Source organism: Notamacropus eugenii, chromosome 4, assembly GCF_028372415.1.
Source record: "Notamacropus eugenii isolate mMacEug1 chromosome 4, mMacEug1.pri_v2, whole genome shotgun sequence".
Lineage (NCBI taxonomy): Eukaryota > Metazoa > Chordata > Mammalia > Diprotodontia > Macropodidae > Notamacropus > Notamacropus eugenii.
Genome location: NC_092875.1, coordinates 448443374 through 448515462, shown reverse-complemented (window position 1 = coordinate 448515462; position 72089 = coordinate 448443374).

Below are 72089 nucleotides of genomic sequence, written 5' to 3'. Positions count from 1 at the left end.
CAGCACCTACCACATAGGACTGTTGTGAAGACAAAATGAGATAACATTTATAAAGTACTTTGCAATCCTTAAAATTCTATGTAAATGCTTGATTATGGTGATGGTGTGTGACCCTGGGCCAGTCATTTAATTTCTCAGTGCATTAAGCCAGAAGTGTTAAACATGAGACCAGTGGGCTACATAGAGCCAAAAATACTCCCATAGTCCTGAACCAGATGAAAATGTAATTAGAAAATAGCTAATAAAGTAAAAAATTTAAAAACAGTCAAGAGTAATATGGTTTTCTAACTCAATATGTGAGCTACAGGGATCATTATGTACAGTTTAGTGGCCCCATATCTATTTGAGTTTGACACCATTACTCTAAGCAACTGTCTAAGAATATGAGTTCCAAAAAATTGCAATTCCCTTGACCTGAATTGAGAGAGGGAGCTTCCTTAACTGGGAGTTTCCCTTACCAGAGAAATCATAGGAATATTCTTCCTATCTTTATGAACTACATGCAAAATAAGTAATATTTTTCTTGGGCAAAACACTTAACCCGTTTGAGTCTCAATTTGTTCATCAATGAAATGGGGTTATTAATACACTGGTTGTTGTGAGAAATGAGCTTTTTAATTAAAAAAACTATGAAAACATAAGTTACATTTATTTTGATAATTATAATAATGATCATCATAATAATTTTCTTGAGGATCCTGGCCAGAAATTTCATGAGTGTGGAAATTCCTAATGTGGAATCTATCTTCTTGTTTCTGATTGGCAAGTTGTCTATAACTTTTAATCTTAGAGAATTGACTGGAGGACCCAAGTAGTTGAATTACTTGTTCAGAATCATGTAACTGTAGCAAAGTTGCAGTATATAAAATAAACCCATATCAATCATCTGCATTTCTGTATATTAGTAACAAAGCCCAACAGCAAGAGATAGAAAGAGAATTTCTATTTAAAGTTACTGTAGACATTGTAAAATATTTGGGAGTCTACCTGCCAGAACAAATCCAGGGACTATATGAACACAATTACAAAACACTTTTCATGTAAATAAAGTCAGGTCTAAATAATTGGAAAAACATCAGTTGCTCATGGGTAGGCCAAGCTAATATAATAAAAATGGCAATTCTACCTAAATTATTTTACTTATTCAGTGCCAAATCAATCAAACTACCAAGAAATATCTTATAGAGCTAGAAATATAACAAAATTCATCTGGAAGAACAAAAGGTCCAGAATATCAAGGGAATTAATGAAAAGAAATGCTAGGGAAGGTGGCTTAGCCATACCAGATCTCAAATTGTATTATAAAGCAGCAGTCATCAGAACTACTTGGTACTGGCTGAGAAATAGTGGGGTAGATCAGTGGAACGGGTTAGGTACACAAGGTACAGTAGTCAATGACTATAGTAATGTACTGTCTGATAAACCCTCAAACCCCAGCTTCTGGGATAAGAACTATTCTGGGACAAAAACTGCTGAGAAAACTGGAAAAAAGTATGGCAGAAACTGGACATAGACCAACATCTTACACTCTCTACCAAAATAATGTCCAAATGGGTATACAATGTGGATATAAAGGTTGATACTACAAGCAAATTAGAAGAGCAAGGAGTAGTTTGCCTGTCACGTTTATGGAGAATGGAGGAATTTATGACTAAACAAGAGATAGAGAACATTATGAAACGCAAAATGGATAATTTTGATTGCATGAAATTGAAAAGTTTTTGCACAAACAAAGCCAACGCAATCAAGATTAGGAGGGAAGAAAATTGGGAAAGAATTTTTCAACTAGCGTCTGTGATAAAGGCCTCATTTCTAAAATATATAGAGAACTAAGTCAAATTTACATGAATATAAGTTGTTCCCCAGTTGATAAATGGTCAAAAGATATGAATAGGCAGTTTTCAGAGGAAGAAATTAAAGTTATCTATAGGCATATGCAAAAATGTTCTAAATCACTATTGATTAGAGTGATGCAAATCAAAACAACATTGAGGTACCACATCATACCTATCAGACTGGTTAACATGACAAAACAGGAAAATTATAAATGTTAGAGAAGTGTGGGAAAGTTGGAACACTAATGTATTGTTGGTAGAGTTGTGAACTGGTCCAACTATTCTGCAGAGCAATTTGGAACTATGCCCAAAGGACTATAAAACTGCATACACGCTTTGACCCAGCAATGCCACTTCTAGAGCTGTATCCCAAAGAGATGATAAAAATGGGAACGGGTCCCTCATGTACAAAAATATTTTTAGTAGCTCTTTTTGTGGTGGCCAAGAAGTGGAAATCGTGGGGATGCCCATTAATTGTGGAATGGTTGAACAAGTTACAGTACATGAATGCAATGGAATACTACTGTACTATAAGAAATGATGAGCTGGCAAACTTCAGAAAAATCTGCAAAGACATATGAAATGATGCTGAGTGAAGTGAGCAAAACCTAGAGAAAATCGTACACAGTAACAGCAACAGTGTGTGATAACTGACTTTGATAGCCTTTGCTCTTCTCAGCAATGCAAAGGCTTAAAACAAATTCAAAAGACTCATGATGGAAAATGCTATCCAGATCCAGGGAGTCTGGAAGCAGATTGAAGCAGACTATGGCCTCTCTTTTTTGTTTTTTTTTTTCTTTCTCCAAATTCTTTCCATTCATTCTAACTCTTCTACACAACATGACTAATGTGAAAAAAAATCATATAACTGGTGTGTCAGGAATAGGGCTCAAACCCATGTTTTCCTGATTCTGAGACCATTTCTTTGTCCACTACACAATGAAGCTCTCTAATGATTATAAATGATAACAATAATAATAACAGAGCAAAAACATAATACAAATCACTTTGTACATGTATGAAATCAAGTTATACGTCTCCTCTACAAAATACATTAGATAGTTCATCTGTAGTACTTTTCCTCGGTGATATCAAAACATCATTTAGATTCAGTAAGTATATTCATTGTACGTGCCAAGAAAAACTAGAAACTGAAGTCTTGAGCTTGAATCCAGTGATAAAATTGTGGCTAAGGATCAAGTTAACACACATAGATACCTCACTTGTCTCTAGGCAAACTATGTCAAATATAAAATTTTTAAGAAGAAAGATGAGCCTGTGTATGTTTTAAGACACTGATTGCTATTCTGAAGGCAAAGCTTAATGGGAAGAACACGTTTAGAGCAATTAACACCAGTCAATCTTAAAGTATACTTTTGGATTAGTAAAAGAGATGGTAATAGATTTAGAAGATGTTCAAACAAAAGCCCACATAATATTAATGAAACACAGGCTCTTTACCATAAGATATCTTGAGAAAGATTAGCACTTCACATCAGAAAGAGGAAGGGCATTGATAGATGTGTTCAGAGCTAAAGATAAACACATTAAAAATGCAAAGAACTACATTTGGAACAAACAGTTTTCACTCCACCTGCCAATAGGTATTCATCACTGCATTTGCTGAATGTAATTGAAATTGTTTTTTTCTCGACAGAATTGTGAAATTTCTTCTACCCAATGGTGGAATCAAAAGGTGTTTCATGAATGACATCTGCACGAATTCATCCAACAGTATATAATGAAGGAAACACTGACCAAGTGGCTGAGTTATGCAGATGTGTTGTAGACATTGAGTTGTTTATTAACAGGGATTCAAAATTAGGTCATCACTACTGGAGTCACAGAAAAGTTAGACTTAAGGAGTTCAGACTTATAAGGAGTTCACATTTATTTATACTTGTTATGCTTTCAAGTGATGAAAACTATTCAGCATGCCATGTAGGCTGCAAAAAATGTAGTGTCTATACCCTAGGAAGACCCAATAAGGCATCTGTATAATCAGAGTTATCGTAAACTCACAGATGACAAATCCTCACACTACAAAAAAAACAAACCCCAAAATATTCTTGAGAATTCAACAAATACATTGTACTAGACCCAGAGAATCATTAAAGATGGAACTATTGCCCCAAATATCTGGATGTAATATTGATGCATGAAAATAAAAACTATGCATTTTGAATAGCTATCATCATAACAAGTGCTCATAATTTTCAAATTACATGAGATGAAACATTTTTAAACAGAATCAAACGAAATTAAAACCATATAGGTGGAATATGTCATTCATGTTGTCCTGGCTACTGGAATTGTCCATAAAATTCTTTCAGGGACTCTATCTCATATGAGTTTATATCTCAGTAATTTATTTGATTATAAAATGGGTCATTTACATATATAATAGGAAAATGACTTATCCAAGGACTATGTCTATTTGAACGCCTATACAAAATGAAAATGATTTTCTAGAACAATAACAAATGATTATTAGACTACTACATTTTTTTCTAGTAGAGCTGATCTCCATATTTAAAGTATAGCTTCAACTAATATTTTAAGAGGTTTCAAATTACCTTTAAAAATAAAACAAGAAAATGGCACCTTAAATAAATTGTGCTTAAAAATAGCACAGCAGAATTAGTGAAAAATTGAACAAAAGAGAGCAAAGCTAGAAAATCTCCCTTTCTTTTGACAGCATTTCACTAATTCAAGATATACCGAAAGGATGGTAGAAGAAAAGGAGGGAAGGAATGAAAAGAGAAGGAGCAAAATTACCAAAAGCCACAATTACTTTAGTCTATGGAATCATAAACTGAGCAAGGTAAGAACAGTGGAAAGATGTCCATGGAAGCTAATTCTTTTTCATTTGTTTTGCTTCCGCTTCATTTCATTTTGACTTCATTTTTAGGGTTTATAGAGTGAATCTGTCAATTTAATCCCCAAAGTCTAGATCCAGAATTCAAAATAAATGAGCAATATGAAGACATCCTGGCTTTGCAGCCCTAATGCATGTGATGCTCTTTGACTTATTTTCTCCTTTTTGTGTCTGTGACAATCCCAGGTCAGGACTTGACATAAAGTAGCTAGGAGATAATTGACAATTTGAAAACCCCAAGGACCAAAATAATAGCTTTGGCCTTCATGGGTGGTTTAGTTAAGTATCCTCAAAAAATTCAGCTATAGAAGTTGCTATTGTTTTTACTTCCTTGTCTGTCATCAACTTTCACTCATTTCTTTAAGTCTGTGAAAACTTGGATGGCAACAGTAGTTTTTAAAATTCATTTTTAGTTTTCAACATTCACTTCCACAAGATTTTGAGTTCTAAATTTTCTCCCCCTCTCTTCCCATCCTCCTCCCCAAGATGGCATGCAATCTGATACAGGTTCTTCATATACATTCATACTAAACATATTTTCACGTTAGTCATGTTGTAAAGAAGAATTAGACCCAATGGGAGAAACCACGAGAAAGAAGAAACAAATAAACAAAAAAAGAGAAAATAGTATGCTTCAGTCTGTTCTGAGACTCCATAGTTCTTTTTCTGGACAGGGACAACATTTTCCATCATGAATCTTTTGGAGTTATCTTAGATCTTTGCATTACTCAGTACACCTAAATCTATCAGAATTAGTCATCGCACAATGGACAACATCATTTTATCTCCTGTATTTTAATTAGTTGTCCACAGCTTTTTAGGATTCCATTTTGGGGTGTAGCTATCTGGTTGGGAACAGCTTAGCTATAAAGAAGCACCAGGGAATCCCTCTGCTTTTGAAGTATTCACTTCAATGTTATTCAACTCTATTAAACTAACATTTATTGTATGCCTACTTCATACAAGGTAACATATTTAGGGCTAGAGATATAAAGACAAAAAATGAGACAGTTGCTGTCCTCTGGGAACTTACATTCTAATGGATGTTTGTGTGTGCATGTGTGTGTGTGCATGCACACATGTGCACATAGTTGGAGGTTGAATACATCAGAAAATATTTTTAAGGGAAAGCAGTGATTGATGCTTTATAAACCACCTTAAGAACCCAGTACATTCACTTTTTAAATCAGTGAAAGAGGCCTTTTAGTGGAAATTATAAGAAAAAATAACTCACAAAATATGCTTACTTATGAATCAGAGGGTAACATTTTAAATATATTCAATTATGTATGTTATTTCAAGTATATCTATCTATCTATTTATCTACACACACAAATATGTTTACCTATCTATCTATCTTTCCATCCATCACAGGGCTTTGCCCAGATGCCCAAAATACCTAACTTGGAAGGAGACATTCTGAGTTCCCCTATTCTGTAGCCTCTTTTCTTGGCTTTCTGACCAGAGTATGAGACTGGGACAACCTCCCTAGCTTACTAGCTACAACCGGAGGAGAACTTATGATTACAGCAAGTCATGCTCACCTACAATATGAAACACATGAACTGAGTTGGGTAGGAGGAGGACTATCTTTCCCTACCCCTTTTAGACCTTGTGGCTCTCAAGAATCAAGCTTGGGGTTTTGTCTGTTCTTGTCAGTTTCAGGAGCAAGTGGTGGAGCAGTAGGTAGAAAGCTCTGAGAAGCTAGAGAGTCCGGGATTTAAGCCTAAGAAGAGTGTAGAGGGGCAGGTATCATAGCCTTGAATGCTGGGGGGGATGTTTGTATATTTGTTATTATTATATCTATGAAGGAAATATACCTTTCCAAAAGCTAATCTGACTGTTAAGTGGTTAAATGAAATGACCAAAGGGAACTCCATAAGTGTGGACTGAAGCCAATGATAGAGAGACTGGACACCCCAAAACCTTCTTTAAGGATACTGGAGAACCCTGGGCAAGGGTGAAATGCAATACACCTGGTCTTCAAGTCAGGGTAGTCATGTTACCTACATATGGAACAAGTATATACATTTCTCTGGTACTAACAAACAAATGTGCTGGGATTTGAAAATAATTTACTCCTCTCAACACAAAAATTAGATTCAGTTATGTGAAATCCTGCTTAGGGGGAAACAAAATATTTGAAAACACTGGCTTAACCTGTTGGGCTCTGGTTTGCAGCTAGGTATGGATCTAATTCATAAAAAACTCAAATAGCCCTGAGGCTGATTCACAAAATAGCGGTAAATGATGGGATCTTAAGAAGTTAACCTTCTTTTTTGTGTGTGCCATGGATCCCTTTTACACCTGGACCCCATTTCAGAATAATTATTTTACTTGAGGAAAATAAAATACATGAGATTATAAAGGAAGCCATTGAAATACAGATATAAAAATAACTTAAAAATAAATTTATGGACCCCAGATCTTAAGAAACCTAGATGTAAACACTTCTTTGGGAAACAAGCCCAACTAGCATCTGCAATTCAGTAGTGATACCAAGTATGAAGGATCAGCAGAGAAAGCAGCCCAGTAGATGATATCATTAGCTCAGTGGAAAAGCACTAAGAGGCAACGTCAGAGACTGGGAGGAATTCTAACAAGAAGCAAGCCTGGGAGGAGAGGTTTTTTTGGGAATAAGCATTCCTTCTCCCACTGGTAGTATGGAAATATGGGAGAGAATGAGCCCTTGAATCTCCAGAGAGGAGATTCCATGATTATTTTCCTTTATAGGCATAAGTATTTTATTCAATATAATTAAAAACATTAATGTGGGATAATTGGAACACTAATTCATTGTTAGTGGAGCTGTGAGCCGATTCAACCATTCTGGAGAGCAATTTGGAACTATGCCCAAAGGACTACAAAAATGTGCATACCCTTTGACCCAGGAATACCTCTTCTAGGACTGTTCAGCCTTGAGGCTGAAGGGCTACCCGAGTCTTACCTTACCTGTCGTCCAGGTCTTCGGTTGGCCAAACCGGATAAATGTATTGAGAGAAGAGACTTTCCAGAGTCGAACAAGGGTTAGGCTTTATTCAGGGTCTTGGTTACATGTGCAGGGTGAATTCTTCCTCAGGAGAGAGGAATCCTCCTCCTCCCAAGGAGGCAAAGATCGTACAGCAAGAGAGTGGGAGTGGGAGAGGGGAGGGACCCTCTGCCCTCTAAGGCCCTTCAGCATGAAGAGCGCCTTCAGGCTTTCCTGACCCTACTTAAGCTCTCCCACTGCATAGTTTGCACATGAATACCGGGCATGCTCTCAGCCCTTAGCTTAGTCAACAACAGGTGTGCTCAGACCCCGGGCCAATCTCAAGGGTGGGATGCTCTCCCCAGCACGTATCCCATGGAGAAGAGGTGGAGATGCACGAGATAGCCCATGTCTCATGCCTCAATTCCCAGCTATTCCCTGGGGGGCCTCATGAGAACTCTAAGGTTTAGAAGTCCTCACCTTTACCTGCCCGAGACTGTCCACATGAAACTGAGCTTACACCCCCAACATAGGACTGCATCCCCAAGACATCATAAAAATGGGAAAAGGTCCCACATGTACAAAAATATTTATATCAGCTCTCTTTGTGGTGGCCAAAAACTGGAAATCAAAGGGATGCCCATCAATTGGGGAATGGCTGAATAAATTGTGGTATATGAATGTAATGGAATACTATTGTGCTATAAGAAATGATGAACAGGAAGACTTCAGAGAGGCCTGGAAAAACTTATATGATCTGATGCTGAGTGAGAGGAGTAGAACAAAGAGAACTTTGTGCACGGCAATGACAACAGTGTGAGAGGATTTTTTCTGGCAGACTCAGAACTTCATTGCAATGCAAGGACTTAAAAACTTCTCAATGGTGTCTTGAGATGAAATGCCTCCCACATCCAGAGAAAGAACTAAGGAATTCAATCTCAGAATGTAGCAGATCATTTTCTTTTGTATTACATTTTGGTTTGTTTTATGATTTCTCCCATTCATTTTAATTCTTCTATGCAACTTGACTAAGGTGATAATGTATTTAATAGGAATGTATGTGTAGAACCTATATAAGATTGTATGCCATCTCAGGGAGGGAGGGGGGACATATGGGGAAGGAGGAGGAGAGGAGAAAAAAAATCTAAGTTATAAGGAAGTGATTATAGACCATTGAAAACAAATAAAATAATAATAAAACATTAATCTGAGAAGAGTTCCATCATTATTGTTATTTAGTTTTTCAACTGTGTCTGACTCTCCTTGAGCAGGTACTGCACCTACCTGCCCCACAGGTTATTGGTGAAGACCAAAGGAGATATTATTAATGTTCTTGACAGAGTGCTTGGCACAAAATAGGTGATTAATAAATGCTTATTTTCTGTTTTATTAAGTACCCTTTACTGAAAATTTCATGAGTCAAATTTGACTTGATTTGTGAGATAATATATACTGAATGGGTGTTGAATCAGAAGTTTTGAATAGATAATTACACAGGGAGTACTCTGAACATGGGTTTAGCTTTCATGGGACTACTCTGAGGAGGGCCAAGACTACACAGTAAAATTAAAAGAAATAGAATCAGATGGCTTAAAATCTTCTCACTTATTAAATGAAGACATTGAATTAGATCTTCTCCAAGGGTCCCAGATTCATTCAAGATCCAATTCTATGTCTTTATCTAGATGTGAAAAAAGCTATAGCTGAGCCACAGTCTTCTGTTGAGTGATACTAGCCTCCTTGATGTTCCTGGAACAAGACACCGTCTCGCAACTCTGCATTTTCTCTGACTGTTCTTAATGTCTGGAATGCTCTACCTCCTCACTTCTGCCTACTGACTTCCCTGGCTTCCTTTAAATCCCAGTCAAAGAACCATCTTCTACAGGATGCCTTTCCCAGTCCCTCCAAATTCTAATTGTTTTCCATCTCTTAATTGTACGTATTTGTTTTCTTGTCTCTCCCATTAGATTGTGGCCCCCGAAGGCTGTCTTTTGCTCTTTTTGTATCCTCAACTCTTTGCACAGTGACTGGCACACAGTGGGCACTTAATAAATATCATTCATTAATTAGTTAATTAATTAACTAAAATACTATAGCATAGTGGAAAGAGCATTGTATTTTGAATTAATGAATCTACATTTACTTTCTGGCTCTGACATTATAATGTCAGATTATATATATATAAATATAATTATAAAGTATAATGCTGTGAAAATCATTTACTTTGTCTGAGTCTTAGTTTTGCTTCAATAATAGCAATAATATTTGTGTTGGCTAAGAGCTAGAAATTGTGGGGATGCCCATCAATTGGTAAACGACTGAAGAAGTTATAGTATGTGACTGTTATTGAATTCCATTCTCCTATAATAAATGATGAACTCGATGGTGTCAGAAAAACATGGAAAGACTTGCATGAAATAAAGGAAAGTGAAATGAGCAGAAAAAAGAGAGCATTGTATTTGGTAACAACAATATTGTTTTAAGAACAATTTTGGGCAAATAAGTCATTTTGAGTATTATACCCAAATCAACTACAAAGGGCATATGAGAGAAGATGCTATTCGCATCCAGAGAAAGAACTGATAAATATATGTATAGAATGATTTTACATACACCCCTGCCACACACATTTGTGTTTACTGGTAGCTATCTCTAGGGCAGAGGGGGAGGGGAGGAAAAGAAAAGCGAAAAAATTTACATTGTAACTTTATTATATATTTAAAAGAAATACCAAGTTGTACATGAGTTGCAGTTTCATATGCAATTAACTTTTTAATATACTTTGTTATGGAAATTCTTATTTTATTCCATAAATTAAAAATAAAATAAATTAAAAATAACAGTAATAGCATAGCAAGTTTTTTATAGTATTTTAAGGCTTGCAAAACACTTTACATACGTAATCTCATTTGATTCTTACAACAACCCTGTGAAGTAAATGCTCTTACTATGCCCAACCTGAAAGAGGTTAAGTGTTTTGCACAGGGTCAAACCATGTCCTAGACAGACTACAACCTTAGTTCTTCCTGACTTCAAGGTAGGCTCTGTCTTCATTATACTGCCCAGCTACTGCACAACAAAAATTACTAAACATCTGGTATCTGCAAGTCCCTTTCTAGGTGCTAGAGATAGAGAAAAAATGGAAGAGTTCCTTCTCTGAGGATTGCATATCCTATTGTGAGGATATAACATATATACAACTAAGCACAGAGTTAATGCAAAGTAAAACAAACAAACCAAACAACCATAATGTCAAGGTGGGAGGGAGGGAGGGAGAGAGAGAGAGAGAGAGAGAGAGAGAGAGAGAGAGAGAGAGAGAGAGAGAGAGAGAGAGAGAGACAGAGACAGAGACAGAGACAGAGACAGAGACACAGAGAGACAGATAGAGACAGAGACAGAGAATTTTAATGCCAGGTGGGATGAGGATCTTGTTTACAAGGTGGGACCTGAACTGTGCATTGTAGGAAGCTGTTGGTTCCATTAGTTGGAGGTACCACATGAGTTGGAGGGAGACCACTAATGTAAAGCCAGTAAAGTGGGAGTTGGAATGTTGTGTAGGAACATCTAGTTCCTTCATTTGTAACATTAGGAGGTTGGAGTAGACCAATGGACTAACAAGCATTTCTTAAGCACTTATGCATCAAACTCTGTACTAAGCAAAGGTGCAAACAAAGACAAAGATGGAACTCTCTCTGGCCTCAAGTGACTGTCATTCAAGCTGTATATACATAATCCTATGAGTTTGATTTCCAGCTCCATACGTCTATGATTTTGACTTCTCACAAGTTAGATGCTGTCAACCAAGGCACTCCAAGACATGCAACTCTAGTAATTGCACCAAGTGAATATGTGTTTGAAGATATTGGAGTCTCCTGGCATTCCCGAGTCTCTGTGTTATTTGTACATTTAGGATCATGAGAGACAGAAGCATCTTTTGGGAAACTAAAGCATTATGTTTTATGAAGGTAGTATGGTGCAATGGAACGGGCATGAGATTCAGAGATGAAGACGAGTTCAAATCCTTGCCTTAACACAATTCACAACCTCTCTGGGTTTTACTTTCCTTTTCTATAAATGAAGGGGTTGGACTAAACGATTTCTTGGGTATCTTTCAGGGGCAGCTAGGAGGCACAGTCGATAGAGTACTGAGCTTGGAGTCAGGAAGACCAGAATTCCAATCTGATCTCAGACACTGGCAGTTCAACCCTGGGCAAGTCACCTAATCCTGTTTGCTTCAGTTTCCTCATCTATAAAATGAGCTGGAGAAGGAAATGGCAAACCACTCCAGCATCTCTGCCAAGAAAACACCAAATGGGATCACAAAGATTATCAGAGAAGACTGAAAACAATTGAACAACAATTAAATCTTCCAGATTGAAATCTTTATATATGTTTCCTTCTGATAATTTTCTACTAACCTCAGTATATTGCTCTGAAATGAGCATGCATAATTAATAGTAGCTAAATTTACATAATGTTTACTATATGCCAGGCATTGTGCTAAGTATTTTATAAATTATTATCTCATTTGGTTCTCAAAACATCTTTAGGAGGTACATGCTATTATTATTCCCATTTTACAGATGAGGAAACTGAGAAAAATCATGGTAAAGTCACCTGTCAAATGTCACATAGTCAATAAAGTGATTGAGGTCATAGCTGAACTCAGGTTTTTTCTGAATCTAGGCTGGTTGATTTATCCACTGAGCCATGTAGCTACCTATTACATATTAAACACGGTACTCAAACATTACTTTTTAAAATTTCTACATCAATCACTTACCCATATTGTGGCTTGGGGAAAAAATGGTTGAATCCCTTCTTTTTATTCAATTCTTAGAGCATTACTCTTCAGTGGGAGATGGCCAACACTACATGTGATTGCTTCATCTTTTACAATAGTAATGAAATGCTTCATATTTCGTGAACTTTGTTCACAACACTCAGATAAATGGGATCAATTTTCTATTTTATAAAGTCAAAAGGATTCCTATCGTATGAAATCTTTCAAAACCAATCCATGAGATACAAAATACATTTGTAGTCACTAAGGTGTGAATAGACAATTATCTGACTTTTAGAAGGCACTTGGCAAGAGTTCTGCGTTCAAAGCATTCTAAAATTTTCTAAGCTCCTCACCATTTTCTTTTCACTAGGCTTTTGACATATTTTATGACCTAAAAAATAAAAATGATGAAATAAAGGGGAAAAAACCCTACTACTGAACATATCGTTCAATATTGCCTCCAAAGCCAAATACGTGGAAGAGGAAGATGATTTTTTTCATCAAAAAAAAAAATGAACCCAAAACACTTTGAGTTCATTATCAGGCAGACAAACAATAGAATCAAATTTATGTTCACCTATCTAAAAGAAAAGTTTGTCTCATGGAGGTAGTTATTGGCATATTGACATTTCACCCCAGGACATAATTCAGTGGAAATATAGAGATTTATAAATGAAGAAAGTAGAACAAAATTAACATTGAGGTCTTTGTAAATGTTTTTGGTAAATACAAATAGAATCCTGTACATGAGTAATGTGGAATTTTATTTCGGGACTCAATTTTTAGCCAGGCTTCATGTCAGTTCAGAAGAATTAAGCTCTGTGAATAGGTAGGAGAACCTTATGTGGGAAATCTCTAAATTCAGCAAACAGAAGCATCTCAACTAAACTACAGACATCATCAAATGGTGCAAAAATTCTGAGGAGGGAATGACAGAACTAAAGTAATTAGAGGTTGAAATTCACTGATGGTGAAACTCGTTTTTCTAATGGATGGTGAGAGGAGCCTAGTGGAAAGGAAAGATAAGTCACATTTTTATGCTTCATGTACTTAGCTTTCTGAGAGTTTATCAATTGGGCTTGCCTTATTTCTATCTAGATTTTAAGATTGCATGAAGTAAAAGGATTTTTACCACATTGTAACCCATTTTGCTGTAGAGTAATAAAGGTATAATTTCTAATGTATTGATTTTGGATCAAAAGTGTTTATAGTATTTTGATTAATGGGACAGTAAATCTTTCTGACAATTTCTTTAGCATAATTATTCAGACAAAACTTTTTAGGTGAATTCACAGAGTACTCAATAGGAACTGAAAAAAAAAACCCTTTATTTTTTGACTTTTCTATTGAATCATTAAAATTACTTTGGACCTCTGACTTTCATTTGACTAATGCAACCCATCTGTGAAGATTAAAAAAATGGAAAGGAAGAAAGACATACAAGAAAATGTACTTTTCTCTGAAGGAAAATACAAGAAATAAGGCACAATAAATAAAGGAGATAAGACTTAAAAGGTCATCTCTTTCAATGGGGAAGTAATTTCTTTAATTCCTCATGGAAATGTCTCTAGTATTGGTTTAGCTACTAATGGCATCTTATGAAATCTTAGACCCATTTTTTTTAGTGGTACAAAACATTTATAGTTTGTTCTTTAAATTTCTGATGTCAGGTTTTTATGGTTCTGTAAGTTGTGAAAACTTCCTAAGCTACTTTGCTTGGCATTCTGATGATATAGTTTTACCAAGTAAGGTGCTGGTCAGTTACACTGGTCCCCAACTACCTTTTTTGACAACATTCCTGACCCATCTCTGAAGCTTCTTTTATTGACCTGGACTTGCTTCCTCTGTCTATTGACTCTGATACCCGTCTCTCTCCTCCTTATTTGACATCCACCTAAATTGGTAAAGAAATATCTTGACTTATGAGCACCATTTTGCTTATTTTTGCCTGGTAGTAATAATAACTCACATTGACAAAATTATTTTCTTACAAAAATAAGAATAAGTGTGAGGGAATTAGTTCAAATATTATTCACTGTGGTTTTTTTTTTTAAAGTTACATAAAGAAATAGCAAGTTGTACATAACATATTCACAGTTTTATATACAATCATCCTTTTTTAAACTATTCTACTATGTTATGGAAATGTTTGCTTTATTTCTTAAGTTTAGAAAAAATAAATATTTTAAAATTAAAAACATTGATTAATATATTTTCCGTTTTCAATAATCACTTCTACAAGTCTTAAATTTTCTCCCCCTAACTTTGCCCTCCCTCCTCGAGATGACTTGCAATGTTATATGGATTCTATACATACATTCTTATTAAAAATATTTTCACATTAGGCATGTTGCACAGAAGAATTAAAATGAATAGGAGAAACTATGAGAAAAAACACACCAAACCAAAACGTAACTCAAGAGAAAACAGTCTGCTTCATTCTGTGTTCTGATTCCATAGTTCTTTCTCTGGATGTGGATGGCATTTTGCCTCAAGAATCCTTTGGGAATATTTTAGTTCCTTGCATTGCTGTGAAGGGCTAAGTCTATCAGAAACAGTCCTCATGCACTGTGGCTGTGACTGTATATAATGATCTCATTCAGTTCATTTTACTCAGCATCAGTTCATATAAGTCTTTCCAGGCTTTTCTGAAGTCTTCCGGTTCATACATTTATATACCACAACTTGTTCAGCCAATCCCCAATTAATGGGCATCCCCTTGATTTCCAGTTTTTGACCACCACAAAGAAAGCTGCTAAAAATATTTTTGTACATGTGGGACCTTTCCCATTTTTATCATCTCTTTGGAATACAGTTCTAGAAGTTATATTGCCAGGTCAAAGGTTGTGCACAGTTCTGTAGACCTTTGGGCATAGTTACAAATTGCTCTTCAGAATGGTTGTTTCAGCTCACACCTCCACCAACAATGAATTAGTGTTCCAACTCTCCCACATCTCCAACACTTATCATCTTCCTATTTTGTCACGTTAGCCAATCTGATAGGTGTGATATGGTACCTCAGAGTTGTTTTGATTTGCATCTGTCTAATCAATAGTGATTCAGAGCATTTTTTCATATAACTATAGATAGCAAATTTCTTCCTCTGAAAACTGCCTGTTCATATCCTTTGAGCATTTATCAATTGGGCAATGACTTGTATTCTTGTACATTTGACTCAGTTCTCCCTAATGTTTCAGAATTAGTTGTAAAAATTCTTTCCCAGTTTTCTGTTTCCCTCCTAATCTTAGTTACATTGGCTTTGTTTGTGCAAAAAATTTTTTAATTTCATGTAATCAAAATTATTCACTTTGCATTTCATAATGTTTTCTGTCTCTTGTTTGGTCATAAATGTCTCCATTCTCTATGAATATGACAAATACACTATCTCTTGCTCCCCTAATTTGTTTATAGTATCACCCTTTATACCTAGATCATGTATGCTTTTGAACTTTATTCTTATGTATGGTGTCAAGTATTGGTCTATGCCCAGTTTCTACCATATCATTATCTAGTTTTCCCAGTAGTTTTCACCAAACAGTGAATTCTTATCCCAGAAGCTGGGGTACTTGGGTTTATCAAACAGCAGACTGTTATATTCATTGACCTTGAGTACCTAACCTATTCCACTGCTCTACCCCTCTATTTCTTAGCTAGTACCATGTGGTTTTGATAATTGCTGTTCTATAATACAATTTGAAATCTGGTAGGGCTAGACCACCTTCCCTAGGATTTCTTTTCATTAATTCCCTTGATATTCTAGAACTTTTGTTCTTCCAGATGAATTTTCATATTATTTTTCCTAGTTCTAGAAAATAATTTTCTGGTAGTTTTATTGGCATGACATTGAATAAGTAAATTAATTTAGGTAGAATAGCCATTTTTATTATATTAGATCAGCCTACCCATGAGCAACTGATATTTTTTCCAATTACTTATATCAGACTTTATTTGTGTGAAAAGTGTTTTGTAATTGTATTCGTATAGTCACTGGATTCATTTTGGTAGGTAGACTCCCAAATATTTTATTGTGTCTACTGTAACATTAAACGGGATTTCTCTTTCTGTCTCTTGCTGTTGGGCTTTGTTAGTAATATACAGAAATGCAGAAGATTTATGTGGGTTTATTTTGTATCCTGCAATTTTGCCAAAGTTGTTTATTGTTTCAATTAGTTTTTTACTTGATTCTCTAGGATTTTCTAAGTATATCATCTTATCATTTGCAAAGAAAGATAACAGCTTCTTCTTTGCCTATTCTAATTCCTTCAATTTCTTTTTCTTCTCTTATTTTTAAAGTTAACATTTCTAGTATCATATTGAATAACAGTGATGATATTCACTGTGCTTTTAGATAAATGAAGATTGGAAAGATCAAATGACTTGCCATGGATCATGCACACAGTAAGTGTCAGAGTCAGGCCTTGGACCCACTTTTTCTTACTGATCACTATACCTTTACTTCTCCTTATGAGAGAGTGCCAGTGCAGGTCAGTGAATTTGAGTCTGAGTATAATTACAACTGATTTCTGGCTACTCCCACCTTTCATTATGATATCCTAACCACACCTATAGTGCTCCAAAGTCTAAAACCACTTTTATCTTTTTTCTTATAAAAACTCCTTTGCACCCAATGTTTGGTTTACGGCCAAAAGAAAGAAAAGGCTGGTAATAAATTAATTCATACTCAGGTATTGATGGTGAATTCCTTACCCTACTTGTGTATATTTACATTTCAAAAGAAGGCACATTGAAGTACAATGTTTTAATTGAAACTAATACATGTGAGTATCTGAGATTCAGAGGCTGACATGTGAGTTTCCTGGATATCAACTTCCTTCAGTTTCTCAAATAACTGCTAATGATTTCATTTATGTATAAAGCAGGGGTGAGGAACCTATGACCTCGAGGCCACATGTGGCTCTTTAGGGTCCTCAAGTGTAGCCCTTTGACTGAATCTAAGCTGCATAGATGAGTCTTCCTGACTCTAATACCAGCATTTTATCCACTGAGTTTCCTAGCTGCTACTCAAATCATAGGAGAAACTTAAAAAATGCTTTCCATCTTTTTGAGAATGTGAGTCATTTTTGGAACATAGAGATTTTTTTGTTTTTATTTTTAAAAAGTCATTGACTACTCAGTTGGATGAACAAAGGTCCTCTTCTCACTATACCAGCAGTCTTAACCACCCTGCAGACTGTTCCTCTGATTGGTCAGTACATCTCAGAGTCTCTATTTTAATGAAAGTGCCCAGGTCAGGCATATTCACTCCTTTGGTCCTCTCTGAACTCCATCCTTTACTCTCTGGACTTCTTTTTTTCATCTTCACCTCCCTTCCTCACCTCTTTTCAGATTCTTTATAAGTGTTATCTTTCCCCATTAGATGACAAGGTCATCAGAAACAGGGGTGAGCTTTCTTTTGGCTTGCATTTCTATCCCTGGTGTTTAGAACAGTGCCTGGCACATAGTAAAGAAATGCTTTTTTGCTTTAATAAGTACTTAAAATGCTTGTTGACTTTTCTCAATACCACATATGCAGACAATTTTTTTGTAATGTGACAGATTAGATCAACTGACCCCAAAGCCCCATGAAAGTTTTGATTTTCTTTACTTGAAAAGAAGATGCATTATAGGTATTCAACCTCTAGATAGACTTACTTCTCTATTTGAAATTTGGCAAAACATTTTTTTTATTTGCATTTTGAAGAGATCATTATGTCACATGGAGATTATCCATTTGAATTACTCCAAAGATCTTCGAATAGTGACTGATAAGGGACTGATTGTTGCTCTTGATGTTACCTATCACCCATCTTTGACATGATAGACAATCATATATTAGATCTCCAAGAATTGTGAGTTGGAATTTCAGAGACAGCTTAAAAATGGTTTAAAATATAATTACCTTTGTCAGTTGACACAGCATGCTATATTAGGAAGCACTAATCAGAAAAAGTCACTGTAAAATATGTGGTCCCCCACGGCTCTATTCTTGTCCCTTTATTTTTATATTTATATGCACTTCATGGCAGAATCATTAATAGATCTCAATTTGATTATCATATCTGTGCCACTATTATTCACATTAGCTGGCTGGTTCTTGAGGAACTAAATCACATTACTTCTCACTACATTTCCTGTCTTACTAAGGCCTGAGATTGAATAATAGAAAAAATGTTTTTAATGTGGTATGCATATATTTACCTGTATGAAATATATTAATGGTCCTCCCCCTGCTCCTAATCAATATCGATGAAAGAAAGGTCTTGTGGCATAGTAGGTAGTGTATTGAACTTGAACCCTACAAGATTTGCTCTCATCTGATCTTTAGTAATCTCTGAGTCTTTTGGCAACTCCCTAAGACTATAGTTGAGGCTGGTTGGTGAAAAGGGTTCTCACACTAAAAAATTACAAATTCTCAATATATGACTGATGAAACTTTTGCAGGGATGCCATGTGACAATTTTAAATTCTAGAACTTCTTCAAAATAAATATAATATTCTGTGAATTCCAAAGGGATTGGTTAAACCTAAGCTATTACAAAAATTATTGACCAGAATTTCTCACAAGCAGTTTCTAAAGCCTCTTTCAAGACCCAAATTCTATGTAGATAGATTTATAACACCATGCTAGGTGCTGTCAGGGATAGCAAAGAAGCATACAGTCTATCCTCCCAGAGCAGGTCATTTTCTTCCTGTGGCTGAATTGTCCTTTTTATTTAATTATTAAGTGAATATCCTTCTCTAATGTATACTCACTGAAGTCATATCCATAATGCCTACATCATTGGAATGTCAGCACATAATGAAGATTAAAAGATAGAAACTTACCAATAATGAGCACACAATGAAAAGAACATTGTGAAGAATCTTTCTACATAATCACATAATAAATGAACTCCACAGAAGGTCAGGGGAAGCACATGTTGTTGGAGGTAGGTACAATGTGGGTAGGAAGGGGGAGATCATCAATAGATCACATACATTCTTGACAGCCTTGCATTTGATCTGGAGGAATATACAAAGTAAGCATGTCACATTTCCTGTCTTCAAGACAGTAATAACATATGGTCTATGAGAACATTTCAGGGCAACAAGATGGTACAATGAATGGAGTGCCTGGCCTGGAGTCAGGAAGACTCATTTTCCTGAGTTCAAATCTGGCCTCAGACACTTACTAGCTGTGTCCCTGGGAAAGTCACTTCACTTCACTCTATTTGCCTCAGTTCCTCATCTGTAAGATGAACTGGAGAAGGAAATGGCAAGCCATTTAAGTATCTTTGCCAAGAAAACCCCAAATGGGGTCATGAAGAGTCCAATACGATGGAAAAATGACCGAAAAATAACAACATGAGAACATTTTAAAAATGAGAGAATAATCACTTAAGAAAGCTGTACTGTTTTGGTAGGCAATAGAGACAAAGAAACCACTGATTGATGGAGGTTAGAAGAATTAGAGAAGGATATATAGTGTAGGTAGAATCTGAGGTGGGCATTGAAAAAGGAATGGCTTTTAGATGGGGTAAGGAAGGAAGGAGAAATGCCAGGTAGGGAGAATTGTAAGAACAAACAAATTGGGGTAGGAATGAACATGGTGTGTATGTGGTGGCAGAGGAATGGGGTGGGGAGGGAGAGGAAGAGGAGAGTCCTTCTCATAATTCTGTGCATTTTCACTGGCTATCAGGCAATCTATAAGCATTTATTAAGCACCTAATGTATGCTATCCATTGTGATAAGTGCTACGAGGACACAAAGAAAGACAAAAGATAGTCCCTGTCCTTGAGGTGATCACATTCTAATGAGAAGACAACACACAAACAACTATGTATAAACAAGATATAAAGAGCATAAATTGGAAATAATGCACAGAAGGAAGGCACTAGAATTAAGATGTATTGGGAAAAGCTTCCTGTGGGATTTGAGCTAGGACTTGAAGAGGCCAGAAAAGACAGAGGCAGAGATGAAGCAGGAGAACATTCCAGGCATGGGGGACAGCCAGAGAAAATGCCTGGGGCCAAGACATAGAGAGTTTTTTTTCAAGAAACTACAAGGAGGACAATGCCTGACATTTTCCCTCTTCAAATCCACTTCTTGGCTTTCTTCAAATCTTATTTTAAGTTCTATCTTTTGCCAGAAGCCTTTCCTAGTCCTCCTTAATGCTGTTGCCTTCTCTTTGAGACTATTTCCAATTAATCCTTTATATATTTGTATATACACATGCAAATATATATATATTCTCTCTATATATACACACATATACATATAACACATCTAATATACACATATACATACACCATACATGTATAATCTTATCTGCACATTGATGCTTGCATGTTATCTTTCCCATTACATTGCCCTCCTTTGGAGAACAGGGACTGTTTTTGCCTTTCTTTGTATCCCCAGGGCATTACATAGTTTCTGAAACATAGTAGGTGCCTAATAACTACTTATTGACTTGACTGACTTAATATGATGAAAGAAGTAGTGAGGAAACAGAACTGATTGGAGAAGATAGTACATGTTGGGTGGTAGTGGGAAATAAATGTAGATAGATAGGTAGACCCCGATTATAGAGGGAGAGCCTACTAAAAAGCAGAGACATCATCTTGCTGACAAAGGGCTATATGTCTAAATCATAGAGCAATGGTTTTTCCAGTAGCAATATATGTCTGTGACAGTTGGACTATAAGGAAAGCTGAGAGTCAAAGAACCTGTGCTTTTGAATTGTTGGAGAAGACTTTTGAAAGTCTTTTGGACATCAAGGAGATCATATCAGTGAATACTTAAACAAATTAATTCATACTATTCACTGGAAGGTCAAATACTGAAGCTGAAGCTTAAATACTTTGGTGGTTGTTCTTATTGGTCTTTCATTCTCTAAGAGGACCAATGAAATCTGAAAGAGGATGTCTTGACTTGCAGGTGAATTGGATTTAAGTGAGGCAGAGCTGTGCAAATTCGACAGCCTCACTAACTCCTCCAGAGTCATCAGAGTCCAATGGCAAGATACAGATCAAGAGGACTGGTGATGGCCCTGGATGCAGTGGGAGAGCTTGGCCTTCTTAAGTTAAGGTCTTTCCCAGACCTCAGTTTGCCTGAGGTCATACCCATTAAGTAATTAAAGGCTGGGCTTTCTAATGAGAAGACAGAACTCATTGGAAAAGACCCTGATGCTAGGAAAGACTGAAGACAAAATAAAAGGGGATGGCAGAGGATGAGACAGGACCTTGGAAATAATGAACATGAGTTTTAATAGACTTCAAGAGATAGTTGAGGATAGAAATAGTTGAGATAGAAAGATCTGGTATGCTATGGTCCATGGGGTCATGAAGCGTTGGACATGACTGAATGAACAACAATATTGCAGACAATGTAGCCAGGCAGAGAGAGGTATTGGGACTTCATTCATAAAAACAGCAGCTTGTCCTTAAACTGACATCATCAGTAATATTGACATAGAGAGCTATTTCCAAGAAGACTGTTATACAAATTAATCATATAATCAATCAATCAATAAGCATTTATTAAGCCTTTACTTTGTGCCAGGCACTTCACTGGGGTCTGAAGACGGAGAGAGGAATAAAATAGCATGTGCAAGGGTATGAGGTAGGAGACTTCTTCAATAATTTAGATTTAAGATGATAAAAGTATGGACTAGGGTGAAGATGAAAGGGAAGAGGTAATATAAAATTAAAAAAAAATAAAATGTATTAGGAACTGTAAAAGTTACCTTTCTTTTCCAAATGCTCTCTAAGTCATTTCATGTATAATGTCATGGGGTAGTTTGTGGCTTAACTTTTATAGTCTATATTTATGCTTTAAACAGTTTGTTTCTCCTCTTAATAATAACTTGCATTTATATACAAACTGCTTTATATGTATTACATTATTCAAACCTATTTTCTTTTTGTTTCCTAAGCACTTAGCACAGTGTTTTGAATATAGTCAATGCTTAATAAATGCTTTATAATTCATTCATTCATTGAATCTCTAGACAACCCAGTGAGGTAGGTACTATTGCTAATCCAGTTTTCGGATAAGGAAAAACTGTCTGAATTTCTATATGGTATATTATCAGTTTTAATTTGCGTACACAAAGGGAGGGATGAGACTCCATTGGCTTACATACAAATAATGACGCTCCTAGAAGGTTGAGTGGACCTCTTGTGGAAGGTGTAAAGTAGGGCATGGACAAATCTCATAGGATGAGGAAATTGTTATCATTGGACAGAGTAATAATAGTAGCACTAATACTAACTAGCATTTGTACAGTGTCTTAAGGTTTTCAAAGTGTTTTACAAATGTTATCTCATTTGTTTCTCATAACAACCATGGAAGGCAGGAGCTACTATTATCCCTATTTTATAGATGAGAAAACTGAGGCCAAAAGATTACCATCATCAATGAGGTAATAGACCTTTCTAATATCAAAGTAAATTTTGAATGAAAGTAAGAGACCTGGGAACCACTGAATGAGTTTGAAACAGGGGAAAAATTGACAAAAGGGTCCATAATGTACAAATGAACTCTCTTTGCCTATTACAGCAAGTACCACAGAAAGGCAGAGAAACTCTCTCTGATTGTCTGGCATCATTTTCATTGTTACTATTTCTGTATATGAAAAACTAAGTAGAGTTTGAAATTCCCTCTATTTAAGTTCATTTGCCTTTACTTCTGATTATGGAGCCAAAGTGACATAAAATTTAGTGTTCCACATGGCTGAGAGAGTACTGGATCATTTTAATAAAACTGATCTTCAAGGGGATAATTTATATCACTATTTCTTTTCTTTCTTGTGGGGGTACATATAGGATACAGGCTAAAGAAGTTCTTTTTTTAAAAGCTTCCTGAAATCTGTATCATTTTGAAACCAGTGATTTAGAAATATAAGGGTATTCATGTATTGATTAACAAGGGAGAGATGTATAAGTATGTGTATGTGTGTTTGTGTGTGTGTATTCATGTCTATGTGTGTACGAGGTATTTAGGATTGGGGTAATGTCAGTACCCTTTTAGTTCAGATTCAGTTTTGGGATGGAATGGGTCATTTACCAGTCATTGTGCAGTTAACAAAAGGATGTTTACTTTGCCCTAATACAGTTAGGATATATAGCTAGAATATGGTGGCATTTAGATTCAGTTTTGATAAATATTATTTGATAAATTATTTGGAAACATTTGCTCAACAGAAGAAGTTATGAAGACTCACATGATCTCAGGTATACAGGTCTTGCTTGGGCCCAGGCTTCACATATATGGGACTTTTTTATTCCTTTAGGTGACCAGAAATCTGTGTCAAGGGGATCAGGGCCCAGTCAGGTTCCCAGGAGGTCTTTATCTCTTTTTAGGGAAAACTGATTCTTATTGTAGGAGGCAGGGAGGAGGTATGGGCTTAATTTGTGTTGTAGGAAAATAGTCTAAGTCCTATCATGGGGGTATAGGTATGTTTACTTTAAACACGAATGAAATATCACAGAATGGCTATCCTATCATGAAAAAACAATCTGCTTATCCTTCTAAATGAAAAATGATTTATTGAGTACCTACTACATGTTAGTGCATAATCTACTAGGGGAGAGAAAATCTATATATATGTAATAGAAAGCAGGACAAGTGAATAAGAGAGAAGTGACATAGGAAACACACAGGACTGAAATTTAGGCGTTGGGGATTTTAGTTCCTGCTCTGCCTTGGCTCACAGGACTGACCGTCTCTCACAGGTAGGGAATCTGAAACCTCGAGGCCACACGGGGCCCTCTAGGTCCTCAAATGTGTCCTAAAAGTTTGGATTCAATCAGAGCCACACTTGAGGACCTAGAGGGCCTTATGTGACCTTGAGGATGCAAGCTCCCCACGCCTGGACCAGAGGATTCTAGAATCAGAGTTCATGTTCTCTGGGTCTCAATGTTATCATTTATAAAATGAAGAGGTTGTCTGGAATGATCACTGAAGTCCTTTCTTGCTCAAACATTCTATGCTATTTTGAGAAGCACAGAATTCTGTGAAAGTTCAGAGCAAAGAGAGGTCATTTCTGGTCGAATTTGAAGTGGAGAGGAAGAGGTCAGGCAGAGAAGTCTTCATGGAGGAGGCAGTGCTACTTGGGTTATGACAATAGGTTAGCATAGAGTATGGACTGAGTTTACCTTCTGGGGAAGGGGCAATGATAATGTTTACCCTAGGAAATGCTACACACACAGCCTATTGTCTGTGTATACCTGTAGTCCTAACCCAGGGCTAGGGCATTTCAGCGGGTAGAGATGGGTCAAGGAAGGTATAGGGATCTTTTAAAGGGGAGCAGGCGATGAATAAAATATCCTAGTTTGTGTTCACCTTCAAATTGAAAGAAACATACTTACTATTCAAAAATAAGATAACACCAGACTAAAAATGATCTTGCAAAGAACCAAAGATAGACTTCCTTCTGATTTTTGAAACATAACTCCAGAAAATTTAGCAGTGTCATAATTAAACTAAACAAAGCTCCTCTAGAGGCATCAGAAATTTTGCAGCTAAATAGCATATGACCTGCCATGATGAAGAGAAAGATTAACTGTAATAACACCAAGTGGCTGAAGTTATATTATACAACACCTAAACAACCTGTTGGTAAAGCAGGGTCTCTTTGGCATCTGGTTGAAAGCACAAGTGACTAACTGAGCTTATTCCCCTTTCATTTGGATACTGGGGTCATGAGATTGTGTCCTCCATCCATAACTTGAAAGAGTTATGTTGACCGTCAATGAATAACTTCCTCCTGCCTGGCAGGATGAGCCCCAATCATTAGTGTTTACATAGCACCTTCCTTCCATGGATCTCCTAGTGCTAAGGGATTCTGTTTTATAGCCATCAGTGGAGGCAGTTTGTTTTTCTATGAACATACTGAAATTATACATTGGGCAAATTAGTGAATTTTACCAAATATGTCTCAGGGATAAATATAGCAGTTTTCACAGTGAATGTTTTCCATTTCTCAGGAAATCTATGTTTGTCATGAAATGACAGATTTTTTTGGGAGGGTTTTGGGAATGGGGTGGTTGCCTTTCAAAACTGCTTTTGAATTTCATTAAAAAAATGAGACGAACCTGCAAAATATTTTACATCTTAATAAAACTACTTAAACATGATCTTTTGGTATGTGGCAAGTGGAAAGGATTTTTTTTTTTAACACATCTACTAAGGAAACAGATTTTACTTTTGAGCTCCCAAGCAATCATTATAAACAGTGAGTTAAAAATTTTAAATTATGAAAAATATCTTGCCTTGGGAAGTTTATGTGAATTGATACCAATAAACTAATCTTGGAATGTTGTCACTGAGTACTAATATGCTTTTATAAAATGATACCTTTACTACTTTTCTGTGTGAAGATGCAAAAGGTAATCAAATTTAAAATATGAGTTGACTTAAAGCATAAATTGGCACAAACTAGTTCATGTTTCTACCCCTAGTGTTTTATACACACACACACACACACACACACACACACACACACACACACATTAAGGCATTAAATGAATAAAATACTAGCTATAGAAGGAACCAGGATTTTTATGCCTATCAAGAATATATAAAATAATATAGAAACGAAAATAAAGAGATGACCTTAAATTCTGAATCTTCCCAGCTACCTCTCTCAGTAGCCTGAGATCTTTAGCTCAACAATACAGTGTATGAACTTTGAGGAAACAAATATGGTAATTATGTGATAACAGCATTGGAATGGGAGCTGAGCCATACTTGGAAACCATAGAAAGCTCTAGCGGGCTGCTGTATCAATGAAACAATGGTTTTGCAGATGACAATTAAAAAAAAAAAGCCTAAGCCATGTTGAAGTTGTCATTTTTTTCTAACCTATAAACTGGAGGGTCATAGTTTGACCCCTTCTCTATCACCTGCTTCCTCCTCCTGTCTTTTGTATTGCATGGTGGTTTGTATGCTGTTTCACCAATTAGATTGGGACCTCTTTGAGGTCAGGGACTGTCTTTTCCTTTTCTTTGCACACCTAATCCTTAGCACTATGCCTGGTGCCTAATAATGGTTGTTGGCTTGACTTAATCTCCCTTTCTTCCCTCATTTATTAGTTATTATTTCAATGAGTTTTGCTGGAAGAACTTTAAAATCAGACAAATAAAATACATTCTGTGCACAGTGGTCAGGGTGAGGAAACACTGCTAAGTCAGGCTTGCATTCTGTTCTGGCACAGGAGCTGAGTGTGTGTCAATAATACTATCTTTTTTCAAGTTCCAGTTTAGAGTGAAGCCAGCGTAGCTTTTTGGTCATCATTCCAACCAGCAGTTCCATTTTTTAAAAAACAAACCAGAATTTTAAAAAAAGAAAAAAGGAAAAAAAGGAAAGAAAAGAAACAGCATGTTTTCCCCCCTCAGATTGCTATGTTGTCAATCAGAAACCTTGTTATACGCAGATCTCTTATCATATCCATGTGTAACAGAGCTTTTGATTGACAAGAAAGTTTGTTATAAATGGATCTGATGCGTCATCAGTGTATAACAAGAGTTCTGACTGACAGCCTAACAAAAGGAATATTACACCACCTAGAGATAAGAGTAGTTATGTATACAAATCGTAATTTGTATACAAGACACTGTTTGGTCAACTGCCCAAAGAAATATCATTTCTCAGCTCTAATATGCTATTGCTGACATGCTCTGTATGCCAACACCAGTATGACCCAGAGTTATTCTTGATCACAGATGCCTCACAGTGTTTGTCTTACTAATTTGCAAGACATATATTTTTTTATTTTTATTTTCCTGGAAAATGACAGGATTTTGCATTGGCATCCAGTGGATATTTCAGTGTCTGTATATCCTAGGTTTTTTTTCTATGTATTGCAAAACTTAGAATGTTCCCTTTAATAACTTGAAATTTTAATAAGGACCTAAGGAACAGTTGAAAAGTGAGTGAACCTGTATTTAAATGAGGGCTTTGAGAGCTTGGAGATTCTAACTTGGTGAACTCTAATTAAATCCCATAAGGCTACTGGGTCTGCCTCCCTAGTTCTTGATGGTGAAAGTGAGGTCTTCAAAAAGAGTCCCTTGGCAGTGTACAAGTGGGAGGGAAAAAATCCTTCAACCCTTCACTATAGCATTTTCTAAAGCTAGAATTCCAGAAGGAGTACCAGACAAGGGAAACAATAGACACTGAAACTTGCGAAGTAGCAAGCCAAGGAATGTAGTGGAGGGAAGGAAATTGTTTGGAAGGAGTGTTTCAGGAGAACATCACTCATGCAGACTGTGATGTGGACATAATGTGAGACAAAAGACCAAATGAGACGTACTCAAACTGGTAATGATACAGCAAATCTTAGTTGGCATATTTAGCAATTAACATTTTCAGTAAGAAATGTTCAAATGCAAGCTTTCCATTTTTCAGTCCTGACATTACAGTGGCTTTTTCCTCAGGGTACATAATTGGATATAAATATCCATGCGGTTTTTTCTATCTAGATTTCAGCACCCAATGTTTGGGTGCATTTGTGTGTGTTTGGAGTTTGGAGGGGAGGGGGCCTGGGAAGCAGGATAGCTGGTAGATCTGCTTAGGGCTAGGAGGGCAAAAATAACAAGTAATCAAAATTCTGCATTTGATCATCTTGGATATATTCCCTACAGTCCTGCTTATTCTCTAATACAGCGAGTGCCTACCAAATCATGCATGGGATGAGCGGCTCTTTCATTTTGTCAATAGAATGCTAGAGCTGGAAGAAATAATCTTGTAACCAGAGGGGGGTGCAGGGAGGCTTTTTGGCCAGAGTCACAGACCCAAATGAGACCACAGATGTAGCAGGTAAAAACTACCTAAATGCAGTTGGAACAAAAACACTTAAATAGTTTTGCAAATACTTACTGTAATAGGAAAACTCACTGGGCCTTAATAATTAGTGGATTGCATCATTAGATCATAGAATTTAGAGACAGAGCTCATACTACATATTGGAAAACTGAGATGCATAGAGATACTTGCCCAAAATTACAGAGAGGAAGTAAAAGAGTAAGAATTGAACCCAAGTTGTCTGGCTCCAAATACTGCTGTCTTTCTACCATACTAGAATACATAGAAAAGCACTTATTTAAAAAAAGTTCAAATATATTTCATTTTTTGCTTTTCTTCCCTTTGTGTAACTGGATTTTTAAAAAGTTACTATATTCATAATGACAATAGACTTGCTAAGAGACCCAAGCACTGCAATTAAGAAAGCAAGGAAGCAGTTCTTAAACATACCATCTAGCTGATACTGTGCTGCCAGCTGAAGATACAAAGATCAAAACAAAACTGTTTCTTCAGGGAACTTCCTTTCTATCAAAGGAATCGATATGGACACATATAACCAGACAGAGTACTTACAAAGTAAATGCATGAATTGTCAAGGATTCTCTGATCTTTTCAGTCCAGAAGTCTGTCTGGTCCAACCCTCTCATTTTACAGGTAGGTAAATTGAGAACGGCAGAGGTTGAATTGTGCAAAGTCACCTACATTTTGAGCCAAGTCAAGAACCCTTGAAGTCTGACTCCCAGCTCAAGGCTCTTCCTGCTATATCACTATGTCTCCTTATATGTTCCCTTTGTTAATTTAAGGATGTTGACTTGTGTCAAGTTTAATTTTTTAAAAATATATTTTTAATTTTTTGTATATCGTTCAAGTCAGAATCCACTGTGGAATGAATGTGGGAGTACTCACTCTCAAACCTTTTCATCTCACTACCCATTGCATGTTTCACATGGGTTTAACTGCTCTCCATTTCTTTAGCAGGGATTCTTAATCTTTTAGTTTGTTTCTTTCTTGGAATCCTTTGGTAGTCTGCTAAAGCCTCTGGACTCTTCTCAGAAGAATGTTTTTAAATGCATAAAATGAAATAGAATTGCAAAGGAAACCAATTACACTGAAATGCAGTTTTTGGAAAAAAAACATGTTTTAATTTCATGGGCCCCAGGTTCAGAACCCTTGCACTAGAGTAAGAGAGCGTAGATACCTGCCTGCAGCACATGTACACCCAGAGCTTCCTCATCCAGTGTAATTAGCTTTCTGTTGGATTGTGACAATCCAACAGAAAGCTAATTGAAGAGGAGAAGCCCGCTGCTTGCTTCTCATTAGTCTGGCCTGTACCTTGGTCAGAGGAACCCGAGCTGTCTTCTGAAGCTGATTGATATGTTATGCCCTCAAACCCCTCAATCTGACCAAATGTTCTACAAAGTAGGAGAGATGTCGGAAAACCTGAAATTTGGACTTTTGTAGTTTGTTCTACTTTCTATTTCAAAGAGACCTTTAAAGTGCTTTAAATGCTATTTAGATCACTTGTCTGTCTAGATGGAAATACTCATTCCTGAGTCTCTGAATCTACTTCTAACCCCAAAGGGGTATCGAGCTATTTGGTGGAACCTTTGTTCTCAAGAATAAGTTTCAGAAACTGTTGTTTACCTTTTGAACTCTTCACTGGGATGAAAGTGTCACAAGGCTTTCATGGTCTCCTCCTTAAGTGGCTTCATCTATTTCAGGGGAAAAATGAAAGAAACAAGCAAAACATGGAGGTGGTTTCTGTGTGTTCCCTGATCAAAGGAGTCCTTTATTGATCAGGTACTTAAAAGGGAACGGTCTGTATGGAGAAGAACCATTGTTGTATTTCAAGCATGCCCTCTCCTCCAGTGCTTATCAATTAGAGGACAATCAGCTGACATTTTTCATTAAAGTGCACCTTTTCTAACTCTAACAAGAAAGCTCACAATTAGGAGTCCTGGGTCCTAATCACCACTGAAGAATCGTGTCTGAAACCTTCAATTTTCTACTTTCATATTAATTTGAACATTGTTTTTTTTAATGCTTTTACAGTCAAAAGGAAGATTCCTCAGTTCCTGCAAGAGTGACTTTCCCTGTACAATCTGTTGTCTTTAAGTAGGATGAAGCTGATGTTTTCAAGAGATGCCATTAGGTTCAACAAACATTGCTGAGTGCTGAGTGCAAAAGATCCTCTTAGTATCTCTGCGGACACTAAGCCACAAAAGATTCAAGGAGTTTACCTTCTACTGAAGGAAAACAAATACAGCGTAACAAATAGCTTAGTATAGCAGTAGTACAAGAGAAATTCATGAGGGAGAATTCACTAACAACTGGGTGAATCAGGCACTATTTCAGGGAGCTGGGGATGCCCAAGCTGAGTTTTGAAGGACGGCAAGGATTCTGAAAGGCAGATTGAAGAAAGGTGTGTGACTCGTATGAATGCAAAGAATGAGGAAATAAGAGGTTTCAGTTTGGAAAACAGCTAATAGTGTGGTGTAGTTGGCAGTTAAGGCAACTAATTTTTAAAGCATTTAGGTTTTGTTATTGTTATTTTATAGTTAAAGGGGAACAAATAAGTATTTTTGAGTAGGACAGTGAAATGGTCAGTCATTTACCTAAAGAAGACTGCCATGTTGAATCATGCTACACCCCTCCTATCAGACAGGCAATGGATTTAAAATCCAGAGCTAGACATGTAGAGTTGGAAATGGTCATTGTGGGAATTTTTTTTGCTGTAATATACATATTGTGAGGGTTTAACAAGTTTTATTTTTTTTCTTTTGGGAGAGTCTTTCACAGATAACACACAGGAGGCACTGGGGGTTTTGGTCTCCAGTTTTCCAGGTTCACTCTTGATCTGGTCAGACAGGCAGACAGCTTCAGAGGGGTTAAATCTTACTTTATTCTAGTCTAATATTCTCAAATGGTTTCTGGGAGAATCAGCTCCTACAGCATTCCCTAATCACCCTTCTCACAGGGGCCTGCAAGAAAGGGGGGCAACTACCCCAACATCTTGATAGGATCAATTGAGAAAGGCACTCTTGCGCACTCCCCTAAATTCCCTCAAGCCTCAGTGGGGGCTGGTTGAGGCACACATAGATTCCCTTATGGGTTTCCTGTGGTTTTCCCCCATAGATTCCCCATGGCTCCCCCCTCCCACTAACCAATGCCTTCTTGTTTTTATAGGGCAATAGACAATGAAAGTATCTTAGAACATTAAGTTCACAAGTTAACTTTAGCAATATCGTCATTCTGCATAAGCACAGTAAATATCGTATGCCACCCCTTATCTCATGGCACAGCCTCGGTAGACCTGTCTGTCACTATGATTCTAAGAATTACTATGTAGAATTCTTGGAACTATTCTGGGAGTTATTATCTAATACCTGAAAACTAGCCTTTCTTGTGGCCATGGTTTATGAGAAACTAACTCTAAAAGGAAAACAAAATCCTCCCTATATACAGAGAGAAATGGGAAAGAAAATACATTTTTTAAATGAAAGGCACAGTTTCAGAGAAAACTGGAAACATTTGGATGAACTGATTCAAGGTGAGGTGATTCACTATGAATGACTCAGAAAAAAGGGAACAGAACCAGGAAAAAAATTGTAAAGACAAACAAATTTGAAAGATTTCAGAACTCTGATAATTCTGATAATTGTTTGTCTTTGTAAAGACAAACAAATTTGAAAGATTTCAGAACTCTGATAATTCCAATAACCAACCATAATCCCATAGGACCACTGATGAAGAATGCTGTCTACCTCCTCACAGAAAGGTGTTGGACACAGGGTGAAGAGTGAGACATAACACTTCTAGATATAACTAATATGAGAATTTATTTTGCTTGACTGGACAGTTTTGTTATAAAGAGTGAGAAGACAGGAAGGAGAAAATAAATACTTCTTAATCAAAAAAGTGAACTAACAAGAGGTTTATCACTGTATGACGATATTGGGAGAATGAATTGGAGAGGAGAGAGATTGGAAGCAAGCATACCAATGGGAAACCATTTAACTAGTCCACATAAGAAGTAATGAAGGCTTAGAATAGGATGGTAGCTCAGTGAATGATCCTACTGAAGTAGAATCCACAAAACTGGGAACTCCATTGAATAAGGTGGGGTGAAGGAAAAGGAACAGTCAAAGATAATGCTAAGTTTACAAACCTGGGACACCAAGAAAATGATGGTAACCTCAGCAGAAATATGCAAATTTATAGGACAGGTTGTTGGGGATATTGGAGGGACAGTGTGGTGGTGGTGGTTGTTCTTTGTTCTCAAGGAGGACCAAAATGACATCACTATGATAGAGTCAAGTTTCAGTGTGTCTGACTGTGACCAGATGAACAAGGGCTCTGAGTGCTCTACTACAGGTCAGACACAAATAGTCCATCTGAACATTTGGGTTGGATTATCCAAATTTGTGCATCCTGTGTTTCCTTTGAGCTACTTCATTTCTGCTTTCCTCATAGAGTGCAGCACCAACAATAAACATCTCTATGGGCCGTCCAATAAGAGATAGCTATCCAGCTAAGAGATAGGAAGTAAATAATGCATGAATGAAAGTCACAAGTGGGATTTAAGAGTTGTCTATAAAAATGAGAGTAATATGAGAGAGACAGAGAGAGAGGGAGAGAGAGAGAGAGAGAGAGAGAGGGAGAGAGAGAGAGAGAGAGAGAGAGAGAGAGAGAGAGAGAGAGAGAGAGAGAGAGAGAGAGAGAGAGAGAGAGAGAAAACAAAGACATGGAAGAGAGTGAGCTAAGTCCAAAGTGCTATGGGAGGAAAGGAAGATTGACTTCTTTTTCTCATTCTCCCTAAAATCAATCTCTCTCTCTCTCTTCTCTCTCTCTCTCTCTCTCTCTCTCTCTCTCTCTCTCTCTCTCTCTCTCAAATCCAGGAGTCAGTCAAATGTTACCTCAGATAATTACTAGTGGTGTGACCCTGGGCGAATTGTTTCAACCTCTACCTGCCTCAGTTTCTTTAAATCTAAAATAAGGATCATGAGAGTATCTATCTCCCAATGAGATGACACTTATAAGGCACTTATAATAAAGCAAGATTTGTTCACACAATGTTTTCCAACATAGGTAATGTAGGAATTTCTTTCCTCAGACAACATACAGAGATATGTATTGAAGGATTTATTATTTCTTTCTGGTTTATTTGGTCCCACTTAATTTTTTTTCTTTTTGCTTAATGGAGGGGAGAAGTAGGAGAGATAGATTCATTACAAGTACTTGCTATTTGAAAAAGAAAGCACAATTAGAAAAGAAAAAAAACTATCAGTTTGTTCAATTAAACAAAAGCCTTTAAGAGTTATAGTCAGAGGACCTCTACTTACTCCCTGAGTGACCTTGGGCAAGTTAGTTAACTCAAATGAGGGGTTGGATAACATTTTTAGCTTCCTTTACTTCTCTAAATTTATTTTCCTATAATACTATGATCATGAATCCTTCTATGACACAGTACTGCTCTATGTTGAAAGAGTTCTTTCTTTCTTTCTGGGATTTTCACTTTTTTTCTTTTTCTGTTTTCAATTGTCTTAGCTCAGTCACCTCAAAGTACATACTAACATTTCACCTGGCAAGGTTGCTGAATTTGAAGATGACAGTCAAACAAAAGCTGGGAGTCTAAGTAGAGAGATGACCCAGAAGATAGTTGGAATTATTAAAGTTATTGTCACTAAGCAAATGTAAGAAAACCAAAGATCAAAGGGAGATAAGGCACAAGAAGGTCAATTAGGTGTCACCATAGCATGTGGTAAAGGAAAAAAAATGGACTAAGTCCAGAAATACGAGTTAGATCCAGGTTGGAAAGGGTTTTACATGCCCAACCAAGGAATTTTTATTTGATCTTTTAAGTAACAGGAGTCAATGAAGTTTATTTAGTCCAGGAATGACATGGTCAGACCTGACCTTTAGGAAAATCACTATGGCCTCTGTTTGAAGAATGGATAGGAGAGGATGAGAAATAAACAGGGAAACCAAATAAATGATGATTTCAATAGTTCAGGTGAACAGTGATAAATGTCTGAACTGGGTGATGGCTGTGTATGTAAAGAGGAGAGGATGAATTAGAACGATGGTCTATGAGTATATACATGACAAGAGACATGCATATTTTAATATTGGGGATAGAGAACTTTTAATATTCAAGTTAAATTCACAAGCTAACTGAGGGAGGAAGAATAATTGAGGAAAATGTCAAGGTTATGAAGCTGGGTAACTAGAAGGATGGAGGTCGCTTTGACAAAAATAAGAAAATTTGAATTAAAGGTGAGTTTGGGGTGCAAGTTGGTTTTGGACATGTTGAGTTTGAAATTCCAAAGCTAAATGTCCAATGGGAACAAAGCCAATTGGTCTTTATGTCAACTTTGAGCCCTTCTGATCTAATTCTAGCCTAATCTAATCTTGAGAAGCACTGAATTCCTCAATCCTTGCTTCAGAAAACCTCCAGACCTTCTGGAGATGTGAAAAAAAGAATTAAACTGCATCAGTTTGCTCTATAGACACTCACATTCAGAATTTTATCCTGTTGTCCAGTACCCCTCTTGTCTCCTTCCTCCCACCAAATTGCAGAGCAAAGAAGAACTTGAAGAATACTGTGCTCTTTGTCACTGAACTACTGAGATGGACATTTCTAAGCGGAAAAAAAGTAATTGGAGTGATATCCTTCTCCATAAAGATGGCGAAATGATATCTTACCTACTATAGATGATTGAATAAATGTACTTTCCAAAGGACCTAATTTAAAATTGTTTGCAATCTGGAAGAATCTATCTCAATATCTTCCTCTAAGAATCTACAGCTGTTTACTGAGAGGTTTCCTGAGAATAGGACTTTATCCAAGATCTGAAACCATGGTAGCTTAGAATCAGACTACAGAGATCTAATTAAAAAGGTGATTTCCTAACATATGGAGCTCCAATGTGGAATCAGGACAGTATTCCACTCTGGGGAAGACGCTGACCCTTTAAATGCTTTTGACATTAAGTTTAAATTTTGGCTGTTAAATTCAATTCAAATATTTAATTCTCCCCCCAAGTATACATACCCCTTGCAAAGCTTTATTTGTGTTGACTTTCATCCCAGTTGGACTGACTTTAGGGACTGTATCACTGAGACCTGTGCATTAAGTGGTACATATGTTGTGTAAACAGCCAGACAGCCACCAACTGTCAAGTTGCTTTTACCAGAGTGTGAAAAAATCACATATGCCATGTGGAAAAGCAGAGGAAAAACAAAGGTTTATAATAGGACTAGGAAATGGTTCAGGTGAAAAGCACCCTCTTGTCTTTTGTGTGAGCCCTTGTTTTTCTGTGAACATTTATTTATGATCGTTACATACTAAAAATGTGCTAGGGAACACTAGACTGATCCCCTGCTCAGTTGGGGTCCAATTCAACAGTGGGCTTAATCAACTGGACAGGCAGACAAAGCCTGGGAATATACTCATAAGGGAACCAGAGTTGGAGCCTCAGACAAACAGCAGATGGAAATCAGGGAACAGGGTGGTGATTTTTTTTTTTTACAGGTGTGGATGAGACAATGAGACAATCCAGTAGCCCCATTAGGGAAGCTGGAAATATCTGCAAAAAGTATTTTGAGCATTATTGTTACCACTATCATTATTTGTTCTTTCATTCATTAATTAAATAGACATTTTAATAATCATGACATTCATATGTAGGTTGTGTGACCCATTTAGGTTATGTGTATGTCTATATGGATTCTCTAAATGTGACTCTTGAACAGTCATGAATAGTTATCTTTGGAATTTTGCCCATGTTTCCCAAAGGGAGACCTGGAGTCTTGTCTCGAAGGGAGCAGGAGATTGGCATCACATGGCTGGATGCTCTGTTTTCTTTACAGAGCGGGTACCAGACTAATATTATATCTATCTCTACTCTAAGTATTACTATTCTAGGGGAAAAAATTTGATCGGGGGTTCAAACTGTTTCCTTGTCAATGAATTTTAATCTTAGATGACTGCTCTGTGTATAACAATGGTGGGACCAACCTTACCAGTAAGTGATAGAGAATGTTAGGGTTTTCTTTTTAATTCTGTAATCTTTGTACTTTATTCTGGAAGTCAAAGACATCCCTCATCTAAGCCTGCCATAACTACTCAATTTCATTCACCACTATTCTTTCACATAGGACTTTCATTCCATCCAAACTGTCCCCTCACTACCTCTATGTACAACAAGCTGATTCCTACCAGACCTGGCCATCAGGTGGGGCTGGGAAAGTCAACCCAGCACCTGTATTCTTTCTTTCTCTTATTGTTCTCCATGCCCTGCCTTGGATATCTTCCACACTGCTGGTGTCAAATTCTCTTTTTGCCCCAAGATCAAGCTCAAATCTTTCCCTCATCATGGCATCTCCTCTAAACTAACTCAAAATGATCTCTTCCCTGTCAGAGTTACATTTGTGCTTATGGTAATTACCTTGTGATTTATTGATTAATTGAACTCAAATTCTTTGCTTCTCCAACTAGATTTAAAATTCCTAGAGAGCAGGGACCTCATCTAATACTTCTATTGTGTGTTCTCCGCAACTTATAGCACAAGTAACAAGACTTTGACAAGCATTTACTATTTATGTGTACAAAAAACCACCATGCTTGATCCTATGAGATTAAAATAGAAATATTAGGTTATACACAATTCTTACTCTCATGGAACATACAGTTTAGCAAGCATTAAGCAAAGAGAAAGGGCAACTAGGTGGCTCAGTGGATAGAGTGCTAGGGCTGGAGACAGGAAGACTCTTCCTCAGTTCAAATCTGGCTTCAGACACTTACTAGCTGTGTGACTCTGGGCAAGTCACTTAACCCTGTTTCTCTCAGTTTCCTCATCTGTAAAATGAGCTGGAGAAGGAAATGGCAAACCACTCCAATTCTTTGTCAAGAAAATCCCAAATGGGGTCACAAAGAGATAGTTATGACTGAACAACAAAACAAAGAGAAGACAGCTTGGTAAATACTTGTCATTGATTGAATACTTAATATGGATTAATTTTTGAGTCTTCCTGAATCTACTTAGAAGTATGAGATTTTTTTTTTTGCTTGATCAAGATCAGGGGTGGGGAACCTAAAGCCTTGAGGCCACATATAGCCCTCTAGGTCATCAAGTGCAGCCCTTTCATTGAATCCAAACTTCACAGAACAAATCCCCTTAATGAAAGGATTTGTTCCATAAACTTGGACTCAGTCAAAAGGCTGCACCCAAGGATATAGAAGGTCTCATGTGGCCTCGAAGCCATATTTTCCCCACTCCTGATCTAGATGGTATAACTGGGAGTTGATGTAAAGACAAATGCTCTGACAATCAGAGTTTTCCAAAGGGGCAACCTCAGGAGTTAATGGTTGTTTGCTTTTATTTCTCCCAAATCAGTGTTCTGTCCACCATATAACACTGCCTTCTAATGAAATAATCATTTCCGATTGATGTAGATTCTCCCTTAAACAACAATAGGAATATTAGGAAGAAAGGAAGGTTTTGGGGGAAAGTTTCTGAGATCTCTTTTGGATATGAGTTAAGATGGCTCCAAGATAAGCTATTTAAAGTATCTAACTGGCAAGTAGTGATGGTGGACTGAAGCTTGAAGGAGACACTGAGACAGGATACGTAGATCTTTTGGTCATCTGCATAGGATAAACACACTCATACAAATTGATGAGATCAACAACAGAGGGAGGGAAAGAAGCAATAGAAGGAAGGAAACACATTAATTAAGAAGTTGCCATATGCCAAGTACTGTGCTAAATGCTTTGGATACAGCTACAAACCAAAAAACCAAAAACCAAACACAGTTCCTCCTGGCAAAGGAGAAAGTATGTATAGAGAGAAAGTCTAGGATAGATCATTGGGTAACACTCACAAATAGGGAGAGAGATCCCATTTATCCTTTACCTGAACTCTTTGAGAAGTCTGGTCTTACAAACTGTATGTCCGTTGTAAACATGGCTCCTAGGAAAAATTCCATCACTATTGAACAACCAGTTGTATGATTTTATAGGATGTTTTGAGATTCTATGGAACATGAAGACAAAAAGAAATTATGAAAAGTAGTAAGGCATTTTGCTCTACAAAGTAGTCTGCTGGAATCAGGGAAGAGGTTGTAAACAGGATCCAAATAAGATAAGATAGCTAATGTCAAGCTCACCTTTTGTAAGTGACTGTATTAAATACACCAAGCCTTGACTATTACAAAGATTCCTCTGCAGAATTCACAATGGGAAAGTGGTCAGTCTAACCATTTTCACTGGAAAAGCAAATTGTATGACACAAAACAAAAAAAAAAACCACTCATTACTCAGACCATAACCTGGGTTGAATGATGAGAGAAAGAGAGAGATGGAGAAAGTCAGATAAAGATAGAGACAGATAATCAGAAGATGCTTCCTTTAGACTTTGGAAAGTTCTCAGAGCGATGCAACAGCCAGTCACAATTCAAGAGGAGCCACAAATAAACATGGATCCCACCTCCTAAGAGGTAATAGATTCAAGATCCATCAGGAATTTTTTTTGCTTGTCTATGCGTATTTTTAATAAGACTTTTCATTTAATTTGATATGTTTTTGTGTATGGATCAGATAGAAGAGAGAAAAAAATAAATATTTGCTAATTGAATAAAATAAAACTTAAGGTAAAATTCAACAACGTTGAAAGTCCTGAGGGGCAAAGGTAGAGATGTTGAAAAGTAAAGTAAATCTCTTTCAGATGGAAAAGGAAATTCCATGCCTGGAAGGAGTTTTGAAACTTAATTAATTCTAATGCATATGAAGGGGTCAGCAAAGACAGTGGATTTGTCAGAGAGCACAGAATGCCTCCATACTGTTTTGTTCTCTGATACTCATCTACATAGGACCCCAGTAGGAATCTGGGACATAAAATTTGCTGATCACCATAAACAAGGTCCTTACTAGGTAAACTCTACTTTCAACTAGGAGTAATTGTCACAAAGGATGCCTCCTGCCTGGAGCGGGCAAACCTCAGAGCCAAGGCCCTAAATGAGGAGAGGCTTCTGTAAGTCCTAGGCTAAAGGTCACTGTGCTTACTGAAAGTGAACTGTAGCACTCCAAGTGAAAAGAATACTATAACACTCCAGCTGGAAAGACCTCAGTACCCAACTGAGCAAGAGGCTGGAGGTGGTGGAGATTTGTAGATGAGCATCAAAGAATGAGCCCAGGGGGCCTAGCAGATCAACCCTTCCCACAGAGATACTCTGCCCTATAAAGAGTACGGTAGATAATTGAGCTGCCTAGTTCATCCCTGTCCCTGTCACAGCTCACCCTCAAGCAGCAGGATCACAGTAGGTTGATTAAAGTCAATTCACAGCTGGGATTTGGAGACTGAATACTGTATTGAACACAGAAGGAAGTCATAGGGCTAGAAGAGTTGTGTTTTATTGGTGTACAAATTTAATTTCAATTAAATTTGGCTGACAATGCTGAGGGTCTTGTAGCTTCTTCAGTCATGGAGTTTACCTTGGTTACTACATATCTGCGGTGGAGTGGGGTGAGGACAATAGGCATGATCTGAATCCAGAAAGAAACCTTGCAGTTAACCATTATATAGAGAGCAACTGAGGACAATCACATGATTGGCTGATTTAATCACCTTAGCGCTATAAATGGATAAGCAAGCCTTTTTTTGGAGGGATAAGTATAAAATGCATAGGCAAACAAACTCTTATGATCTTCTTCATATTATCTTGAAAACTGAAAGCTCTCAGGTTCATCATTTACTTATGCCCAGTATGTTATTACCACTAAAATTTCATTTACACCTTTGTAGCCAGAAATTGCTTCAGCATCTCCCTTCACCAGTGTAAATACTTGAACTTAGAGAGACTGTAAGTAAGGTCTCAAGCATTCTCATTTCTGGTACTTTAACTGAAGTTTCTGTAGTCAAAGAAGTGATGATATGATTCTGAATGGAAACAATGCTCCTCTCCCATGATGGAGGTGAACACTTCCTTGGATCCTTTATCAGGACATCATAAACACCTCAGTGAGTCAGCTGGAGAGCCTGTGGTTTTACCATGGACATTTACACATTGAAAACTGACAAAAATATTAATCAAAGCTTTTAAAAATGTTTTGTTGATTATCCAGACTTAAGAAAGTAATAGAGAAAATGTTAATAATGTAGCTTAAAGTTGAAAGTGTGTCATAGGCACATGTTTTTTGTTTACAGAAAGTCAGTTTATAAACACCAGTATATTCCAGCCCAAGAGTTTCCCAAAACTGAACATATAATGTCAACATTATTTCTTTGCTCCTTTGCCTATAAGTTCAGTTTCTATCTTTTGAGTCTTTGAAGACTCTTGATAGAGAAGAAATAAAGGTCATTTTCCACATCTGGAATTTACTCCTTTATGCTTTCTGTTACAGTCTTTGTCAAGATCCAGTCCTGGGGAATAGGGAGGAGAAAAAGAGAAATTGATCGTATAACTTTATTATACACTTAAAAGGAATAGCAAATTGAACATAACAGATTTGAAGTTCTAGATGTAATCTTTTTTTGTTATACTATGTTGGGACAATGTTCATTTTATTCCATGAATTAATAATTAAATAAAAATTTGGAAAAGACGTAGCTCAGATGTCATATCCTTGGTGACGTTCTCTGATTCATCTCCTGCCTCACTTGATTTGAAGAATTTACATTCTTCAAATTACTTGTATTTACTTATCTATATTTTTGCATTGTATCTGTCTAGTAGAGTTCAAGTTCCTTGAAGACAAGAGCTCAGGTTGCTTTTTATTTTTTATAACGTATTTGCAATCCTCATGCCTAGCATAGCACTTGATACATAGTAGGCATTTAATAAATACTTTTTGAATTGAATTAAAGTGAATGTCCATTCTGCCTGGCAGTCTAACTTCTGGTACTGGGGGCTAGTACTGGTAGGCTTCTAGTTATGCTGTCAGTTAGATATACAGATTCATACAATACAAGGAATGCTTAAGCAAATTTAGGAGATGTTGAATCACAGAGTCTTTGAAAACTTCTGAGGACCTTGTTACCACTGTATTGATACATCATGGGTATACTTTTCCAAAAGCAGGTGCAGATTATTTCTGTTCCTCTTCCTGTCATTCAGCCTTGGGTTCTTCCTCCCCTCATTTTAGCAACAGATATTGAACGTTTTGGTGTTTCTGAACAGGAGTCAGGAATGGGACATAACCACATGAGAGTTTCCACCCACTCCATCAGTTCCTGAATGTGATCACAAAGATGGTGGTATTCTGTCTTGTTCCACACAAGGACTGGTTTGCCTTTCTCACAGTCATTTTTAGAGACCATTTCCATACGTGTTCAGCTGTCAGCCATTGTTACTTTTTACAAACCAGAAAAATATGCTAATTGTCCTGACATAAAATACAACATGCGTAAGAACATGTCACTCACAAATGTGGCTCTCTGGAGGATTCCATCTTCAAAAGAACTTCATCTATAAGGAAAATATTCTTTGTGATGTTTGTCATTCCTTTGTAATAATGGAGCGGAGGGCTAAAATGTGAGGTTTAGCACACCACAACACAGTATGGTGGAAAGTAAACCTTATATAAAATGTATATCCATTATAGTTGAATTTAAGTAGATACCCACAAAGACATGAGAATGTTAAGGACTTTAGACTGTGAGAGATGCTCTAAGAAATGACAGTATTCTAAACCATTGGATTTCATAGAAAACTACTGCCTTATACGACTCAATATTAAGCCTCCCATTTCTGTAGAAATCTCTAATTCTTCTGTGGATTTAGTTAAGGAACTAAAAATGTCTTCTGTGGATATTTTTATAATAATATTTTTCTGTTATAAAAAAGGCATTGCCAGACACCACCATCTGTCATGTAGACTGGCAGTGTAGGATCTGATGTCTTTCTGTGACTTCCTATCTTATATAATTGGAGGTTTCAGCCCAGAGTGATGCTTCATTTCTACCTAAAGACGACCAAGTTTAAGTTTGCCTGGAATATTTTAATCATTTTCCTGCTATGCACTGATAAGACCAATGCACTGTGTAGTTAAAAGCTATAAATGTGTCTATTCAGAGGATGTAAAAATTCCTCCACTGAACACTTGGCCAAAATCCAAAATTATTACCATAATACCTTCTGAAATGAGACAGAAAACATCATGTATTATAAATGATAAATGTTTCATTTGTACTTACTTTATTTTGTAAATTTGAAACATTCATACAGTCTTGGCGAAGTCAACTTGGGGAGGATTTTATTTAGTTAGGTTCTTTGGTTTAAGAAAGCTGTCTCTGAGAAGAACTATATATAAAGACTGGAGTTTGCCTGTCATGGTTTAAAAAAGGCTCACAAGCTATAAAGCATTCTCTTGACTCGCTTTTATTGTAAAGCTTTATAGGACCGAGTGTAATAGATGTTAGCCTTCTCTCAAAAACATTAGCAAAATAACTTCGGTGGTTATTTAGTTCACAAGTAACACCTATTTCAGTAAGAGAAATCTTTAGAGCTGGAACTTGTTAATTGGAGATAATGTCTGTGGAGCTGAACATTGTCACAGGGTAATGGTCTCCTGCTGCTAAACCCTGGAAATGTTGAAGGGAAGCCAAAACATTTGTTTGCAAAGCAGGAGACATTGGTTCTTTGACATAATTTTGGTGAAATGGCTTTATTTTTCTTTTACCAAATGCTAGATATATATTTATACTTTCAAGTTAATTTTTATTTGAACGTGGTCTCCATTTCTGGACCCAGATAAAATTTTATGGAAAGTTATTTTTTCTACAGTTTAAATGTATGAATTATACCTCAGCTGATGATGTGACTCTTTCCATAGCTGTTTCTAATCAGTTGCATTATAATAACGGTGACTGTCATTCATATAGGACATTATTGTTTGCAAAGCACTAAAAATATCTCATTTTATCCTCGCAACAAACCAGGGAGGTAGGTGCTATTATTATCATCCCCATTTTACAGATGAGGAAATCAAGGCAGAGAGAAGTTAAGTGACTTACCCAGGCTAGCATGGCAATTAAGTGTCTGAGGCTGGACTCAAACTCAGCTCCTCCTAACTCCAGGTACAGCACTCTATCCACTCCAACAGGCAGAGGCCTAGATAATGGTAACCCATTTACATAGCACTTTATGGTTTTCAAAGCACTTTACAAATACCTTATTTGATTAAAAAAAATGACAATGTTAGGTGGATACTTATCCACATTATTTGGTAAATAATTTGACAGTGTTATGTGAACATTACTTTCTAAAACGTTATGAAGGAGAATGAACCTTTATACTAGGGTGTTCATCAAAGGATGTGGAATTCAGCAATAGTTTTCTCTCTGATTGATCTTGTTTCATAAATACATCTATATATGTGTATACACACACACGCACATATATATTTATTGCATTTGTTCTTATATATCAGTTGCATGCAGAACTGATTTTACAAGTAGACATAGGTGAAAAACTGTGGTGTGATTTTAGGCTAATAGGAAAGGCTACCTTACCCTTGAGCTAAATCTATTGTCACCTCCAACCCTTAACTAATTCTCCATAATGCGTTCCCTGTTCATGCTATTGAGTGCCAACCTCTTCCCCTACTTGCTGGCACCACCACCATATAAATACCTGTTTCTATCTCTTGCTCTGAGAACAGTAACCAAATCAGCACAACCATTTCTAAAAGACCACGTCAATCTGTTACCCAATGACTTTACTAATGATCCGTCCTTCCGCACCACTCACATTTACGAATTGTATTTCCCTATTACCATATAAACTCTTTGGGAACAGGGACCATCTTGTTTTTTGGTTTTTTTACATTTATACTCTTTTTTTTCATTCATCGATTTCTTGAAGTGCTTTGTTGTTTGTTGTTGCTCAGTCATTTTCAGTTATAGTTGACTCTTTGTGACCCCTTCCGGGATTTTTTTGGCGAAGATACTGGAGTGGTTTGCCATTTCCTTCTCCAGCTCACACCTCTTATCCTGCAGGACCATTGGTATCCCTGGGTGATATCATCATGCTGCCCTCACTGGGCCTGTTTCTTGTTGGTTTGGATGTCTCTGCTGGTCTCATTGTCCCACTGGCCCCTACTGGTCTCATGGTGACTACTGGTGTCCGTTGTGCATAGTCTCTGCTGCACGTTGCTATACTTGTCTCGTTTGGTGAGAATTATTGCAATGGTTTCCAGTGGTCCCACGGTGTTTGGTGTTTATTAGCTCCTGAGCACATATATCCTCTCTGCTGAACATCCATCTATACTATGAGTTTCTTGACTTCTTTCTTTAGGACCCCCTGACAGTCACCTCAGCTCCAGTCCACTGGAAACTCTCAATTAGTGTTTGTTGACATTTTTTTAACTTTAACTACCATACTCAGCTAACAAAAACTAGATAAAATGTCCCCAGAGTAAGATTGTCTTTTCTTTAAAAAGTAAAGCAAAAACAGACTTATGGCATCACTTTCATATCCTAAAATATTCCCATATGCTGTCCAGATAGCCATCCCTTATAAGGAGGAATAGAAAGAGAAACGATAAAGAGAAGTCAGTAAAACTAACCAATATATCAACTGAGTTTAAGAACATATCACAATCAGTCAACAAGCATTTATTACATACCTCCTCTGTGCCAGACATTGTACAAATTGTTTTCCTGGTCCTGCATAGTTCACTCTGCATCAGCTCATGTCTTCTCAATATTCCACAGAATTTTTGATTCATACCATAGGTTCCTACTTTTTTTCTCCTTTAGTTCTTAGCTATCATAAAAAGTAAGTTTTCTTTTTGAGTCCCTGTCTGGACTGAGATCACAGTGTTCTGTTACAAACAATTATCTAAATTAAGGTTAGCCATTTCCAAGATCATCTCTAATGTAATGGGAGGGGTTGGGAAAGTGGGGTGGCACATGCTGAGACCACTCAAAATGACAGCACTCTCTTAGAAATACTGGAGACCTGCTTCTGGTACACGAGGAGGACTGGTATGTATGGCTGGACATTCTGTGTTGGTTTGCTATGTAATTGGGAGAAATATTTTTCCTTTGACCGTGTAGTAGAATTGGCTGCATCTTTAAAACTACCTGACTACGATGTATGTGTGTCTCTCTCTGTCTCTGTGTCTGTACCTACTGTGTTTGTCTCTGTCTCTCTTTCCTGCAGCATTCAGGGGTGAAAGACTCAGTCACTCTCAGCAGATGATATCATGTGGTAAGATGGCAGAGACTGAGGGGTCAAATGTAGCTCCTACTCTCACCCACAGGCCACATTACCTTCACAAACAGGTTTGGGGTTCTATTCTGTTTGTCTTCACTTCTAGGTTCAGGTAGCACAATCCTGACCCAAAAGTTCAAACCATGGGGATTTTACAACCCAGAATACCAGGCTGTCTGTTGTAGCCAATCTATGGAGGAAACTCTGAGAAGCCTCGCTTCTAGGAGGCAAACACGTGGAAGGGCTTTGGACTTGAATTTGGTGGGACTAATGTTCTGTAGGTAGGAACTGAGCTAATCCATAAACCTATTCTTCCCTAGAGAGTGAGGTGCTATGGAAGGTGCTAGGGGAAATATTTGTATCTTTGTTAATCTTATACCTTTAAAGCAAATATTCCTTTTTGAAAGTTAACTTAGCTGTGAAGTGGTAAGTGGAACTGGAAATGCTACATACTGGGCCATTAAATTGGGGAAACAATGGTGGAATAGGGAATACACGACCCCTATCCCCTAACTCCCTAAAGGTAAGAGTGGGGGGCACAGACCTGGCTCTCAGATAAGGAGCCAGAGTCCACCAATGTTAGACTAACTTATCATTTGAATGAATCTGAGTCAGAACAAGAAATAAGGTAAGAAGGCAAGGTCATGACTGTTCACCCGTCTGGCCCCCATTTTTGGCTTTATTACTTCTATCTGTCAGCCGTGAAGCCCCTCACCACCACCCTCCCCTTTTTTGGCTAAACTTAAGTCAATGAAATACCTCAGTCTCTCCCCACAGAACAGTCCAGAGTATATCTGAAAATAAACACCAAAGCTTTTTTTGCTAATTTATTTCTTATTGCACATTTAATAAAAATTAAGTTAGTATTAATGCCTTTGGGGAGTGGGGTGGGAAGGATTCAAGCCTTTGATTTTGTTGGCATAGTGAACTCCTGGTATGGAAATTTTCCACCATCACTGCAGAAAGGCAACTCTTCTGTAATGACTGGGGGAACCGAGAGATTAAGTGAGTCATTGTCACAAGGAAAATTTAATTTAATTTAAAATTTAATTCTTGAGTTCAAGCTTGGCTGTTTATCCACTAAAACTTGACTACCTTTCAATTGCTTAAATCAATGGTAAAAAAGTTATTTCTTTGAAAGTTAAATAATTGATTATTTAATAATAATAATAAATCATAAAAACTAGCATTTATATTTGTTGTTGAATTGTGTCCAACTCTTTGTGGTCCTTATCAGGTTTTTTTTTTGCAAGAATATTTGAATGATTTGTCATTTTCTTCTCCAGTGGATTAGGCAAACAGAGCTTAAGTGACTCATCCAGGGTCACACAGTTAGTAAGTATCTGAGATCTGATCTGAACTCCTTTAGTTCTGGTGCTCCACCTAGTACCCTACCTAACGAAAATGTTTCTATTCATATACTATTCATACTTATATTTATTCATAAAAAATTTCTTGACAGGAATATTTTAAAATTAAAAAATTTTCTTAGACATATACTGTACTGTAATAATGTAATGACTCATGCTTGTAAAGCACTAGCTTTCTATATTATAAGGAGTTCTAAATACATGATCTCATTTGACCAAATGCAAATTTTAGTATCTTTATTTTACTGGTAAGGAAGTTGAGCCCAACTAAGTAGTGGGAAGAAAAACTAAGACTCAATTTGTAGTTGAAAACTGTTCAGTCATTTCAGTTGTGTTCAACACTTTGTGACCCCATTTGGGATTTTCTTGGCAAAGATGATGAGTGATTTGCCATTTCTTTCTCCAGATCATTTTACAGATGAGGAAACTGAGGCAAATAGGGTTAAGCAACTTTTCCAGGGTCACAGAGCTAGTAAGTACCTGTGGCCAGATTCAAACTCAGGAAGATGAGTCTGTGATGCCTTTTGGAACAATTTACAGCATCAGTGATTGGGAAGAAGAGGACTTTAATTAAAGGGAGAGAAGGGAAAGTGGACAATATAGGGAGAGGGGATCAGGAATAAACTGAGAAACTAGATTTTCATTCAACACAAAGGCCTTGTCTGTTTCTCCCTTATTCTCACATGCTTCTAGTATCTTTTTGGTTGAACAGCCAAGATACAAGAAGATGCTTCATATAACAGTGTTTTCTTTTTCCTTTGGCATCTGCCTTTGCTCTGTAAAGGAGTAGAACGTTAAAAGAAGGTCTAGTCAGGGCAAAATGAAAATAATGAGAATTAATTAATAAGAATGGAATACTTGACGCTTACAAATACTTTCCTCAGGATGACGTATGCAGACAGAATACCTGTTATAATCTTCATTTACAAACTGGCAAACTGAGGCTCCGAGGAATTATGTGATTTGTATGAATTTCAAGGTCATGTCTGGTTCCAGAGGCTCTCTATAAGAATAATTCATAAGAAGTCATTAGAGAGCTTGCTTAAGACATTTCCCCCTAGGACTATTATTTTTTTTCTTTATAATCAAATTCAGTGAAGTCATGTTGTAGGTAGACTTCAAGACCCTTTCTGATCCCCCAGAATTTATTGCTTCCGTAGTGATAAGGGAACGTCAGAGTTAGTTCAGGAGAGCCAATTACCTGACTAGTATTTCACCTGGCTCCTTTCCATATCACTTGGGCACTTTTTAAAATCTAGAAAACATATTTTCTAAGTACACCAGAGCAGAAGCTTCCAACATCATTATTTACGTCCTTCAGTTTGTGAAATTGGCTACTTATGAACAGAGGCTCAATAATGGGGAAAAAAGTTTCTGTACTCTTTGATGGGTGCAGTTCATTTGATTTATATATTTCTGAGTTTTGTTTTTCAATGTTAGGGTGCACTGCTGAGCAAGACATTAAAGGGTATTAGGTAATCTACCATAATTCAATCACAAACATTACTTGAATATGGCCTCTTGCAGGAGAATGCTCTGCTCTGTGTTTAATTGCCCTTGAGATGATATTTCTGATCTTCAAAGGTTTAAACTAATGATGTTCTGTAATTTAAAGCATTCTTTCATTCGCTAGAGACTCACATGTCCTACTGAAGTTAAGGCCCAAAGGCACAAGTAAATCTAGTTGGTAAAAGGCGATCGTTGCAAAACATACCTTTGGTATTGATTCTAGCTAAAAAGTCATATATCATTTCCCTATAGGTGGAGAGTTCTGACCTTTGTTAAGCTGTCATACTGTTTTGTTTTTTTTTTGATAATTCTATTTGTAATCACAATACTGATCTTGGGAAATATCTGATTCTAACCTAAAATAGAGCTGGACCTAAATTAGCCTTAATTTCAGGACAAAGGAACCAGTGAGTTCATATTTTTATTTTGAAATTGAATAATTTTTAGCAATTTACAAATCCATGTGATCTTGAATGCCTCGTTCCAACTACGTGCTACATCATCTTTCCCGTTTGTCTTTGAAAATTCAGAAGGAAGAGGGAAAATCTTACTAATTGTGACTAGAAATAGGGGCATGGAAGCTGACATGAGTTTGGGGGCAGTCAAAGTGGGCATCTAGTGCATAGGTGCCATGGATTGATTTTAGGAGTCCATCAACTTGGAAGGGAAAAAAATACAACTTTATTGTCATTTGCTTCTAACTGACATTTGTCATTTTCTTTAATTACAGTGTAGCCAAACAAATCACCAGTATTAGCAACTCCTGTGATTTTAATTATAGCATCTATACTGAGCTTTAAGGTTTGCAAAGCATTTCACAAATATCTCCTTTTCTTTTCCCAACAATCCTGGAAAGTACACACTATTGTTAACTCTCTTACAGATGAGGAAACTGAGGCAGACAAAGGTTAAATGATGCCCATGGTCACATAGCTATATATGAGTATCTGAGGCAATATTTGGTGTCAAGTTTTGATGACTCCAGGTCCACTGGTCTATCCACTTTGCCGCCTAGCTGCCTTTGTCAATAAAAGAAGCCACAAAGATTTTCTTGTTATGTTACAGCTGTTGGAAGCATCTGAAAATATAATTGATGCTCACTACTACTTTAGAATTACAATAGTTACCAGAACTGGCAAAATTTACTATGATTACTCTTGTCCACAGGGGCTCATGTCACAGATAAAAGTGGACAACTGTTGAGCCAGAACTGTGCCATAAAATGGTGAAGTTTTGTGTTCCCACAATGGTGACCCAGACGTCTCGTTGATTTCTATTATTTTCTACCTGCAGCTGTTTGAGACGCTGAAAGTGGTGAGTCCTTTTCACTAATCTGTATGGCTCTACTGATCAGAGCAGGCAAGTTCAAACACATCTGATGACTGACATAATTGTTGAAGTTTATTTTTAAAGTAATTTATTATTGCTAACAGATGAGACAGTTACATAGGTCATGCACATTGTTACAAGTTCTGTGAGGAGAGATTCTTTTATTTGTTTTTTCTTTACTTTTATACGCTGTTATGACATGATATGCATACACAGTACGTTTTAGAAGTGGTGTTTGTGTTTTATTTTTCCATAAAAATATCCTGCATTTTTAAAAATAGCTTTGTGATAAAAATGTGAAAAATATCAGAAATGAGAACCATTATTTCTAGAAAATAACCACATGATAATATACAGTAATAGTTGAATTTCAGAAAGGACACAACTACAACGCTACTGTTATAATCTGTGTATCTACGGGAGATTAAAAAGGCAACAAAAGTGTTCAAATTTTGAAAAAATTGTAAAAACCTACCTTGTTTTACTTATTATTTGATTTTCTTGAATATTTTACATTTATTAGTATATCAATTATTTGTTGCATACAGATATATAAATAAGTCAAGAACCATACAAAATATTGAGCCTTAAACCATTGGTTGAGTCAAATATTTTATTTGACCATATGTATTTGCATGTACAATTACAACTGAAATGTGGAAGAAACAAGTATGATGAAGACTATTTTATGGCTTCCCTTTCATTAAAAAACTCAATGGGACACAAATGTTAAGGGCTGTGTGTGTATGTGTGTGTGTAAATTCTTATGAATTAAAGCACAAAGTCAACAAAACTGGAAGAACACTTCTTATCTCTTTATAATTAAAATGCATATAAAAATGTAGATTCTTTTTGTGTGAAGAAAGGTCAGCTTGAAAAAACTAGAATGCTTCCAAAGGCTGGATTTGTTATTTCACAAGAGGCACATTCCTATATTGAGGTAGTGTCTAAAGTTTTATATATGTGTGTGTGTGTGTGTGTGTGTGCGTGCGTGCGTGCGTGTGTATGCATATGTACATATATATGTGTATATGTGTATATATGCATATATATTTACATGTGTATTCAATAATCCTTTTTAATTTCCAGGAGTATTGTGTGTAAGATGGAATTAGCATTGACGGGTATGGCCATGCCCTTTGTATCAGTTCGTGTAAGTTGCTATTGTTGTTATTGGGTTATTTCAGTAGTATCTGACTCTTCATGACCTTATTTGGGGTTTTCTTGGCAAAGATAGTGAAGTGGTTTGCCATTTTCTTCTCCAGCTCATTTTAACCTATGGGTAATTGAGGTTTCCAGAGTTGAGTGACTTGCCCAGGGCGTGAGGTCTGAGTCCAGTTTTGGTCTCAGGAAGATGAACCTGCCTGTCATCAGGCATGGCGCTCTATAGACTGTGCCACCTAGCTGTCTATGAAAGTATAGGTACATAAATATTAATGGAATATTTAATTACAATCCTCCTCTAAAGTGACACTATGATGCCCCATCATGGTATGGAAAGGATGTTGGATTTTCAAAGGCTCTACTATCTGAACCCAAGTTCTGGCAATTCTGTCAAGATGAAAAGGTTTCAAGTATGGGCCTTTGATGGAATTTATAAGTATTGTCCAAGATAGAGTTTAAGCTTGGAAAAATGTATCACTGGAGATTGTTCATGCCCCAATTAGTGCAAACAATGAATCCCATAAAGTAATTTTTGTATTTGAATTTTGAATTTGAATTTTGTATTTATATTTGAAGTTATAATGATATTTACAAAGTCATTAGTTTCATACCATGTAATGGTAATTTCAATGGAGAGATCTTTCATATTCATTAATATGCCCATGTGACCTGCTTGGGTCACATGAGTCTGAGTCACATGGAATCTGTGGAGGGAAGAGTTTGCTGAATGGATGGAACAGGAAGAGGAGGAACTAGAGTAGAGCTGAGAGGAAATTAGCCTGGAGAGCAGTCTGAGTTAGGAAGGATGCAGGCTCCTGTAGCATGAGTGATTTCGTGATTGTGACTTTCCTGCTTATGATAAGTGTTATGGACCTGGTTTGTGGGAAGCCTAGCAGGGGGAAGGCTTGAGGATGGTGTTGTCCTCTACATTGTTATTTTGTATAAATTTTTGTTACTATGATGGATTTGGCTTTCTGGGGTCTGAATAAATGTTTTGGTTTTGTCTTCCATGTCAAGAGTCTGTGGTATTTCGTGAGTCAGAATTGTTCTGAGATGCTCATGGCAGCTGTAGGTGCTGTGAATATCACATTGGTGCTACAGACCAATAGAAATATACAGTGGATTCATTCCTAAGCACTACTCAAGTCCTAGCTGTAGTTGACCATCAGGGAATGGGAGTTGAGTAAACCACACTGACTTCACTTCTGAATCTAGCTCAGTTCTATTTCTATTGAATTATGGGTCTAGTCCAATTTTTGTCTTTTGAGAAAACTTTATTCAACTATGAAATTGTGAGAAAACTTTTTTGCATCTTTTGAACCTGTTTCTATATGGAAGCTGGACCCCCTTCACCAGTTGTTAGGTGCTGTTATTATTTCTTTTTGTTCTTGTTCTTCTTTATCCTTCCTCCTCCTTCTCCCACCACATGTGGTCCCTCTTGCCATTTGGGGCACTTTCCCCTTATATGTGGTTGCTCTGTCCACAGGAATATGATTTTGGTGACTTGTATTTTATAAGATGTTTTGGGATTGGGAGGCTAGGTCTTTTTTATCTATCTATCTATCTATCTATCTATCTATCTATCTATCATCTATCTATCTATCTATCTATCTATCTATCTATCTATCTATCTATCATCTATCTATGTATCTAACTTAGCTTTGAAAAGCTGGAATAATTTACTTTTTGTCCTGCAAAGTTTTCATCTGTGATTTCTTGAAATATAGCTCTGGGAAAAAATTGGGCTTTAAAAAAGCCCATTGTGATTCAAATGGAGCTACTCAACATGCCTTTAAACCCTAATCACTTTGGCTTTCACTGAATTGCTAATAATAGCACCCTGAAGCCTTCTTCCACCCAACCTAAGTCTTTGTTGCTCACTGTTTAGATTTCATGGATTAGAATGAGTGTAAATACCAATTGTTTTTTATTTTATCCAGAAACTGTGAGGGTCTTCTATTAGACTGATATTTTTGTGATGGTAAACTAGGCCACCTTTTGTCTCAGTTCTTAAATAGCCCTTAGTCATTGAATGGGCATAGCCTCAGACTAACTGAGTCTTGGAAAAGACCCTGATTTAGAAAGGCAAAGGTTACCCACTGCATCCCGGGCCATTGCTACACATCCTGACTTTTGCCATTGGACTTCAATGACTCTGGAGAAAAGACTGAGGCTGATGATTTCACACTGCCTTGCCTCACTTAAAGCCAGTTCATGTCCAAGTTAAGACATCAACCTTGTGAAGCCATTGGTCCTTTTAGAGAATGAAAGCTGAGCAACAGCAACGTCAAAGTTGTTTGTCAGATTGATAAGAAGAGGAAAGAGCCGAAACAGAGTCAGGAAAAGGAAGAGGTGGAAGAGGAGATGGAGGAGGTAGAGGAAGAGGAGGAGAAGGAGGAGGAGGAGAAGGAAAAGAAGAAGACAGAGGAGAAGGAAGAGGAGGAGGAGGAGGAGGAGGAGGAGGAGAAGAAGAAGAAGAAGAAGAAGAAGAAGAAGAAGAAGAAGAAGAAGAAGGAGAAGAAAGAGAAGGAGGAGGAGGAGGAGGAGGGAGTGGAGGAGGGGGAGAAGAAGAAGAACAAGAAAAAGAAGCCTTACACTATTGGAAAAAAATTTAGTAAAGCTGTGTTCACCAGAGTTGGTTAAGTTGGTTTGTCAAGTGGAATGGAGAGAAGAATAAATTCAGAAGCAGTTTCATTGTCAAATCGTGTAATTCATTTTAGAACAGTTGTTATTTCTTTTAACATTTTAAAATAGATCATTGATAATTGGCAACCTCACACTTCCCCTACAGACATCCTTCAATGTAGCCAGCTATCTGATTTTGTTTGCTACTTGCACGCTGATGCCATAGGAGCATTTTTATTTTGTGAGTTCCTTTCGTATATTACAAAGGCCATTGACTTTTTTTATTGTGAAAAGATTTTTTTTTGGCAAACAAAACTTTGGAAAGAAAAGCTTCCTTCTCTTTGCACAGATGGAGTTCCTGTGATGCTTGGTAATGCATCTGGTTTTGCAACTTTAATGGAAAAAGGAAGCTCTTTATATAGACATCATTCATTGCTTTTTACACAGATATGCACTGGCAAACAATGACTTCCACTATGCCCCAAAGATATTTTGTGAACAGCCATAAAAGTCATCAACTTTATCAGAATCAGGTCTCTGAGTTATCACATTTTAAAAAGATTTTGTCTGGAAAGGAGTATTTCTCCACCACACAGAATTTTGCTGGCTTTCAAGAAGGCAAGTCTTGACACTCCTCTTTAAACTTAAGGGAGACATTTTATTTTTTCTGTAAGAAGGAGAAAACCCACCTTGGAAGAAAAGATTTTATCCGTTGGCTATTTTACTTGGTAGATATTTTTAACCATATGAATAATATAAATCCTTCAGTTCAAGGTCCTGAAGTAATCGTGTTGAATGCCACTGAAATATTTTAAACTTTCCTGGCTACACTGCTTGTATGGAAGAAGGAAGTGGAGGTCAGCATCATTGCAAACTTTCAGTGCAGAGGGAAGTGTTTTACCAAATGGAGTTGAGGTATAAAATTCTCTGCCAGTGTCTTTGAAAAAAGAAATCTGCAAGCACCTGTAAACATTGCAGAACTTTCAAAAATTATTTCTTTCTTGATGGTATTAAAATTGAACCATAAATTTAAAAATTCTTTTCATTTGATATAAAATATATCAAAGATGTTGACTTAGCCAACAAAAAACTCATTGATCTTACTTCAAAAAAATGACTGAAATTGGAACTTAACTCAAAAAGCCTTAGAGAATCCAGGTGCTTTTAGAGAAGTCTATCTAGCAAGTTGGGGAAATTTTAATTTCATCTTTAACAATATATCTTTTTGAATAGAGTTTTCCACTATTTGTAACAGTTAAAAAAAAATTGAACATCCAATGTGATATGCATGTTTTTTTTAAGAGTGACCCAGACCCACAGTTTAATGTTCTTTTTCAAGCTAAACAGCAACAGCCTTACTGCTGATATGTCTTTAAAAAATAAAATTTAACTTTAACTTGTCTAAATTTTAAATGTCTTAAATGTCCTGTTGTTTAATGTACTAATAAAGAAACACATAGATTAATGTATCACCAATTTGCATTTTAAAATATTTTAGTAACTCTTTTTAACATAATTAGTTTCCTTGGTAATACTATGTATTTTATTCATTTAAAGACCTAAGACAAAGAAGTTTAAAAGCAGTTGACTTAGTGTGTACATACTTTCATACTTTGGGGGATCCATGATCTCATCAATGTGGGCCCTCTTCAGTGTTGATCACAGTATATCACTCCTTTCAATTCAACGACATTTTTAACCTTGATTTCCCATGTATTTCCCATTTAGAATCTAATCACTCATTGCACCATCATCCTTCTTTTGCTTCCTTTAATATTCCATCAGTATCCAGCAGCATTGGGACTTCCCATCTGTTAAATTGGACACTCCTTTCACGACTTACACATCTTCTTTTGATATTTAAGTTCCTTCAGGTATTTTTTTAATAATACTTTTGGCATACAAATTATCTTTAGTAATATACTGTGGGCTACTTTCCACTTATACTTGTATTGTCCATGTCATTTGCCCTTCATGAAACTCAGCCAACAAATAAGCAAAAAGGCCCCCTCTAGCTCCAATAATCCAAAGCACCTGTGATTTTATCAATTTAAGTATTTCTTCCAACAATGTTGATTGCAATCTATGCTTACAGAACCTGTGTATGTCCTTCTGTATATCTCCTACATGGAATTCACCTACACTGTGTCGTGGGAATGACCAACCTCTCATTCATTCTTTTGTCATTTGTTATATGGGTTCCAATGGAGCATGCAAGCAGTTTATGGGTTGTCTTTCGCTTTGAATACATGAACACCCCATCTATATTTTTCCAGTTATACATTCCTCTGGTACCATACTTTACAAAACTTCTTTTGAATAATCCTTCATTAGTAATATGTTGTTATTTGCTCATGCCTCTGTTTCCCTTTAGGTGATCATCAACTTCAGGTCTTTAAAGACTACAGTTTATATGACTCACAGACATATAACATCTGGAAGAATGTTAGTGTTAGAAAGATTGCCTTGTTTTATGTACAAAAATCTCCTAACTACTTTACAAGTCTGGGTGCAGTCATTTGCTTTTCTGCTTTATAATGACTGTCCATGATGTATGCATCCTTTCTCCATCCAAATGCATTTCACAGTCTGTATACTAAGCATTATTTTTCTTCTTGGTTTCTCATAAAGGATGCTAATAGTCCTCACCTTCATCAGAGCCTAACCAATTTTATGTTATGAAGTAGGGAGGGAATATCAGATCAAAATAATATCATGTAGGATGATGTACTGTCAAGACTCTTTCTAAGTTACCATGGTGGCACAGTGGATTGAGTTTTGGAGATGTAGTCAGGAAAATTTGAATTTGAGTTCTGCCTCAGACATATACCTGGAAGAAATCACTTAATTCTTTTCAGTCTATAAAACTGGAATAGCCCCTATGTCATAGGGTTGTTGTAAGAATCAAATGAAAGAACATATGGAACACTTCATTAACCTTAAAAGATTTATAGTCATCACTCTCACTATTGTTATCATCATCAATTATGATCATGTAAAGGTCTTGTTTGGGTGTGTGTAAGATCCATTGTCATCAATGATGGCAATGATGATGATGGCAGTGATTGTGATGATGACTAAGATGCTGCTGATGGTCGTCATGGTGATAATGGTAATACTGAGGATGGGGATGATGATGATGATGATGATGGTGATGGTGACCATGGTGATGCTGAGAAGTCAAGAAGGTCTGTCAAGAACTCTGAAGTGCTGTACAGTTGTCCAAGGATGACACTGTTGATTGGGTTAGCACCCCAGCCAATGTGATAAATTTGTTTCAATGAATCTAGGAAATAGAGTAGCACTGGATTTCAGGTTGATCCTGCTCATGACTCACATAATAATTAATTTGACATGGAGAACAATGGAGTAAGTTGTATTCTCTGATGTTCTGGCATCCTCCATAATGTGCTGATTCCACGATGAGGCAAAATATATCAGAACAAATCCAAGGTAACAATGACCCATTTGCTGGAAATATCTTAATGTTGACCACTAAACTGGGCAAACCTTGACTGTATATAAAATGGATTGAGAACATAAATGCTTTAATTATGTGTCAATACTACATAATAAGAAAATTGGAAACAGATACCTCCAGTTACAGGCAAGGGTTTAATACTGCTTTTTTCAATGTTCTCTCAGCTTCAGGTTGTAAAGCAGTAGATTGCTGATTAGTGCAAGGTGATCATTAAAAAAACTTCATTCCTAAGCCTAGATTAGAGAAAAAATAAAAGATGAAATGGAGGAGTCACTAAAATGTGAATAAAGAAAAGTAAAACAGAAAACACTTCAAGTCATTAAAAATCTTTATTTAATGAAAACTCCAGATTTTATTTGCAGTAAAGAAAGAAATAACAAAAATAGTGTCAAAGTATCATGATTCTGAAAAGGAGATAGACATGAAATTCTGAAAAGCCCTTTTTAAGTTTGATAGCCTAAATACAATAGCTATATCAATTATATCTAAGTAAAGTAATTCAAAAAAAGTGATATATGCTATAACCATCATGGATGGTTTTTAACCATCATTCCCCTATGGCATTTGACAGAAAGAATAAAACATAAACTTTTTTTTTTACAACCTGCACATAGAAGTATATGCAGCACCCACTGATGTGGCAAACTCTAAGGATAAGCATTACATACAACCATGTGTATCACCAAAACAATATTCATAGCACCCGGAGCGACCATGAATACACTGGCGTAGTTCTGACTCACAAAGTATAACATGCTCCACTTAGAAGGCAGAAGAAAAACATTTATTCAGACACCAGACAGCCAAATCCCAATACCAGAAAGCCAAATTCATCATAGTAACAAAGAAATCCATCATAGTAACCAAGGAGTCTGTACATATTATCAGACCTTCCCACAAATGGACACTCACAATCTTACCTTCCTCTTCCTCTGTCCTTCCCAGCTCTGACTAGCCTGGTCAGCTTCCTTGGAGCTCTGCCTCTTTCTGTTCTGCCCTTTCAGTAAGCTCCTCTTACCACAGGCTTCATGTGATTCAAACTTCCATGTGATCCAGGCAGGACTCATGGCCCCGTTAATGAATGGGAAATATCTTCCCATTTAAATTATCATTGCACCATAGCAAGAATAATGTGAGAGTTATTGTAGAAATGTGAAAATCATTAGAAGATTTGAAAATATCTTGCTGGTACTTGAAACAAAAAAAAATGACCACTATTGCCCAATTAAAAGCAACATAAAAGATACAAGAGGAAAAGAATCTTCCCCAATTGATAAATGGTCAAAAATATGAATAGGCAGTTTTCAGAGGAAGAAATTAAAGCTGTCTATAGTCATATAAAAAATGCTCTAAATCACTATTGATTAGAGAGATGCAAATTAAAACAACTTTGAGGTACCACATCACACCTATCACATTGGCTAACATGAAAAACAGGAAGATGACAAATGTTGCAGAAGTTGTGGGAGAGTTGGAACACTAATTCATTGCTGGTGGAGCTGTGCATTGATCCAAGCATTCTGGAGAGCAATTTGGAACTATGCCCAAAGGCCTACAGAAATGTGCATGCTCTTTAACCCATGAATATTATTTCTAGGACCATATCCCAAAGAGATCATAAAAATGGGAAAAGGTCTCACATGTACAAAAATATTTATAGCAGCTTTCTTTGTGGTGGCCAAGAACTGGAAATCGAGGGGATGCCCATCAATTGACAAATGGCTGAACAAGTAGTGGTATATGAATGTAATGGAATACTATTGTGCTATAAGAAATGATGAACAGGAGGACTTTAGAGAGGCCTGGAAGGACTTATATGAACTGATGCTGAGTGAAATGAGCGGAACCAGGAGATCATTGTACTCAGTATCAGCCACAGTGTATGAGGACTGTGTCTGGTAGAACTAGCCCTTCACAGCAATGCAAGGACATAAAACATTTCCAAAGGTCTCTTGATGCAGAATGTCATCTACATCCAGAGAAAGAACTATGGAATCAGAATGCAGAATGAAGCAGAATATTTTCTTATGTGTTATGTTTTGTTTTGTTTTTCTCATGGTTTCTCCCATTTGTTTTGATTCTTCTATGCCAATGTGAAACATGACTAATGTGAAAATGTGGTTAATAAGAATGTATGTGTAGAGCCCATTAAGATTGCATGCCATCTCAGGCAGGGAAGGGGGAAAAAGGGGGAGAAAAACTAAGACTTATGGAAGTGAATGTAAAAAACTGAAAACAAATAAATTAATTTTTTAAAAAAAGAGGAAAAGAATACAGAAAATAAGACTGTCAATCTAAAATCCCTTAATTAAAATAAGTTAAGACAATATAAGGAGCCAAAGTCCCACAAATAACAAAATTAGTGATTATATATATACACATACATATATATATGTATGTATATGCATTGTCTATGCTATTCCTTAATGATTAACAAACTCCCCTCAATCATACCCTCTCCATACCATCTCCACTCTGAATTATCCTAATTCTTGCTTTCATGACAAGGGAATTTAACATAAGTATTGATATTCCCTTAAACATATCAACCTTAACTTCCACGTTTGCATGCCCTACTTCTCAACCCCACCTTAGACATACACAATGATGGTCCTACCTTTGATCTTCCTGTCACCTATGTTCAAAAACTTTGAAATTCTCTTATCTGATCACAATCTAAAGTCATTCCATATCTCCATCTGCCTGTAACCCCAAACTTTGATTGTGTTCTTTATCAGCCCATGATTTCCAATCTCTTGATCCCTTAGTTCTTTCCCAGGCCATCATGTCTACACTCTCCTCCTTTCTTCATCTTTACCCTTGGTGAAGCATTTCAGCTCTACACTGTTCTTTCTCTTATATCTCTTGCCCCCTTATCATGTCTTCAATCTTACTTGAACAAGTCTCAATTTTGGATCACTCCCATCATCTTCTGCTTTTACTCTTATATATATGTATATATATATATATATATATATATATATGCTGCTGAATGAAGCTGTAGAAAATCATGGAACTGTGCTGATTAGGTTTACTACAAATATGTGTTACATAATTTCAACTGGACTCTTACTATTGTAAATCAATCCTTTTATACTGACTTAATCCACTAAATTATTCAGTACAACTGCTCTTCCAAATCTTTTCATCCCTCCTCAAGTCTCCCATGATTCTCCCTTTACCATCTTTTCAGCTGAGAACAATTTCTCATATTTTACTGAAAAAATTGAGGCCATTCACTGAGAGCTCCCTCTGTTCCCCTCCCCTCCCTTCCCTTCCCTTCCCTTCCCTTCCCTTCCCTTCCTTTCCCTTCTTACTTCAATCAGATGCATTCTGCCACTATGTCCTTCTTAACCCCTTTCTCACATGAAGGTGATCCTTCTTGCAAAATCAAATCCTGCTATAAATGATCCCATCACATCCCATGTTCTCCAGGAGATTGCCTCATCTATTATCCTCACTCTCACTTAACTACTTCTTTCTCTATGTACTAGATGCTTCATTACTCCCTGTAAACATGCCTGTATTTCCTCATCCTTAAAAAGCAAACAACAAAACCAAATCTCACTTGACCCTTCAATCCTTACTAGCTATCATCTAATATCTCTTCTCCTTGTGTGATTAGCCTGTTTGAGATGGCCATCTGTAATAGGTGCCTCTACTTCCTTTCTTCTCATTCTCTTCTTGGTTTTCTACAGTTTGGCTTCTGACCTCATCATTCAACTGAAATTGCTCATTTCAAAGCTATTAACAATCTCGAAATTGCCAAATCTAATGGCCTTTTCTGAATCCTTATCCTTCTTGGCCTTTCTACAGCCTTTGACACTATCACACTGTTCTTGATACTCTTTTCTCTCTAGATTTTCTGGGCACCCTTCTTCTGGTTTTCCCCCTATATATCTGATCATTCTGTCTTAGTCTCCTTTACTAGATCTTCTTCTAAGCCAGATCTTTTTCCCTTCAAATCTTCCCTATTATAGTCAAGATACCATTATCTTCCTAGTTACCTAGATTCTTAACCTACATGTCATTCTCAGCTCCTCACTTTTTCTCATCTCTTATCTCCATATCCAATCTGTTCCTAAGGACTGTCAATTTTACCTTCATACTATCTCTTGTATACAGCAACTTTTCTATTCTTACAGTACCACCAACCTGATACAAGCCCTTATCAGCTCACTCTGGGACTAATGCAAAAGTTGGTCAGTCTCCTTGCCACAAGTCTTTCCTCATTCCAGTCCATTCTCCACTCACCTGCCAAAATGATCTTCCTAAAGCACAAGTCTGACTATGTCATCCTCTACTCAATAAACTCCAGTGGTTCCCTATTACTCTCAGGATACAGAACATTTATCCTTCAAGATAATGTATTTATTGATTGATGCACATTATGGAATGACAGGACGATCTGTTCCCATGTCACTGTAGGATGCATAAATTTAGGAACTACTGGATACCTAGAAACGTTATCATTCGTTAGCTATAAGTAGACACTAACCTTGTTACATATTATATACTAACAGATAACAAATCACTGGACTACAAAAACAAGTCTCAAAATATCCTGGAGTACTTAGTAAACAAACTATACAGGAGGTAGAACATAATTGTAGACATAGTTTATTGTAGTGACCACAACTATGTGATCACACATCCAAAAGTTAAAAAAAAAACTTTTAAAATAGATATCACCTTGCAAAATCCTCTTAATCTCCAAAGCACAAAAAATGAAAAGCTTTCAAAATGTAAAGATCAAGTAGAAAAAATTAAAACTATATGGGAACAGGACAAGCAATATATAATCCCCTATCACTCTGACTACTATTTGGTTTTCACTGAAGATACATTCAATGAGTCTGAAGAAGAGATAACATTCAAATCTGGGCTACTGTTTGATCACTTTCCCATTTTTCAGTGTTAAAAGATTGTTTCAAAAGATCAGCTTTAAATTTAGTTGAACACCATATTCTAAAAATCATTATTATTTTAGTTTTGTAGTCTTTGTAATATTTGTTCTAACAAATATTAACCAATAAACAATATCTAGTCAAGGGTATGACTGCAAACATATACCTGTTTGGGAATGGCTGTGTGGATAATGAATTATTTTCAGGCTTTTAAAATACAATTTATTTCTTTTCTACATGCTATTTGCTGCTTGTCACTTTCATAACCTCCCAATACATTTTCTCAAAGATTTTATTCCTGACATGTAAGTGTAAAACTTCTCTAAGACAGTCCACAGTCCTTTGGTTTTTTTAAAATTTCTTATTATATTTTCCAACATCTTTTGCTATCCTTGTCTTTGCCCACCTTTGCATTCAAGTTCCCAAGTATCACAATTTATGATGATTTCATTTCAAGGGTCTTATTGAGTTCTCCATAGAATTTATATGCCTTCTCATCCTTAACAACAGATGTTGGGACATAAGCTGCAATTATTTCCATGGTGGTCTTTTTGAAAATATTTATCAATCATGAGTACTGAAATAAAAGATGAGTGACTAACCCATGAAATGTTGTTTTGGTTGCTTTTAGACACTTGGTAAAACTGAACCTGCCAGAATCTTTGAATCCTCCTTCTATTTAGCAGCAACTTTCTTTTGTCTTTATTTTATTTCTGGAATGTTAAATAGACATAATTCAGTTCCTTAAATAGCATGTTTCCTCAGTGATCAATGGAAAAGGATCTCATCTTTAGTGGCTATAGCCAAGTTTAATCTAAAAACTTTGATATCCTTAACACTCTCTGACCCCTCCCTCCCTTTTAAAGTCACCATTGTTGTAGAAATGGAGTCAAACAAGACCAAGGGCACATAGAACTAAAGCTGAAATGGAACTTATATACCTCCTCATCCAACTCCCCCATTTTAAAGGAAAGGAAATTGAAGCCCAGAGAGGTGAAAGGATTTGCCCAGATCATACAGCTAGCACCTATTGTCAGGTCAGTTTGACTTCAAATCTCTTACTCTATCCACAATGACATATTGGCTTTCTTTGCCAAGACCAAAGAATGTATCAATAGTTGGCTAGTGCATGCATGATGAATCTCCCCTTTCTCAGCTACATTGGTCCTTAGTTTCTTGCAGCCTTTGCAGACTACCTTTCCAACATGGTAGAAACTGCTTTTAAGGACCCAGGGCTACCTTACACAACAAGACATCATAGTAGGACTCTGAGGATTCTTTTTTAAAAATTATTTTGCTTTGTCAGAGGAAAAAGGAGGAACAAGTAAAACAAAGGTCTAATGGTGGATAAGATCATGATAGAGAATGGGGGGCAAAAGTCTAAGCTACTTCAACCTTATTTTCCTTTTGTTTTCTACTAAGGGGAATTATATTTGATCCGCAAAAAAAGGAGAGATTGAAAAATAGTTAGTAGACAGTTGAAGTAAAAATAAATAAGCAACGTCATAGGTAAGTTCAAGTCATCAGACCTGACAAATTAGCTTTTTTTCTTTCTCAAATATGACATTCAATCATCTATGTCCATGCCTTGGACTGATCATCTTCCATGACTGAAATATATTCCTTCCTGCCTCAGACTCATTGAATCTCTGCTCTCCTTCAAAATTCAGCTCAAATTTTATCTTAGAAAAACTTTTCATGATCTCCTCAACTGTTAGTCTTCCTTACCTATTGCATTTATTTTGCATTTATTTATTCTGTATTTTTATCTATACATGTTGTCTACTTCCATAGACTATAAGCATCCTGAGAGTAGGGCTGTATTTCTTTTTGTACTTGACCAGTTCTTAATACAATGTCTAGTCCAAACTAGGTGCTTATCACTTCTTAATAGTTGATATATCACAGAGCACTGAAAGAACCATCAGATTGTTAGATTATCTTGTTGAACCATTCTCAGTGACCTTTGCAAATACATGGAGACTGGAAAGGGCTAAATTTGAAAAGAAAAATGAAAAGAGAAGACTCTGAAAATTATGATCCAATGAGCTTGATGATCATTTCTAGTAAAATTCTCCAACGTGTTATTAGAAAAAAAACTGGTGAATCTCTAGAAAAGGAGACTGCTTATTAAGACCCAGCATAGTTTTCTGAAACACAAGTCATTCTAGATTAACCTCATTCCCTACATGACAGTGTTGTTGGAGAAGTAGATAAAAAAGGATGATTTTCCTGAATGCAAGCAGACTCAGAATCAGAGAATCAATAAACATTTATTAAGCTCCTACTATGTACCAGGCACAGGGCTAAATACTGGGGATACAAAGAAATGACAGTCACTATTCTCAATGAGTTCACAATCTAATGAGGGAAGATAATGCATTAAAAAAAGCTGAAAAAGGGAAGAAAGCTGAAAAAGAAAAATTGAAATCCTGAAACCAGAGTGGGAAATCATCTGAGGAAGTAATAGTTTCAGAGTTGGTTATATTTTGCAGTATGATGAGTTTCTGGAGATAATGAAGTCTAGGAAAGTAGATGGGAAATGATGAAATGAATTCTCTGGGTATAACTTCTCAAATTAAAGATTTAGAAGGAACTTCATGACCAGTTCTAGGCTGACGATTCTCAAATCTACCCATCTTGCTTCATCCTCTCTGCTGACCTCCAATCACCAACTTCCTTTCAGAAATATAGAACTGGCTATTCATTAGACATCTTAAACTAAACATATCTGAGGCACAAGTCATTATCATTCACCCTGAACTCTTTCTCCTCTTACTGTTTCTGTTATTGTAGAGAACAATACCATTCTCCTAGTCCTTCAGGCTCACAACCTAGCAGTCATCCTGGATTCTTTACTATTTTCCCTTCCCTCCCATATCCAAGCTGTTGCCAAGGCCTTTCAATTTCACCTTTGCAACCTCTCTTATATATACCCCCTTCTCTTCTCTGACATCACCTCATCCAAGGAATATTGCAATAGCCTGCTGGAGAGTTTGTCTCCCTCATGTCTCTCTCCACTTCAATACATCCTCCGTTTAGCCACCAAAGTGATTTTCCTAAAGTACATATCCAATCATCTCATCCCCATACCCTCTACTCAATAAACTCCAATGGCTTCCTTTTTATCTCCAGTGTCAATTTAAAAAAAAATTCTGCTTAGAATTCAAAGTCCTTTATAACTTGCCCCCCTCCTACCTTTCTAGTCTTTTTTTTCACAGTGTCAATTTCAACTTTGAGAGAATGCTCTAGTATGGTGCCCCAGGGATATCTCTGTGACCTCATATTGGCCCAAAAGCATTTTTATCAATGACTTTGATGAAGGTATGTTACCTTTTTCTTTTTCAATTTGCAGATGACATAAAGGAGGAATAATTAATTAATTTGTTTATAATTAACTGGATGACATTTAGGATGCAAAATTATCTGGGCAAACTAGAACAATGGTGTGAATTTAACAAAATGAAATTTTATATATAACTATAAAATTCCACTGTTAGGTTAAAAACACACATGTAACTTTACAAGTTACATAACTAGAGGGAGGCATAATCGGACCATAATTTCTGAAAAGAAAATCCATGTGTTTTAGTCATTTGTAAACTCAATCAAATTCTAAAATGCAAAAGAGTAACCAGAAAAGCTAATATAATGTTAGGGTACAATAGAAGAGCTGTATAGGATCCTAAACAAGTATGGTGTTCTTCTCTGATTAAGCTGAATGTGAATAATTGTCTTCATATTTTGGATCTTGAGATGGACGTTGACCAGTTGGATAGCATTACAAAAAAAATAACTGTGTTCTGGGGTGTGTTTTTAAACATTTAACCACTGTCTCTTAAAAAATGTATACATGACATACTTTTAAACTTAAGTTACAACAGTATCATTTTCTCCATCACTTTCTAAAATCTAGCCAATAACAAAACAATAAGTAATGTATTGATTGGTAGCATTTATAGATTTTTGAGGTATTAATGCTCATATTGGAAAATTAACAATCAGTTCTCATTAACCAATTTGAGATGGCACCAGTCCATCCTTGTCTAGGTGTCATGTGGGATCGCAAGATGTCAGGACTGGCTGGAGGAAATGATAACTCTTTATCCTTGAGAAGATTTAAAGGAATTCTAATAGCAGTCCTTTAAAAGGACTGTTATTTATTTGGGTAGCTAGGTGGCACAGGGGATAGAGTGCCAGAAGACTCATCTTCCTGAGTTCAAATATGTCCTCAGAAACTTACTATCTGTGTGACCTTGGGCAAGTCACTTAACCCTGTCTGCCTTTTACAGATGAGTTTCCTCACCTGTAAAATGAGTTGGAGAAAGAATTTGCAAACCACTCCAGTATTCTTGCCAAGAAAACCCCAAATTCAGTCACAAAGAGTTGGATACAACTGAAAAGTATTGAACAACAACAACATTTTTTTAAGGGATTAAACTTGTTTCATTTTTCCTCACTTGTCAGAATAGAAGCCACAGATGGAGGTTATGGAGAGCCTTTTATTGGAGAAACTTCCTCACATTTAGGGCAGCAGTTCTTAACCTGACGCCCATGGATATACAATGGATCTTGGATAGATTTCAGATTTCAGGATGTCTATGGACTTTAATGGGAAATATTTTGACTTTTAGATATCCAAAAATGAAATGGTCTGCTTGACCACCCCTCACTGAGGATTATGATGCAGTGGTGAAAAAACCATTTATCATGAATGTTGTAGAGTGGATTCGTGTTAATCCCTGGGTTGGAATAGATGACCCCTGAAGGTTCTTCAAGTTCTGAGAGTATGTGATTATATAGTTGAAGGACCAGCCGAGTGTTAGGTGATTGTCTACTTGGCTACCCATGGCTGGAGATACCAAAATTATCAACTAACTTTCAGTTACCTGGTCCATCTTTGTTGGAGGTATTTGGAAGAAGTACAGTAAAGTATCCTTTGATGCCTCAGGTTTAAAGTGGGACACATCACTGAACTGAGGCGGTGATTTTTTATTAATAGGATTGTTCTGCCCTGAGTAAAAATTGACTTCTCACTTGAAAGAGAGGACATTTCTCCTGCCTCATAGATCTGACATAGACCTTGATGTGTAGAAGGCACAAAGTCATACCAAGTGCACTAGGTACAGCAATGGAAGAGTAAGTATGAAGACTTTCATGAGAACTGAATAGGTTAGAAGCAGTGAGAGGTACATAAAAATGAAGGTCTTTGAGAGTTCTGCTCTATGGGCACACTTGTGTTTTTCATTTTCTAAAGAATGGAGGAACAAGGTGCATTATGGTCAACTCTCTCTCTCTCTTTCTCTCTCTCCCTTACTCTCCCTTTCTCCTTCCTTTCTTTCTTCTCCCTTTCTCTTTTCCTTAGTCCCTTTTCTCTTCTTCTCTCCTTCTCTCCCTCCCTCTCTACCCATCCCATCTCTAGCTTTGTCTCTTTCTATTTCTTTTGTTTCTCTATCTGTTTCTCTTTCATTAGTTTGAGAGTACACATGGCCTTGAAATAAGGAACGGTCTAACTGGGTTCAATGGAGGTAATTAATTGCATTCTCTGAAACACCAAACTAAACCTTTGTGTTTCTCAGCTCTTTATGGTTGGTACTAATATTTGAAGTGTAGAGAAGTCATTTTGATAGATTTGTATACTTTTTTATATTGAGCTAGAAAATTCCCTGAAAAAGTCCATGTTCTGCTTATTCTACATTACCTTCCCTGTCCCATGAGAGAAAAAATGTTCTGTTTTTCTTCAGTGGGATTCAACCTAGCAAATGTCCTTTTATCCACCACTAAGATTTCAAAGTAAAGAGAGTACTGGGATTTACCTGACTTGGAAGGTAAACATTCAGGTCATGTTCATCACATTTCTACTGCGAGAATATTGACAAAGTTAAAAAAAAGAGTGGAGTGCTTGGAACACAACTAAAAAGTGGTTCATTGCCAGAAGATTGGTCACTAAGTGATGAATTATTTGGCCTTGAAGATACATGAAATAATGTGAACTATTATACATTAATTTTGAATTATCAACATCTTACTTGTGTTTCTATGGTATATGTGTTCATGTGTGTGTACATTCACATGGATGTGTATTATGTGTGTGTGTATGTGTGTGTGCTGTCCCACAATCTAGGACCATGCTTTCCTGTTTCTATGCCTTGGCTCACATTATTCCCTATAACTCTATTGCCCTACTGGAAACCAATCAGGAGAAATGGTTTCAAATCCTACTGCTACCACTTACCAGCTATTAATATATCCTTGGGCAAATCACTTCATTTCAGTAACTCTGCCTACATTATCTCTAAAATAGGAATGATAACACTTTTGCTATCTCTTCATGGGGCTACTGGGAGAATCAAATGAGACAATTTACATAAAGTGATAAAGACATACATGAAGCATGGGAGATAGTCTATATTACTGTTGGACAAATGTCTCCATTTTCAAAAAAATAAAAGAAAAAGAGTAGGCATTGCAGATTATAAACCAATGACTTTGATATTTGTTTTGAATTTTTGCCAAAATTCTAGAACAAATTATTAAGCAGATGGTTTATGAACATCTAGAAAGGAAAGCTGTACTCATTTAAGAGTGCATCATTATCTGAAACAGAGGGAATTGTAGGCTGAGCTCATTGATTTTTTGAATAAAAGCTGTTTTCCCCAAGAAAGTCTGACCATGTTACTCCTCCACTGAATAAATTTCAATGGCTCCCTGTCTGCTTTAGGATCAAACATAAATTCTTTTACAAGGTTTTTTTTTTTTATGTTTCTTATGGATGGCACTCCATCTCCCTCTGTCATGCCTAGAATGTAGATCTTCCTTACCTCTGCCTTTTGCTAATCCCTAATTTCTTTCAAAATTTAGGTCAAGAACCACTTTCTAAATGAAATCTTTCTTCATTTCCCCCTCTGTTATATCTTCTCCACCCCTTAAAGTTCTTTTGTATTTGTTTTGTACAAGTTTTGCACAAACATATAGCAGGATTTTAGGACCACTCACTTCTGTACGTAGGCTTGATTGGGTGATCATCTCTCTCTTCACCTCATCATACTAGCTCAGTTTCCTTATTTCATTCCCATTCCAGGTTCTGAGGTAATCAAGGAATGTGCTCTACTATTTCCACATTAATTATCAATATTACATCTCTCTTACTAACTAAGGAATTATCTCTGAGTCTTACCCAGTTTATTAAATAGTATTTATTATTAAATGCTGGCTAATAAAGTGGATAAATCAATTTTCCACAAATATTTGCTCATTTTTCTTTGCATATGACAATATTTTCCTCCCACAGATTTCTCACAGAATAACATTTGAAACTGTCTTGTCCAATATTCTCCTGTATGTTAAGGATAAAATAACACTATTTTATCTGTGAGAGAAACTATTGAAGTTGGTGTAACATTTCTCCTCATGATCAAAAATTCTTTGGCCTCCTGAAAAATCATATGATGTACACTAATATTATTTGTCATATGCATATCATGAGACAAAATGCTACTTGGCAGGTGGGCTTTGCATACACTTAAGTATGCACATGTTGCTTCTCTCTGTGTGATGTAAACTCCTTCATGTCAGGGACTATATCATTTTGATCTTTTTGTTACTATCAACTAATAGTGAATGGCAAAAAGTGGTCACTTAAGAAATGCTTATTGATTGGGACAGGGCTATTGGATTGAAGATAAAGAAAATTTTGAACACACAGTATTCTCATAGGATGATGATAATAACAGCTACTTACATTTATATATAATTTTCCTGAAAACAAACCTAAAAGATAAGTATCACAATTACCATTATCCCAATTTCCAAAGATGTGCATGGAGCGGGGTCCAATTATTTGTGGCATAACCCACTCATGCTTATGTTGTATTTCCAGATTAAGAAACAAAGGCTTCACTAGGTTAACTGATTTATCTAAGGTGAGACAGATAGTAAGCATTGAGATAAGATTCAAAACTATCTTTTGACTTCAAATCTAGTGCTCTTTCCTCTTTCACCAAAGTTCATATACCAAATGGCAAAAACATGTTACCTTACCAATTTTATAAATATATTAAAGAAAGTTAAATGAATTAATAGATGTAAAAATGTGTTTTGGGTAGCCTTCATTTGAAGATGCACAAGTTCATGTACTGTTATTTGTATCATTTTGTAAAAATTTAATATGACTAAAATTTTATGGCAAAAAAACAATCTGAATTATTGATGTCCATCATTATAATATTAACATGATTTATTAAATTAATATCTATAAGTAACTTGGATATACTTCTTTTAGTTCTGGTCTCTGTGGAAATTTCCTGACTTAATAGTTTGATTAACTAACCTAATTAATTGTTATTAAATCATGTGCATTTGACTTATTGAAGTTGAATTGTTTGCACTCCTACATGGAAAGATGATATTGTAACTCATGTAACTTTGTCAGGATTAGGGTAGTTGGAGGGAATATGTATATATATTTGTGTGGGCATGTATATGTGTGTATGTATATATACATGCATATGTGTATACATGTGTATGTATATGTCTGTGTGTGTATACCCGATCAAGTATGGGTATGGAGGTTCATCTATATGGCAGAGTGGAGGGGAATAAGAGAAGAGGGATAATAGAAGGAATGGCAGATTGGGGGAAGGGACAATCAGAAGCAAACACTTTTGTGGAGAGACAGGTCAAAGGAGAGAATATAATAAATGGAGGGCAGGCTAGGATAGGGGGAAATATAGTTAGTCTTTCACAACATAACTGTCATGGAAATGTTTTGTATCACTACACATGTATAGCCTATATCAAATTGCTTGCCTTCTCATTGAGGGTGGGTGGGTAGGGGAGGGAGAGAATATGGAACTCAAAGTTCTAAAAATGAATATTAAAAATTGTTTTTTCATGCAACTGGGAAATAAGCTATGTAGGCAATGGGGTATAGAAATCTATTTTGCCCTACAGGAAAATAGAAGGGAAGGGGATAAGAAAAGGGCAGGGGAAGAGGTGATAGAAGGATGACAGATTGGAGGAAGGGCTGATCAGAATGACGCTATCCTGGGTGGGTGGGAGGGAGAGATGGGGAGAAAATTTGAAACTTGAAATCTTGTGGAAGTGAATTCTGAAAAATAAAAATCAATATATTTTAAAAAATAAATCATGTGCCTTATATTTAAAGTCTGTAAACCAAAATTGCATAAAACTTACTTTATGATCCTTTCCATATTTACTATGATTAAATGAAAACAGATTAAATGCAACATGGCTAAGTCATGTGGCCATAAAAGTGATATATTAAAATATAGGCCATGAAGTTCTTCCTCTTGGCAATTGTATTGATAAAAAAAAATCTACTTTTCAGCATTATTTTGAAGATAGTAATAGTTTTCTTAATTAAACTGTTCACTCCATTTGTTAATTAAAGGAAAATCTACCCATTATTTAGTTTAAATCTGAAAAAGTGCCTTTCTAAAACCTTTTTATGGGTTGAATGATACAACTTCAATAAAGAATGGTTATAAAAATGTCAGACATTTATTTGCTCTCAATCTTTTTTGTATTCCTCTTAATTTTAAAATGGAATTGTAGAAATTATTCAGCTTAAAAATATTTGGAGATTTCTTGAGTTAAAAAAAATCTAAAAAATCTAAAAAAATGTAAACTTTGCTCATGTGATATCAAACTGCTAAAGAAGTTTATCTTTTCTGAACTGCTGTAAGCTTTAGAAATATCTTGTATCAATTAGAGTTTTGTTTTAAAAGTAAGTATGAAAATGAAATAGGAAATAAATTGGCCTTTAGTATTATTTTCTCCATGTATATTTAGCAGTATACTCAAAAGAGTATTTATGAAATATTTTCACGTCTACAACACTGTTATGTGGGACTCATCAAGAAAATCCTAGTATCTGATCTGGAATTTATATTCCAAGACACATGTTGTGGGTACAGAGGTAGGTGTTTATCAAAAGTGTAACGATTCATGATGAGCATAATAAAAAAAATCAGAAATCATTTAGAAAATTAGATCGATGCTAACTTTTCACGACACACAAAGTGCTTGTATATAAATGTCTGTTTCCCATATGTTCAGAACTGCCCAAGTCCCACATCAAGTGATTTAGAACATACTGTTAGTTATTTCTCCATGTCATTGACTATAAATAGAAGTGCCATTTCTGAAGTGTTTGTGTTAACCTTTATTATCTTCAAGTGGTCTTTTGAAGCTTGGAGGAATTCTGCTTATGGTT